At 41.5% G+C, this 72,089-nt stretch overlaps 1 protein-coding gene and 1 non-coding gene across 2 annotated transcripts; one reads left to right on the forward strand and one right to left on the reverse strand.

Annotated features, from left to right (window-relative positions):
- Positions 1-1,535: 1,535 nt before the first annotated feature.
- On the reverse strand, positions 1,536-40,242 carry ETNK1 (ethanolamine kinase 1). Its single transcript, XM_004592620.2, has 8 exons — positions 39,729-40,242; positions 26,694-26,953; positions 24,012-24,152; positions 20,397-20,539; positions 12,152-12,235; positions 9,425-9,585; positions 2,660-2,733; positions 1,536-2,322 (listed from the first exon to the last, which is right to left on the reverse strand). The coding sequence occupies exons 1-8, from the start codon at positions 39,882-39,884 to the stop codon at positions 2,250-2,252; spliced, it is 1,092 nt and encodes a 363-aa protein (XP_004592677.2). The 5' UTR covers positions 39,885-40,242; the 3' UTR covers positions 1,536-2,249.
- Positions 40,243-40,950: 708 nt separating this feature from the next.
- Positions 40,951-41,059, forward strand: LOC118760295 (U6 spliceosomal RNA). The gene has a single exon (XR_004996696.1). It is a non-coding gene; the product is annotated as a U6 spliceosomal RNA (small nuclear RNA).
- Positions 41,060-72,089: the final 31,030 nt, after the last annotated feature.

A 72,089-nucleotide genomic window follows, 5' to 3' on the forward strand; every position in this document is an offset into this window, starting at 1 on the left:
TTACATAGTAAATATAAAGGGAAGTAATTTTGAACCCTACCGCTAGCGTACACCAAGATTCCAAAAACCTATCTGGGAAGCATAAAAGCATCACAACCCAAAATCTAGCCAAAGAGGGGAGCAACAGCTTAATTACCTTAATCTGTACTCAAGATGTAATGTGTATTCCCAGGGCTGCAGTGAGAGCCTGTACTCCCACTTACACCCACTCCTACGACTGAAACACAGTGTCACACCTACCAGCTCTGTACAGCCTATGCCCAATGATTCAATGAAACGCTACCCAAAATACTCTAAAGTGAGAATATGGATTAGGTACAAAAATCTCTCTGTCTCAAAGTTCTACAAGATATATATGCTGCTGTTTCATCTTAAAAGAGAGAAAGCGCAAAAAAAAAAAAAAAAAAAAAAAAGTATTATATACCCCCTATCCTTCTATAACGTTTTAATCATGAACAAAATTCTACCAAAAAAAAATTTTAAGTTCACTATAACAAAAAGCTATTAATTATTTAACTGGTTCCATTCACTTAACCAACTAGGCAAAACTCTATTATCTTAACAATAATGGGGTTTACAAAAGCAAAAGAGAACATTTACAAAACTGGGGAGGTAGACACCGAATGATGGTCTAACACTGGTATAGATACATTTTTTTTGAGGTTCTGTTAATGTAACTAGAATTTACCATTTTCAATGGCCTCTGTGTTTCTACTCGTTTTATGAGCTTTAAACATCTGAAGAGAATCCAAGTTCTGTGAAGCATTCATCTGGAGTGAAGTCATAGGAACACCACATCAGACTCCCCAGATTTCTCAGAGCATAAATTGATAGCTGCATATTTTGAATATGCAGATCCATTAAGCCAACTTTGTACATGGGCACTTGTGTGACGAAAGTGCAAGGCTTGTCAGACTCATCTTTTAAGCAGGGTTCACCAGGACTGCTCGGTTCCACACAGCAGTCTTCAAAACCTGAAGTTCATTTCTTTATCTCAAGGATCTTTCATGTAATAACTGTCTCTCAATCACCAAAAATAATTAAAGACATACTTAAACAAAAACTTAAACAAAATAAAACAAAACAAACAGAAATCCTCTTACCATGAGTATTTCTGCTTAATTCACATTTTGTTATTTGTCAGATTTGAAGTGTACAAGAACAATGTAGTAAATGCTCCTTACTCTTAACCCTTGCAACATATTACTCTGCACTTACACGGATCAATTGATTATTTGCTACCACTCTTAAGACACAAAATCAAACTAACACATAAAACACAAAACATAAGGAATGAATGTAGATAGGTTTTAAAAAATCTATATGATATTTCCTTGCTTCCAGACACGATGAACTTTGTACACAGGTCTCAAAAATTAACCACACACACACTAGTAATTATCAAATTAAAAAAAACCCAAAAAACAAAAAACGAAAAAAGAGCATATCAATAAAACGAAAACCAAATTTTTGGTTAGAAACAATTTGACAAAACAAATTTTAAGAACTGAAACTAGTAACTTAAGTGGTCATACTTAGTATTTGAAAACATTATTTAATACAGATTTTGGTAATACTAAATCATTATACTTATTTCAGGATTATATGGTAAATACTTCTATTTATACTGCAGACAATGCAGAGATGGGAATTAGTTCTAAGTTGTATCTCTCTAAAAGAAATGCTTTTTAAAGCTCAGTTCAAAAAGATGTACCATCAACAGAATGTATTCTACCTTCCTAAACACATGTTTTCACATGAATATCCTAAATTATCTAATGCCAGCCAACAACTGCCATTCTAAGAGCAAATGATTCATTTAACTTACAGAGTACATCAAGATTAAAGGGTTACACTGAACAAGAATCTTTACTAGAATTATGAAAGCAAAATTTAAAAAGTTTTAACTAGAACATATTCATTGCTTACACTCAACAGATGAAAGCAATCACAGAATCTTGTTGAGTTTATAATAAATAATTCACATAACAGATTAAATTATTAAAGGCTTAAACTGACATCTTTATACCTTTTGCATATTTAACAAATTTTTAATTCACCACATTCTGAAAGCTGATCTATTTCTTGACATCATTCAGTCTATTCAAAAATAGATTGGGTGTTTAGAGGCATAATTTTTAAAGCAAGGTAACCAAATTAACAGAATTTTAACAAATATCGGCTTTTGGAATTTCTTAAGAAAAGATTCACAAGCACTGCCCAGCTACTTGAGAATAACTAAATCTTCTTTACTCAGGCACTTTTAAAGCAGTAACTTCAGGCTTCATTTTAAAGTACTGGTTAAAACGAACAATTGCATACCTAGTGAGAAAACAGAATAACAGCAAAATTAGTCAATGCTAACAAAATTACTTAATGCTAAAAAAATGAATCCTTTATTTCCATTCACCCTTCTACACTGAATTTTTGAGTTTAAACTCTTCAAAGGATGGATGTTTGATCTACTGCACCACCTACTCAGTACTTTTCCGATACTGAGAATATTTACCAGCTTATAGCAGATTTCCTCACAGACTGATTATTGAATGTAACAGTCCTTATAATATTTAAAAACAGCAGCAATATTTCCTGCGAGTTCTGAATGTTAATGCAAACAAAGCAGAGACAAGTGTAACATATACAATAAAATTAAACTTACCCAAGGAAATCAAACTCGATAGTGGAGTATTTGGCTTGAATCAAAGCCCACAATCCCCAAAAGAAATGAGAAGCCTTAAAAGAAGGAAAGCAAAATCAAAAATTATCACAATGCATTTCTCTGAAAACATAGTACCAAATTATTAATTATATCTTCTATCAATTCCATGCATGATACTGTCTTGCTGCTCATTTTGTGTAAGATATGCTTATTTATTTAAAAGGCATCATTGCAGAGAAAGAGGTAGCTCCCATTATATGGTTAACTCTTCACCTGGCTACAAGGGGCTGGCACTGGGCCAGGCCAAAGTCAGGAGACCAGAACTCCATCACGCTCTCCCACATCAGTGGGGCCCAAGCACGTGGGCCATCTTCCATGCTTTCCCAGGCATATTAGAAGGAAGCCAGATCAGACCACAGGCTCCTTGCTAATCATGTTACATAACTCCTGAAACAAGCAATACTGAGGAGCAAAGCTCCTGGATTTCCACTGACGTATCCACATCTGAAGAACACGGGGCAAATTACACTCTAAAAAGAGTGCATGCTTGGCCTAGCAGGCAAGATGCCAGCATTCTACGGTACAGTGCTGAGGTTGCAGGCCCAGCTAGGGCTTCCAAGTCCAGCTTCCAGTCAATGAAGACCCTGTGAGCAGTGACAGCTAAAATGCCTGGATCTCATCTCAGCCACCCACGTGGCAGACCTGAGTTCAACTCCCCATGCCTCCCCTAGCCTGGTCCTGTCCTGGCAGTCATTTGGGGACATGGAGTAGTAGATGGAAGGAATGTCTTTCTGCCTTCTCAAATTAAATTTTAAATATACCTAAAATACATGGTGGCTGCTTAGCCTAGAAGACATGGCTTGAGATACCTACATTCCATATCAGATGCCTAAGTTCGACTTTCAGTTCCAATTTCAATTCTAGCTTTTAGCTAATGCACAACTAGGGAAATAGCGGCTATTGGACTGAGCAATCAGGTCCCTTCTACCTATATGGGGAGTCAGCTTCAAGTCCCCTGCTCCCAGCTATGGACCTGTTTACCTCTAACCATTGCAGGTCACTTGGGAAGTAAAATGGTAAACAGAGAGCTCTCTGTCTCTCTCTCAAATAGTTTTAAAAAATTATAGACCAGGGCTCAGCATGGTACCCTAGTGCTAAAGTCCTCGTCTTGCACGTGCCAGGATCCCATATAGGCGCTGCTCCTTTTCCCAACCAGCTCCCTGCTTGTTTGTGGCCTGGGAAAGCAGCTGAGGACGGCTCAAAGTCTTGGCATTCTGCATCTGCTTGGGAGACCCAGAAGAAGCTCCTGACTCCCAGCTTCGGATTAGTTCAGCTCAGGCCATTGTGGCCATGTGGGGAGTTAACCAGCAAATGGAGGTTCTCTAACTCATTCTCTCCTTTTCTCTGTAAATCTGACTTTCCAATAAAAATAAATCTTTTTTTAAAAATTAGACTACTTTTTTGACTTGCTTTGTATATAGCAGATTTAGGCATCAGCATTAACAGACGCTACTTAAATGCTTTTAGTAGATATACTTGCCCTGGTGCAAACCAGGCAAGGATTTAGTCTCTCAGCCACCACACCAGGCCCAGCACAACTCCATTTTGGAATAGCTCCCTGCTAATACACCAGGAAAAGCAGGGACTGATGGCCCAAGTGTTTGGGTCCCTGGACCAACCAGGGAGACCTGGCGTCTGCCTTCGGTTTGGCCAACCCATGGCTGATAGCTACTGACAGACACTTGGGGAGTGAATCAATGGATGGAAGCCCTTTCATTCTCTTTCCCTCCTCCTGCAACTACCAGTCAAGTAACTTACTAATACTTTTTTCAATTTCACCGTTTACGATTTATTTTTTGAAAGTCGGCTGAACAATAACAGATTCGCCACCCTCCACTTTACATGCCAGATGCCCCCAACAGCCACAGGTCGGTCAGAAGCTCAGTCCCAGCTGGTGACGTGGGCACCAGACCCAAGCACTCGAGCTATCACCTGCTGACTACCAGAGCTGCACCTTGAGCAGAAAGCTGGAGGCAAGTACAGGACAGGACTCAAACTCAAATATGCTGCACTAGGGTGTGGCATCCAAGCACTGCACGAAATGCACACCCTTTTGATGTAACGGCTTAAAAAGAAAAAAAGAATGAAATAAAAGGGGAAGAAAATTTGAAAACTTTATCTGGTACACAAATAACTAACATAATCCCCAAGCTCTGTTCTGTGAAGCTCCTGTATGACTCTTAATATTTTACTTAGGAAGAACCCCAAGACTGTAATCTGTCCCAAAATCCCTCAAAGTTTAAATCCAATGTACACTGCATTTGGTTTTGTAATGCAAACACTGACTCTTGCTTCTTGCTATTAATTAGATCAACATTAAGTATGCAAACATCAACATTAGGAAACTGGGTAACATCACAAGTAAAAAACTCTTTTCAAGACCTATGTCAAATTGTGGAAAATGGAACTTATTGAGCACAAAAGTCTGAAATTTGTGCATAGCTTTTTGATACACACACATGAAAAAGCCTGACACTCTTGAGAGCTTAGGGCATGATGAGCTTTACCCTGCCAACTGCTGCTCTGAGTCAAGGAAGCTCAAGCCCTGAGAAGGCCAGGCCATCACTGGCTGTGTGCTGCAGTAAAAGACCCTGGTCCTCTTCCAAATCTCCACTGTGGTGGGCCCAACTAGTTCCTCCCAAGAAACTGCTCATCCAAAGCTAACACTTCAATTTCAACTTTCCCCTGAGACCTGCTTCCACCCTAAAACGGATAGCTAGACTTTAATAATTTTGGAAGTCACTCACTACGTGGTTAATGGCCATATCAAGTATCTTGCCTGTGAGATCTGTTCCCAGAACCTAAAGGGAATATTCTCTACGTAAAGTAATTAACTGTGTGACTCATGAAATTGTACTATGTATATCTTCTTATATCCCAAAAGTGAACAAAAGAGAAAATGTTAATTATCAATGGTAAATACTGTCAAATGCTATCAGCAGACCAAGCAGCGTCAGGGTGACAAGGGTTACATGGATCATAGTGATCACGTCACTACTGGCAACCTCTCACGGAACCGGGGTTTGCAGCAGCGGGCAAAAGCAGATCACACCACTCTTCAGAAACCATGAGAGATGACACAGGAGCAAAATAGTGGGTTTGATTTTATTTTACCCTGCATTCCCAATCACCTATTTGAATATCAAGCATTGCAGATGTGACAGGCACATATAGAATGGTTGGCGGGATATAATTAGAGTTCATGAGAAGAAAGTAAATAAGCTAGCCTTTAGAAGCTTCTTTTTAAAAATACTGAAAAGGAAAGCAAGACAAACCACAGGGTTAGAGATCTCAGTGATGGGCCTCAGGAAGCCACGGAAGAAATGTCCTACTACATCGCTTCAATTCTGAAGATGGCGAGAGAAGCCTTAGCACAACCAAGTGACACAGCAGAACAGAAAGGGCATGGTTTATAACAGCATAATTTTGCTAAATTTGAAAAAAATACTGCCTCCATCAGTTGTCCTTTACTTTTTCCCTATGAGGCCAACTATACAATTTGACATTTTATATACAGATTTGTTGCACATTTCACATATTGCAGCATAGCAGAGAAAGCTACCACCCGAAACGCCAGCATCCCATCTGGGTGTTGGCTCAAGTTCCAGCTGTCCCATTTTCAGCCCAGCCCCTGCTAATGCGCCTAGAAAAGAAGCAGAAGATGACCCAAGTGTTTGGCCATTGAACAAGATGGATTCTTAAACACTGTGGAGGCACTGCACCTATCCGCCCTTCTGCTGAAAACATTCCTCAAGAAAAGGACTGTGCAGATTGCCACAGAATCCCTGAATTCCAAGTCCTGCTCAGCTGTTAAACTAACTGAAAGCCAACAGACTTGCCAGAGTGGCCATGAGGACCCGGCCATTTCCCTACACTGAAGCTATGGGTTGGACAGTGTACACAGGACAGCTTTGTGTGGAGGTTAAGAGACACATGATGAGGACATCCCAGAGCCTTAACAACATTACTGATCTCTTACAAACTTCCAAATCCACAACTAGAATTTCACCCTAAGGAAAGATCATACCAGAAACAGAGATACAAAGAAGCTACCCAAGACACTGCTTCAAAGTCTGAATACTAGTAAAATTAAAATGTCCTATATCAGGGGATGAAACACAATACAGTACGGTACATGTTTAGGGAGACACACCTGTATGGACACCAAATAAAAGACCAAAATGGATTACAACCTACCACTATTGGTGGCATTCAAGATATGCTCACAAACCTGGAAAGATGTATATATGTAGATGTACACAGAAATAAGTCTATTATCAATGAATGGCAGTACTAAGTGAAATTATTCTTACACATATAATTCATTCCTGCAACTAAAATGGGCTCTGTCCCTAATGAAGCAAAAGTACATAAAGTTAATCTAGTATCCTTCCAATTAGAATTTGCTACTGAGTTCTAAATTGGAATGGCTACTTTTCCATTACAAAAAGTTACTTTGTGTGTTGTTCTAGATTCTATCCATTTTAAAGGAATATACTATTTAATGAACTTTTTTGTTTCCACATGCCTGTTATAGAGCAGCCATTAGGATTTACTATGGTTTGAATTTGATTTGTATGCTCAACACAGGCAGGGTTTAGTACCTCCAAATCATAAGTCAAAACTCAGTCCAATCACAGTGTTTAGGAGGCAGATTCCTGTGGGAGCAAGCTAGATGACTATGGCTATGCTTTTTGAAGGGGTTCCTAACAGAAGCCTCAATTTCCACCCAGTCTGCATTTCTGTTTCTCCCACACCCACCCTCACATACCTCTAACCCCTGGCCTTCACCAACCTTGGTTGATTCTCAAATCGAAGCAAAATAAACCTTTACTCTTTATTATTTAGGTGGCTCAGGTACTTCACTGTATTAATGAGTAGCTTACTAATATAGTGCCTAGTACTTAAGTCATGAATATGTATGGAGCCAAGACTGCGGCACAATGGGTTATGCCAACACAAGCAGTACCAGCATCCTACAACAGAGGACCAGGTCAAGTTCCAGTTGTTCCACTTCTGACCCAGCTTCCTGATAATGTGCCTGGGACAAAGGCAGAAGACAGCCCAAGCGTGTGAGCTCTTGCCACTCTAGTGAGTCACTTGAACAGAGTTCCAGGCCACTTGAGGAGTGGACCAGCAAATGAGGGATGCCTCCTGCCCCTCTCTGTTACAAGTGAATAAACAAAATCTTTTGTTAAAGGAATGAATGAGTATGTATAAACCACTTGGTGATCAAGCCAGGAGTCATTATATAGATGAAAACCACAGTATTTTTGAATGCCATCAAAAGTTCGTAAGAAAATCCAAGTTAGAACTATAATAGCCAACAATTAGGATTACTGACTGGACTTCTACGTGGAAATTAATAAACGTGATGTCATATAAATGAGAAATTAAATGTATACATAGAGAAAATACAAATCATACAATTTCTTTTTGTCAATACAGAAACTGCCAAAATGGTAGTATTGAACTGATTCTGAAGTTCATGAAATAATCTCACAAGAAAGAAAATCTTACATTTGATAAGATCATGCTTAAAAATCAATGGCAATGGCAGGTGTCCTGGAACCATCTAGAAAGCACACCATTAATTAATAGCTCCACTTAAAACAGGCACCCTCTACAGCAGAGGGTAAAATCCCATTTTCGTACATTATCACGTAAGATGTATCCAGGGGCTCTAGGGAAATGCTGCTCTTACAACCGTGGAAACAACACACTATAAGTTGCCAATCAGATCGATTTGTAGACAATGCAGCAAGTAACTCCCCAGATCAGCTGTATTACAATAAACACATGAAGCCACAGACTGGGAGGCCAGCAATCCATATGGGCTCTGGTTCAAGCTCTGACTGCTGCACTTTTGACCCAGCTCCCTGCCAATGCCTCTGGGAAGGCACTGGAGAATGACCAAGTCTTTGGGTCCCATACCCACTTGCGGGACAGGTAAGAAGCTTCTGGCTTTTGACCCTGGTCTAGCCCACCCATGGCCATTACAGTCATAAGGTGCATGAACCAGTGAGCAGAAGATCCATCGCTGTCTCCCCCTCTCTCTCTATAACTCTTCTTAAAAAATAGCTAAAGTAGCTTTCACCTAGTATTCAATTAACATCTTAGCTGAAAGCTCATTGTAACACAGCATGTTATTCTTAGAAGGTAATTAAAATGAGCTAATGCTTTTTAAAAATGCACTGAAAGAAGTGGTCTTTAAAATAACAAAGCATTAAAACACCAAAGAAGCAAGAAATAGTTGTTTTAAGAAAAAAGAAAGTCAAGAAGACAAAACAGACAGACATGAAAACATAATCCTGCTGGTTTTTCTAACCTCTTTATATCAAAATGCACCAAAAATTAAGATTAAGGATATTGGGGGAAACCTCATATCTTATAAATCTGTTTTGGATTATGCTTTTCATAATATGATGTAAAGAAAGGGAACTGACCCAACAAAAACCGTGTCAGATGTTAATCTAACCCTAACTAGAATTCATTGATTAAACAAGTAATTACTGAGTACCTATCATATTGCCAGGGGCTGAGGATATCAGCAGAGAATAAACCAAAGTGTTGTCCTTTGGAGCAAGACAATGGGTTAAGGGTAAACTTCATGTTTTCAATAAAAATTCATATAAAACAGGAAACTGTTACAAGACAATGAAAATGGAAGAATTTTTTTTATTAATTATTTACAATTACACTTACCAGCGCAAACTGATTGACCTGAATGAAAAGTATCTCCACCTCCTTCTCAGTAACTTCAGTCCCAAAGCCCTTGTATTCCTTGTAGGCTTCCAGGTAAGAGCGCAGCCACTGGCCCTGGAGTTTCCTGTCTGGATAGAGACTATAGTCTACGTCACTCACACCTTCAAAGAAACAAAGAACAAAAACACAGACTGAAGGCTTTCAAAACATTCTCTTCCGAGCAACTTAATCATCATTACCACCACCAATGCTTCCTTATAATTCTGACTGCAACATTAGATATTACTAGCATTTATTAAAATAAGCCAGGGCCTTGCGTGATAGCCTTGGATGCACTGGGACCCCATATGGCACCAGTTCGTGTCCCAGCTGCCCCACTTCCCATCCAGCTTGTGGCCTGGGAAAACAGTAGAGCACAGCCCAAAGCTCTGGGACTCTGCACTTGCCTGGGGACCTGGAAGACGCTCCTGGCTCCTGGCTCTGGCTCAGCTCCGGCTGCTGTCACCATTTGGGGAGTGAACCAGCAAACAAGATCTTTGTTTCTCCTTCACTCTGTAAACCTGACTTCCCAGTAAAAATAATCCCATCTTAAAGACAAAACAGTGTTGATCACCATAAACAACTCCTGTTGCTACATTTTTTTCTAAATATATAAATTAAACCACTCCCATGTTTTAGTAAACACTGCACAAAATTTAAACAGTTGGGGCACTACCTCAAAGCATGGTTCAAAACTTTTTTTTTTTTACCATGACTTACATCAAGAAACTTAGGTTTTCTTTTTGTCCTTATAGTTGATACTGTCTCAAAACAATAACTCTAACTATGAAATGTTCTGTTCTTTCAATCCCTTCCCTTGGAAAAAATAAATCCATTATTCACACAGGGTTTATTTCATGATAGAAAGTTACAAGCTTAGAAGATAAACTTAGGATTTTATCTAGCATTCAAGCTCTAAAATCAATTCATAAATTGATCTAAACCTAAATACATCTCCAGTATATCTTTTTTAAATTTTATTAATTTACACGAAAGATGGAATTACAGAGAGGAGAGAAAGATCTTCCATTTTTTAGGGGAAAAAAAAACCCTATCAGATGAAAATCATCCAGGGGAATTTCTCAAAGCCCAGTTTTAGAGTATTGCATTTCTAGCTAGTCATAAAACGAATTTTAAACAATTCCACTTACATAAATACTAAAACTTTTCTACTTAACGCAGAGGTTGTATTAACATCCCAGAGTAAAAATGAGTAATTCCTCGATATCCATAGCCAAAGACAAAGCTTTGCAGCAGAGGGTGGCCCAAGGCCTTGGACCCTGAACCCATATGGGAGACCCAGAAGTTCTTCCTGAATCCAGTTTTAGATTGGATCAGCTCTGGTGGTTGTGGCCATGTGGGGACTGGGCCAGCAGATGAAAGTTTAAGACCTCTGTCTTTTAAAGACAAATAAATAAAAGAGAGGCAAAGTTTTTTAAGTTAGTTAACATTCTAGAAACCAAGTATATATTGGAACATAGCAAAGACTTTTTTTAATAACAAAAAATTACCTTCAGGTGTGAGTACTTGGCCTGGCAGTTCAAACACCTGCTCCCATTCTGGGGCCCCATGTCCAGGACTCAGCTCCTGTCCCCCATTCTTGGGCTCCATGTCCAGGACTCAGCTCCTGTCCCCCATTCTTGGGCCCCATGTCCAGGACTCAGCTCCTGTCCCCTATTCTTGGGCCCCATGCCCAGGATTCAGCTCCTGTCCCCCATTCTTGGGCCCCATGCCCAGGACTCAGTTCCTGGAATGCAGTGGAGACAGCTCAGCTAGTTGGGTTCCTGCCACGGCACTAACAACCTGGACTCAGTTCCTGGCTTTGGTCTGGACTTGTCCTGACCCTTAAGGTATCTGAAGAATGAATGAGTAAATTGACGCTTGCTCACTCACTCTGTATGTCTTTCTCTTTCTTCCTACTTAATATGTAAAAAAGCCAAAAACCTAAAACTAATAAAGAAAACTACACAAAATTAAAAATTGGGTTCCAGGGGCCTGGCACAGTAGCCTAGTTGCTAAAATCCTTGCCTTGCACGTGCCAGGATCCCATATGGGTGCCGGTTCCCATCCAGCTCCCTGCTTGTGGCTTAGGAAGGCAGTCAAGGACAGCCCAAAGCCTTGGGACCCTGCACCCACGTGGGAAACCCAGAGGAGGCTCCTGGCTCCTGGCTTCAGATCAGCTCAGCTCCAGCCATTGTGGGCACTTGGGGAGTCAATCAGTGGATGGAAGATCTTTCCATCTGTCTCTCCTCTCTGTAAATGACTTTCCAAAATATATATAATAATCTTTTTAAAACTTGGGTTCCAATAGTTTTCTGAATTTTTAGTAATTTTATTTGGCACTGGTAAGTCTTCCCTCATCTATAAACTGGGACTATTACCATATGTTTGTTGTGAAGGAAACAATCCGATGGGATTTACAGAACACTGAGCAAAGAACTGTCAGTTCTCAACAGAAGCCACAGTCGTTAAGCTCCTCCTATTCATTATTTTCTGATGGTAATTAAGCAAGAAATTATGTTTATCTTCCCTTTCCTCCAGTAAAAAAAAAAAAAAAAATGGAAAAATGTTGCTCCTATAGCAGGTTCACCCTTTAACAAAAGAAAACCATAATTCCCAAAATACCATTTCAAGATAAATGGCTGACTAGTTAAGTAAGTTACTCTATTAGTTAGCTGCAGATTTTACCTGCAAATTCATTGAAATGATTTCCAATATCATATGCCAGGTAGTTGTATCCAGAATATTCATAATCAATGAACTGTACATCACCTATGTGAGACACAAAAAAAGGCATTAAGAAATCACATACACGACCAGAAAATCCCTATGCTAACCATAATTAAATAGCTTCCAATATTCTGTCTCATTGTACGTGCTTGGTTACATGCACTTCTGAGACAATACAGGACAAGGCTGTGAATTTTAATGGCAATGAGCTTTACAAAATTCAAACTGTATCTCCTGGTCAACAGCTTCTTGGTGAACACGTATGTCCACTTTATCCAAGAAAAAGAAAAAAGCTCCAACAGAAGTCAAAAATGTTTTTGGCCACACGGGGGCATCAGTTACTCAAAAATTCAGGTTTCTTTAGCAATAACTATCAGGCAAACATTAGAAATGTATACAATTTTAACAAAATGCTAGTCACTGACAAATTTAATCTAGCTGTGTCACTGAGTTAGGATGTTGCTATCATGTTCTGTATTTCCTGGATACCACAAAGCTACGGTTTCTATCTTTGGGGAAAAAAAAGAGCAGGGCTTCTTTTTTAACATTTATAAACTTGAAAAATACAAAAGCTTATTACAAAGTATATATTTTTTTGTAATTCTCCAAAATAATTCTGTTCTTCCCATTCGAACAACATACTTCTAACTATGGACTCCTGAGGAAGGCATGTGATGGATTTGGCTGGACACGATACAGGTCCAAAACAGTCAAGATTAAAAAACAGGAAAAAAAGGACATTAAAATAAAATTTTTTAAAGGCGATTCACTATCTTTATGAGAAACCACAGACTCAAGACACTTCCGGAATGGGCCCAGACACAAGGCTGGCCACAACAGTGACTAAGCTGCTCACACTGAAAACACACACACAAGAAATGCCTACTGATTTTTGCAAGGAAATAAACTCCTGGCTATGTATTCTGATATTTTGCAAAGAAAACAGCTTTTGGACTACAAAGTCTCAATACAGAGTTTCATGCTTACTTTGGGGAATTATGCTGACCATAAACCAATCGAGACTAGCAGAATCATATCACACAAAAAAAGGTCATGCAAATTCAGGATTTTGTAAAAATAATGACAGATGACTATAATATGTAATTCTAGATTTGTATAATTAGTGAAGTCTAGAATATAACAGTAATCAAAGAATCATAACTCAAATATTAGAACATCATGTTAGAATCTATAAATGTTGGTGAAAATAAATCACCACAATGCAAATGTCTTAAGTGTTGTATTCCTGAAGTTATAGAAAATTATTCCACAAAATCTTACACTTAGCCAAACCATTTTATTAAACTATAGAATGGAACATATATTTAAATTTCTAAAGTCATCAGGAATGAGAGAGTAAAGACCTTCACATAATAAAATACTGGTAGCCACAAGAAAAAAAAAATACAATCATAAGGAAAAAAAAATCTCAATTTCAGAGATAATATCTAGGGAATTAGAAAAGTCATATAGATAAAGAAGTCATTATAAGCATGCCTAAAGAGAGGGAAAAAAAAACAAAAACAAAAAAGAAAAACAAAAACATGGGAACAAAAAGGGACCAAGAGTGGAAATAAATCAAAGCAAATGTTTCATCCCATACCATACAAGGAAGTGATTTTTATTTTTCTGTATTTTTTAAATTATTTATAATAAATGTTACTTTTGAAGAAAAATGTAATATTTTTAAAAAGATGACTTCTGTATATAAAACAATATGTGGAAAAAAAAAACACCACACTGATTCAAAAGATACCTACCCATCAGCCTTCAGAAAATCAGGCTACAGGAAAAACCAAGGCGCACAACCGAACCAGAACAGTCTGATTAGATCGTTTCTAGACTGCAGCTGTTGACTGTTTTAATCCTCTAAACAAACTCTTGTAGAGCTCATACAAACTGAATCTGCCAGTAAAAATACACAGCCTAGACCTGAAATTTACTTTTGTTATATAAATAAAAGCTTTGATTTCAATTTTCAAAATTATATTTAGAATTTGGCAAATACAGTTTAAATGGCACATAAAATATGCCTGTTGTTGAGTACATACATTTTAATTAATATTTACAAAAGTTAAAATCTGTTTCAGTATGAAATTTTTAGCAGTGACTTTTTGTAGTAACATTAATTCATTAAAACTAGCCTTTATTTTTAAATGCTATGTTGAGTTTATAAATAATGAAATTTAAATAATAAGAAAATGAAGCTAACAAGATACAGATGAGGCTGTTACCAGGCTCCGTGCATGTGAACAAGTGATGCGATAAACCTCCAGTCAGTGCGTTTAAGAAGCACGGGGTGCGCCGCCACATGGCAGCAACAATGGCATACCTAATCTGTAGCAGATGAAGAGAATTTGGCAAACTCACATTTTACAACACACAAAGCTTAAAAGGAAAAAAATTGTTTAAAAAAATCTGCATTAACTATTCTTTTTCAAACTATTGCAAACAAAGTGGAACTCAACCTTAAATTTAATATTCTGCAACCGAGTAAAATCAAAGAGGCTTACAGCCTTTTTTAGGGTGCCAGAAAAATCAAATTACTGGAAAATGTCTTCCTAGCAACAAATACCATACCTTTTTTCACCTAGTAATTTAACTAATTTCCAAATTTTCTCATTACTTGCAGAGTAATGCCCATTTGATTATCATTGATTAACTAGTTCTTACTGCATGGCCTTCTTGGTCACTCTTTTAAGACAAGACTTTTTAATTGGGGCTTCAAAGGGGAGGAAGACAAAAAGTTATATGCATGTGCTTCTTCCATGGAGGGGAATTTCAATTTCCCAGATTTCAAAGGATCTTTGAATTCTACAAAATAAAGAATACTACTTTACAGACTAGGACTGCCATTTCATTTACCTTTGTACAGTTAGCATGATGACAAACATAAAATGAATAAAATATGTGGCTAATGGATAAAACCATAAATTCTCAAAATCTGCATTATGTTAGTAAAAATCTTCACAGTAATAAAATCCACTGAGTCAGACTGTTCAAACTTTAGTGTGCTGAAAATGATCTAATTTTAAAAACTATAAAGTAATTTGTCATTCAATGTTACAGAACTATTACACGATATGTTTGAAATCCCCTATTTTATTAAGAGAAATTAAAATAAAAAGTAAGAACCTGAAATCCTTCCAACTCACTCTACTTGTTCTGATGTGTTAGGCCCATGGAGACTAGAGAAAGGTGACCCTCCACACACAGTGCTGGCTGAAGGACGCTTTGTCTGAGACACTGAATGTCCTGCTGCTCCACAGTGGGACGCTACATGTCCTCAGCACTGCCCTCACCCTGGGGGACTACAGGACCTCCTGCAGGACGGCAACAAGCTTCATTGCACTGTCTTGCCCTGCTAGCCACAGGGCAACCCTGGCACACACGGGAATAAATGCAAGTTGTGCAGAGAAAGCTGAGAACAAATAATAACACATTTGGTAGGTAAGGGGCAAACTAGAAAGTATGATAACACTGAAGAAAAAATTACACTTCTCTTACATTCTTATTCAAATGTATGACTGAATACATAGTACAGGTCTGAAGGTATGAATTCTGGGGGACAAAATTACAACTAACATAGTGGGGGCACTCTTCCTTAGCAACTCCAGTTTTTACAACCTAGGTTTTTATTACATAACTTCAGGAATTCTTTACCATCTGCTAATTAATAGTCTAGAGTACAAAATTAAGACAGAGTTAAGACAATTCCTCACTGAAAAAAACCTCTAGGGCAGGCACTGGGACACAGAGGAAGTCACAGTTTGCAATGCCATCAAACCCCCCTGAGAGTGCTGGCTGAAATCCCAGCTCCACCTGCTTCCACTGTAGCCCCCGAGACCCATGCCAATGAACCTGCGATGTAGGTGCAAGGCTCAATACTTGAGTCCCTGCTACCCACTTGGGATTCCTGAAGGAGTTCATGATTCCTGATTTTCATTAGGTCCAGCCCTGGCTTTTACAGACATTTGTGGAGTGAACCAGGAGATGGGAAATGGCTCTTTGGTTTCTCCCTTTGTCACTATATGCTCAACAAATAAATTTAACAAAACAAAACTTCAATCTGAAAAATGTAGCTTATCAACAACGAACCTGATGCTGTACTTATGTAAGTTGGAAACTACTGAGCAAGGGGGCATCACCAGAGCCTAAGGACTAGGGCCAGTGACTCACCCACTCCCAAAGTACACTATATAAAACTAAAGAAAAAATTGGTTTAATGCCTTTTTTAAGGGAAAAAAAAATCCTTTTTCCTATTGACATGTATTTAAAGAGTTAAAAGTCAGCATCTTATATTTTGCTAACAGAAAATAAATAGTGACTGTCATTAATGAAATTTAAAATTTTGTGCTGAATCATAATATGAGTTCGAACAATTAAGGGCCCCAGGGAAAGACAATGAAATAGTTACCATGGGTCATCAGACCAACAAATATCCTGACAGCATCAAGACATACGGCAACAATCTCTGAAGTTTTAGCAATTACTTCCAACATGTTAAAAATTAAAAGATTAGTGGAAATCAAAATAGCAGCTCTGAAGTCAGTAAGCAACATTACAATCCGTTCACTTAGTATAGTATCTATTCAACTGATATTTAAGAGATGACTGGTGAGACTATGATTCTGGAGCAAGAACCACTGCTTTCAGTTTTTTATTATGTATACAATTCTATCATCATTATCATTAAGTATTTTCTCTTACCTGTTTAGGATGTCCTTTCAGTGAAGGCAAGGAAGGGGCTTGTTGTTTACCAACCACCTAATTTCTGGCACTAACTGTTCAAAATTCTTAACAGGATCAACTTGAGAAAGGAGGCTCACTCTTCCCCCACACTCCCGAGTCCTGTCATCGGACACGCTGAGGGCAGGTAGAGGTAGCACTTCTTCCTGCGATGCCTCCCAGCTCCTGGAACATCGGCTGCAAAAATGCCCGCAACCTTCAGGGTGCTCACAACCTCTGTTTGCACTGCGCACGAATACGTAGCATATCGGTATATGCACACTCACTGACTTGTACATGTACACAGCTTTAATTGTAAATTCATCAGTCAGCTTACCCTTATAACAAAAACTACAGGCTCCACTTAACAATAAAGCAAACTACTGCAAACTATAATTCTTCTAGTCACAGGACAGAATCAACCTTCCAGCCAATAATAACCATTTCTCACTTTGGCAGAATCAGATACATTTTGTAAAATGCATGGTAGGAACATCATCTGTTTTTGAAAATAACGCATTGAACACAGCCACACTCATGTATCTATGTATTGAACATGGCAGTGCTACAACACAGAGACAAGAATATGGTCAACAAAACCACCAAGACACACTAACTGGCCCCCAAGAGAAAAATATTTCCAGGCCATATCAAGCATAATAGTTACAAGTGAGAGCTGCTAAGTGCCTGGTCCAGAGCCATGTATATTTATATACAGGAACTAGTCTTGGCAGCAGTCATGTAAAGGAATTATATTCTATTAGTCACAAAAATAAACTCAAGTACTATACTATTAACAATGCAAAAGGTGCCAGAGAAATTTCTTAACATGTGAATGTTACATTTTATCTATAGTAATTATTTTTCAGCTGGTGCTAGAAAGTGGTACAGAACTTTGTTTTTTATTCAAAGTACTCTAGATGATCCTGATACAAACAGTGAAAGACCAAATACAGACAGAGATAAAATGACCTGTCTAGTCCCACTGACTTCTGTGATTGAACAAAGGCTGGAACTAAAGCCCACGTTCAGACATTTCTGAGACTTTATTTAAAGATTTACAAGAGCTGCTTTTAAGAGAGATTTTGTAGTTAATATACACAAAATCTAAATTACTATGGTTTAAAAATACATGCAGCAACTTCAAGATGATCTGAGTAGGTTCATGAAGTTTTTAAAAATTAGTTCTTTTGAGAAATAAACAATTCAGACAATAAGCTTGATGATGTCATGGCCAATTCTTGCACTTTCATTTTAACTTTTTGTCGATTTGTATCTCATGAGTATGTTTAAAGTAGTGAAGCACCGAGTTTAAGTCATATGAAGTGACAAAAAACATATTTGCGAACATAACATGTAGCTTAATTACATATTCTAGGCCTAAATTACCTCAAAATATTCAACTTCCATTTTATAATGTAACAAGGTAAGTTGAGGAGGTAAATGGCCTTGGAGTCACTGAACCAATCTTTTTGAGATAGCTCATACAAGTACAGTATCAATGCTATGATACAGTCCCAAATGCATAATTTCTGGCATACGAAGCTATTTTTGAAATGTTATCTTCTACTTCCAACTAAAGACTCTAATAGCTCACAAATTACAATTTCTCAAAACCATTACCCCCTAATTTTACCAAATACTACGATGAATTTCTTACTATACTTTCACTACTTTTAGGTTTTATCTAAACATCTGCTTTTCCTTAGGCTTACATATCAACAAATCACAGATCAACTGGTTTCTTCCAATGAACACCAAACGATCCAAACTAGACTTCCTAATGGGGACTGGTAAGGTAATACTGGGGAGGAACATTTCCATAACAAACAAACATAAGCACAAGGACAAGAAACAAATGGTACACAGTTGACTTCTATAAAAAAAACATATTCTAAAAAATGTTAAAGACGAAGTAATCTGATTTTTTTGGTCCCGTATTTTTCAATTTTATAATTTATTCTATGAAATGAATACGCAAAAAAAAAATCCTTGTAAAAATAAAATATATGAAAGGTTAAAAATATATTTCAAATAAGGATTCTCTTTTATTAACTTGCAGTTAAAAATAAAGCTGAGTGTCCACTTCAAATGTAAGATGAAGTCCCTCACTTTAAAACTCCATTATACAAAATGTACCGGGTCTTGCACTGAATGTAAAGGTTAACACATTGCTTTAATGCATAACTAATGTCCTTGTTTTACAGATGGCATTGAGATTTGGTTACCAGGATATAATCCATTATATGCTATGAAAACTGTAATTAAGAAACAGACAATAATACATTAAAGGACACTGTCAAGTACTTAATGCTTTAGTGTATACTTTAAGTTTTAAGAAAACATTGAGTCCACACAAAAATTTCAGTGACTCACAAATAAAGATGGCACTTCAGTATGCTTTTAAAAAGTAGGGTCAAATAAATTATTTTGAAAACAAGTGTTAATTTGCCACCCCTGACAGTGTTTCTTTGATATCCTTCAAGTTACCTGTCAATAACAATCCCTATAACAGAACAGTCTCAACTTACAATCAAATCAGAGGAGTGACAAACATTAACTTAATCTAATGATGGCCATGTTAATGAGACTCTGCTGGCTTTAGTATACTCACAAAGTATACTTCCGATTCAGAAATCAAGCCTTCCAATTGTACAGACTACTCTCAAGACCTGGTTTCCTACAACAGCTTCACAGCTTGAAACAGTAGTAAATGACTGCTAATCCTTCAACCAAAACTGTATTTTTTAATTCCAATTTAGTGTTGAAGGGCATGTATCACTCAGCAACCAAACCTCAAACCACTTTACCCAATGATGCATTACAATCAAGTGCTTCTTAAATATGAAAGTAAAATTAATACAGCAAGATGCAAACACAAAAAATTCCATCAAGTATCACTGTCTACATTAAAAAATGCTAAAATTATTTACTGAAAGTTGTTGGTTACTACTTTAACACATATAAATTTGAGCAATCATAAGCAACATGTGTCCAAATAGAAAAGCAGCAGAATGAAGGTAATGGGAAACCTGGAGACATCTCTGTTTCTATTACTGTTGTGCTCGCCAACACTGTGAGACAATTTCTGTATTTATAAAACAGTGCAATGTCATTTTGCTGATATTCCATAACCGCCTTTACAAGCAGGTATACTTTCCAATCATAAATAATCAAAAGATTTTACAGGTAAATGTATAAAGAAAACCATTTCATCATTTTACATTTAAAAATCCAACAGGAACCATAAACTGTTTCTAACAAACCAATTTTTAAAAGAATATTTTGCACCAATACATATTCCTAAATTTATTAGTGACCATAACTTTATCACCTAAAAAAAAAATCCTCAAAGACTTCATGTATGATATTAACTCTTGAATTCTTGAATTAAACTTATTTGTACTGATACAAAGGTCACACAGTAAGAATCCAAAGAAACCAACTTTACTTACTACTAAGGTCAAATACCTACCTTGTTTCTCATTGTAGATTATATTCTTACACAAGAGATCGTTATGGCAAAGCACCACAGGAGAGCCCAAGTTGGAGAGAATCTCCTTCATCCAAGTCATCTCTTCCTGAAGAACTTGAGGGCTTGGGATATCACTTAGGAACCTTTGCATTAGAAAGAAGAGTTACATTTTGTTTCTCTCAATGACATTTTTTCCACGTTTTATTAAGAATATCTATTTTGAATAAATCTCATCCATTTAATTGCACTACCAAATTAAAAAACAAATCAGTGTGTTCCAAAGTCAGAACAAAAGAAACTGTTACAATAAATCTAAATTAAAAAAAAAAAAAAAGGCAAGACATATGCGGGTAAGGGGCAGGCACTCAGCCTGGCAGCGAGGATAATGCTCTGCTGCGGATTCCAGCTCCCAGGGAATCAGGACTTGTTACCCACATGGGAGACTGGATTAAGTCCCAGGCTCCTGAGTTGAGCCTGGCCCAGTCCTGGCTGTTGTGACTGCTGGAGGAATGAATACACAGGTAGGAAATCTCTCCCTCCCTCCCTTTGACTGTATCTTTTAAATAATTATTTTGTAAATGATAGGCAGAAAAGACAAGAATGTATCACTATCAATTGTGTGGAAAACTAATACGTACAGATAAAATATTAAAGTTAAAGGCTTTACATTTATCTTCAGTTTATAGGTGAAGACAGATATTTAATTTTAAAAGGCTTAAGTACACTAAAGTTCAAAGGACTTATCACACTAACTTGTCTATTTGAAGGTTCAAAGTTTGAATGTAACAGAAATCAATAAATTCTCAGAATTGTTTATAGTTAATAAAGCAAGAAAAGTAGACATGTCACATCAAAATACATTAAGAAAGGGACTATTTACAGAAACTGCCTCAGAACAGAGAGAATCCAAAGGATGGAAGTGAGGCTAGTTAAATAACAGCATTTTATCCTACATTCCTCTATATTACTATATTTTGTCTTTTAAACACACAGTATAACACTATCTATTTGAAAAGCTGAGTAACAGAGAGGAACAGAGAGAGATCTTTCATTGGCTGCCTCACTGTGGATGCTCCCAAAAGCTGTGGCTCAGTCAAGCAAAGTAGGGAACCAAGAACTTCATCCATGTCTCCCACACAGGTGGCAAGGCCAAGTACTTGAGCCATCACCCACTGGCTCCCACATGAATGAGCAGGATGCTGCATATAAGCACAGAGTAACCACCACAGAGCCAGCACTGCCACATGGAGGAGTGGTGCTACACCTGGCAACTTAGTATCACCACTATCCTACAAGACTCACCACATGTATGCTCCCACTAGTCTGATAACAAAATGAAACAAAGCAGGCTGCTATTACTAACTCCACAATTGCATCATTAGGATTAGAAAACTGTTATTAAAACTTTAAACCTGCATTCTCTTGATTCTTCCTCCAGTCTCTGAAATTACTCTGTAACTGTAAAATTTCTAGTTTCCATTATGATACAGACTATTTTGTACAATTTCCAATCTGCCTACTCAGGTGGTTCCTACCTGCTATGTTACCCACAACTGAACTCTTCTCGACACCCAACTTCACTAAATGATCCTTTAATGAAATTTATAAAGTAGTAAGACTGCTCAAGAATCTATCTACAAAAAAGTTCAGTGCTAGAAGGAAATAACAAGACTCAAAGGAAAATGACCATTACAATCGTGTAAAAATTAAAACAAAATATAAAAATATTTTAATACTGTTTTTCATGTTCTAGCTGCATGTTTTCTGCACCCCTCCAGCTGTTCCAAAGTATCACTACCCCAGAGGATATCCAAGTATACCTCTAAGGGTCTAGGAAATAAAAGGCAAAACCTAACTTCTTTAAATGACAATATTTTTAAAAATATGGGATCAGCATTTGACACAGTGCGTAAGGCATCTCTTAGAGTGCCTGGATTTGAGTTCTGGCTCAAAACTTCAGATCCTACCTTCCCACTAATGTGCCACCCACAGGGGAGACCTTAAGTGAGTTCCAGGCTTCTGGCACTCAGCTATTACGGGCATCCAGGGAGTGAACCAGCAGAAAAAAGACTCTGTCCCTTCCCCTGCCCCTGCTTTCAAGTAAACAACAGCTAATACATATTCAGCACTTATTTGCTGAGGCAGTGTTTTAAGCACTTAATATAGGCTAAATCAATTCTCTTTAAAAATGCTTTAAAGTTAACATACTACTCATTTTCCCATTTTACAGATTCCAAGGAGACAAAGTAAAGTAACTTGCCCAAGGGCAACTGAGATCTGATCACAAGTCAGTGTGGCTCCAGAGACTGTTCAGTTAAGCTCCAGTATTACCATCAACATCAGCATTCCTAAATGATTAGCCACCAAAAATTTCCATAGTCATTAAAAGAGTTCTCTTTTTTTAATACTGTACCTTCTTGAATATTGAGCTCAGTGGGTATTCATCAAAAGTTTGCCTACCCTTATTTGAAGGATGGAATATCCCCAACACTTTCAAAGTCTGTCAAAGACAAATATCTAGTAATACCTCTGTAAGAGGGGGACTGGCTCCAGCACCCACTTTCCACTCTAATCAGCATCAAAAGTCTCATATGCTTAACTCCCCTACAAATGGTATTTTTACATCACACACATAACTTCTCTGTGATACTTCAGCTCGTCCTTAGACTGCTTACAGTAGCTGATACTGTAAATGCTCTATCAGAAGTTCTTATACTGTGCTGTTTAGGAAACAACAAGGGGAAAAAAGTATTCACTTTCAACACAAAGATAATTTTTCTTAGTATTTTTGATCCACAGTAGTTGAGTATACAGAATACAGAACAAGGAACACTGTAGACAGCGAATCAAGTTAAATTTTAAATTAACTGAGTTCAACAGGTGTTTTTTCCTTGATGAATTACAAAAAAAAGAAATATCTATATGCCTTGCTTCCCTCTACTGTTCACAAAGAAGACATTTTCTGATTACAAAGATGTACCCTTCATATGTATTTTATAAAGAATAAAATAAAATTTCCAACTTTTATGCTACTATTATACTACATAAAAATGTTCATATAGACTCTTAATACCTGATCAATATATTTATATATAAAATAGATAATGAAATATCTTATGAACTTGAGGAGTCAGTTTTACAACAGCTAAGATTCCCATAAAGTTTCAACCTACTGATAAAAACAATCAAGAGTGAACTAAGAACCCAAACTTTTCACACTCCAATACTGCTATATTGCCCCAATGTAGAACTCTAAAGCCTTTTCAAAACTTTGAAAGAGTTTTCAAAAAGGTCTCTACAACCAACTCAGCAGTGTGAACGACTGTACCCATTCCATGTTCTCCACTTGACAACCCTTTCCGCTCTGCCGTCCTCAGCCCCTCCCCTTGCTGTCCCTGGCCGACTGGGGGATTAATGGCATGGAAGGGGACAAAGGCAGTGGTTTCTGCAGAGCCCTCTGAGAGCCAATCAATCAATACTGATTTTACTTCAAAACAAAAGGACAAATACAATCAGATTTTACACACAAAGACCTTGTAGTTACCTTGGAAATTCCATTATAGGTTTATAGAGCAAAGTAATCTATAACAGCTTCAAACAGAAAAGTAAACTTACCTTTTATTAATGTCTTCATCAGCAAATCCTGTGGGAATGAGTGAGAAATATTTTCCCATCTTTAGCCACAGATTAGATTTGGGAATCCAGCCATTATGTGCATGAATAGCATGGATTTTAGCAAGCTGGCGTGCTATTAGCCTGTGGATAACAAAAAGCATAAAAAGAAAGAAGTTAAGCATCATGAAGTTCATGTACACAGATAAATATTTTTCTTTACTTTACCAAATAGTTGCCTCCTAAATCACTGCCTAAGTATTTGTGTTATCTCCTTGAAAAATTTGGTTTGGGCAAGAATCCTGGTAAGTTAGTTCACAGCAAGAATGCCCAATCCTCAGCATCTGATCATCTTGAAGCCTAATCAGGCTTGCCATCTGCCCCCATCTCCTGGGGATGGACGATTGAGCTGGCCTGTCTTCAGCAAATATCCCCCTTGCCGTCTTCATCGCCCCTTCCACAAACCTCCCACCCTGCTCCTTGACGATCAACTCCACTAGCCTGTACTGGCAGTTGAGCCCCCACCACAGTAGTCCAAGCTACAGTCCCCACACCAATCACAACTGTAAGGAACAAAGTCAACAGTATCCTGTTTTAACAAGTATCACTGAATACTTTTCTAGCAATCATGGTGTGATGACTGAGTCATCATCACTTGAGCCCTGGTTATCTCAATCAGGTCCCTAAATTCACACTTGTGAAACCTTCTCTTTACTTCCTTCTACTCTAAGCCAGTTTGAATATTCCAATCATCATCCTTCATTGTTAGTGTCAGTCTTATCATTGACTAATGCACCACCAAAATACTGAAATTTTCTGTACATGTAATTGAGCATGGATCTCAAACAAATCAGCAAAGACTTACATAAATGAAACAACTGGCTGACTTTGTGGAAAAGGAAAATTGTGCGACCAACTATGCAGATTCTCTACCAATTCTCTACCAAATAAGCTTTATTTTAATTCCATTTTTCATGAACTTTCTGAACTATCTTCCATACAGTACTTAAGCACCTAATTAATTTCATGAAAACTTCAAGTGCCCCTCCAATATTATTTTAATATTATATTATATATATTAATACTTTAATATTAAGTGGGTCAGACACAGGTGTTCTGGTTAGGAGACTCACAGCCCTCATCAGGATGCCTGGGCCCCACCCGCAGCACCAGCTCCTGACTCCAGCTCCCTGGGAGATGGCAATGCTGCCCCCAGCTCCTGCCACTGACACGCCACCTGCACTGAGCTCCCAACTAGTAGCTCTGGGACTTTCTTTCCCCCAACCTCTCTCTATCCCTCCCAGGTAAATACATTCAAACTCTAAAACAAAAATTCATACCAGTAAAATGTGACCATCTACCTCAAGATCCAACAACCTTAATCAACTACAGAACAAAAAAAATTTTTCAGAAAAAAAATAAATTTCAGCAAGTTCCAGAAAGCAAATATTTGAATTTACAGGATGCTGAGCAGTATACACAATCCACACAGGTCAAGTATCTATCTTGCTATAATCTCCCACAATTTCACAGATCCTGTCTCTCCAGTGTTCACTGTTGGAGCACTGTTCACCTCGTGTCTCATTCATATGCCCTGTTAGGCCTACAGTGGCTGCATCTGTATTGAACACTGGGTACAGACACTTTTTTTTTCCTTATTAGTATTCTTTAAAAATACAGGATAGCAACTATTTACATAGCATTTATTTTATATTAAGTATTAAACAGTATCTCCTATGCTAAGGTAAGTGGGTCTAGTGGCTAAACTTCCACTTAATTGAAGCACTTCAGTTCAATACTTGGCTCCCCTGCTGACTTCACCCTCCTGCTTATACAGACCCTAAACAAATGCAGCAACAGCTCAGCTGAATGGATTCCTGCCAATGACACTGGGACTGTTTCTGACTCCAGATTTTGGCCCCAGTCAGAGGCTACTGCAGGTTTTTGGGAGAATAAACTAGATTTCTGCATGCTTTACAACTAAGCCATGGCCTAAAGGTAAAGTTGTCAGTATCCTGCACACAGCATGAGAATTACCCAAAGCCATTAACTTATCTTATCGACGCCTTTACTATCAAAGTTAAAATTGGTTTGTGGTCAACCTCCAGACTCAGAGCCTGAAGACCCTGGGCAACAGGTGAACAGAGCTCTTTTTTCTAGCAGTCGCAACAGTGGGAGATGGGGTGTGGATACTCACTTAAAGCTAATGGCTTACTCTACTAATTGTCAGAAAACTCATGTGGGCATTTCTCTAGTAATCTTCTATAGTGTACATATATTTTCTATCTGAATCCAAGCTCCCCTTTCCTCCAGTTAAATTTACTTATCTAATTGTTTTGGGGCCCAGTACTGGGTGCGGCAGTTAGGCAGCTGCCTGCAAGGCCATCATACCACACAAGTGCTGGTTGGAGTCCTACATGCTCCCTGTTTCATGCACCTAAAAGCAGTGGAAGATGGTCCACACCCTTAGACCCTGTCACTTACATCAAGGCCCAGATGGAGCTGCAGACTTCCGGGCAGGCCCCTGCTCGGCTGGGGACTCAACCAGGAGATGCAGGATCTCTCTCTGCCTCTCCTACTACCTAACTCTCTTTCAAATACAGACATCTTTAACAACAACAAACAACGTCACCACACTAAATACTCTCATATTTCTAAAGTAGAAATTGAGAAGTGGAAATGTACCTGAAAATTGCTGGATTGCAGACATGCTTTGGATCCAACGCCTCTCCCTGTATAAACTCATAGCACAGGCCGTTGTTGAAGGTACAGTAGAGCTGTGGTGCACAACCATGAGCCTGTAACACTCGGAAACTCTTCACTTCCTCATCTCGATCAACCAACAACTCGGTCTTATTGCCATAGATTCTCACCAGGACTACATCCTCCATGGTATTCCCCACATAACAGCCAATAAGTTTATTGGTGATTCCATCTGTGAAGAGCTGTAAAGAAAGAGGGCGGAAAACAGGGAGAAAAATTATGTATTTTTAAGGAGTTACATCTAATTAAAAGAAAATATCCACTTCTTACCATAAAATCACCTTTGGATACCTTTGTCTAGCGTATTTGTAACTATTTTAAACAAAAAGAAAGGCTCATGTTTAAATGCTGCCCTTAATTCCTACAATAATTAGGAAGTCCTTGATCCAGAAACCTTTCTTGACCCAGAAACACCGCCTCTGGTATTTCTATGCAATGCTTTAATGCCTGCTCTACCTTGGTCTGCATCACGCTGCAATCACTGCACCATCTCTCCTGCGTCCATCGGATGGGCCCCTCCTGCTGCAAGGGAATGCTGCCTTTTCCCAGCACAGCAAGTGACCAGAATCTATAACTACAATTTCCAACTTACAAAAAATTCTATTTTAATATTAATTTTGAAGATTACTAAACACACATTAACTATGTTATGCACTCAAGTTTTAACTGCTTAAAATGGAAAGCAATGGCTAAAAAGAGAAGTGCAACCCTAATTAGAGGAAGATAAAAAGAGAAGTAGGGGTTTCTATAACATTTTCTAAATAGATTGTTGGGAGTTTTCAAGAACTCGAAGCACTTCCAATCATTTTTGAAATCTGAGCATAGAAAGTATAACAAAGCAAATAAATATTTTAGCAATTCTAGTTCCTGAAACCACTTGAAAATCCTTGCATTTTCCTCTACACTAACTCATGTGTCCAGTTACAGACTGGAACTCTGCAAGCCACTGCTGGGATACCCACAACCCTTACTAGCACGCCAGTTCAACAGCTGGCCCCAGCACGTTACAGGCAGCTTCCTGCGCATGCAGCTAAGATGGCGCATGATGTCCTGAGTCCCTGGGGCCCTGCTATTCACATGGGAGACCCAAAATGGACCCAGACTGCTGAAATGGACCCAGTCGGCTCTGGTCTGACTGACAGGGACCATTTGGAGTATTGAAAGGGGTGAGTCAGGCAGTGGAAGAGCTCTACCCTCTCCCTTGCTCTGTGGCCCTACTTTTCAGAAAATTTTTCTTTTTACCTACAAAGCCTTCAATTCAGTTAGACTAAAATGCCATTCAACAGTTATTCTCAAATTACCACTAAATTATATTCAGATTTTTTCCAAAAACTTATTTTATTTTTATTGCAAAGTCAGAAATACAGAGAGGAGGAGAAACATAGAGGAAGATCTTCCCTCCGCTGATTCACGCCTCAAACAGCTGCAACAGCTGGAGCTGAGCCAATTCAAAGCCAGGAGCCCGAAGCCTCTCCCAGGTCTCCCACGTGGGTGCAGGGTCCCAAGGCTTTGGGCCATCCTCGACTGCTTTCCCAGGCCACACGCAGGGAAATGGATGGGAAGTGGAGCTGCCAGGGTTAGAACCGGCGTCCATATGGGATCCCAGTGTGTGCAAGGCAAGCGACTTTAGCCCCTAGGCTACCACACTGGGCCTCAAATCAACAAATCTTAATTAAAATATCACTCATGTAGGTTAAAACACAAGCATGCATGCTGTGCATTTTATGAAATGTACTTCACAGATTTGAAATCACCAAATCAATGAGGAAATTTCTTTACCGAAGAACTTCAACTGACAAATGTGAAACAACAGATTTAGAAAATAAATTTCTGACAACTTGGAATGTAATAACTATTCACAACAAGTTTGAGCAAGTCAGATCACTAGACGAAAGCCAGTTGGGGCAGTTTACAACAGGAGTTATCACGCACCTCCTGAACTCCAACTACTAAGGCTGTCAGACCTCCTGATAGGATACACTATGCTACATTTTATCACCTGTGACTTGGAATCTCATCAAGCTTTCAGATCTTTGTCATTTTAGAATATGAGAATTAAAGAAACATCACAGAGATGGGCACTGGGCAATAGCTGGGCCTAGCACGATGGCTCAGTGGCTAAACCCTCGCTTTGTAAGTGTAAACATCCCATATGGATGCCAGATCGTGTCCCAGCTACTCCAGCTTCCATCCAGCTCCCTGCTTGTGGCCTGGGAAAGCAGTAGAGGACGGCCCAAAGCCTTGGGACCTGTGCCTGCACGGGAGACCCAAAGCTCCTGGCTTCGGATTGACTCAGCTCCAGTCATTGCAGCCATTTGGGGAGTGAACCAGCAGATACATGACATTTCTCTCTGTAAATCTGCCTCTCCAATAGAAGTAAATTTTTTTTTTTAAAAAAAGGTACTACAAGTCCTACTGAGCGCTCAGGTGGAGTCCTAGTCCCACATGAGATTCAGCTTCCTGGCAAGACACACTGTGGGAGGCAGATGACGGCCAGGAGAAAGGCAGGGAAACGGTACAAGGGCAACATGCCTGGAGACAGAAAAGCAGACTGTATGGTCATTCATCCCACTCACACCCAATAGCCAACTTCTAATTTCTTCTTCCCTGCTCACATAAATTTCTTGACAAAATTACTGTAGTCAATGTGTCCATTTCTGATATTATCTGCTATTTTTGTAATTCTTAATTTTATCAAGTTAACCAGTACTAAAAGCTTCATAATCATCAACAGTAGATACTGTCCCCAATTACACATTAGCGTGGAGTTGGACTGGAAATAGAGCAACTGGGACACGAACTGCCATCCCACATGGGTGTTGCAGGCAACAGCTTTGCCTGCTAAGCAACGATGCAGGCCCCCTGTTCCTTCTTTAACTAGTGACTGCATCATATCTTCATTTATTTTTTTACATACTTATTTGTGGTTTTCAAACAGGGCTGTGAAATGCTGAGAGAACAGAAATGGACACCCAAGTAGGCAAAGTTCTGCTGTTGCCCCGGGACACAGCAAGGCCTGTGTGTCACACTGCCATCAGCCCACCTCTAGCTATTTAACATACTGCACTGTGGCAGGTGATTTTGTTGGAACACAGTGTTCTCACCCCAGAGAAAAGGGTGAAAAATCACTGGCCTAAATAATTTATTGGGCCACATTCCCTCTAGTCAAGGACAAACTAACAGGGACAGAATTTGCTCTCCTACTCGAAAAAACTGCTCTGCAAAAACAAAACCAAAAGTCAGACAAAACATATGAAGAAACAACTTTAAAGATACTAGAAAACAAAACCGGTCATCTTGGAAAAATGGAAAACAAATGGAGTCCTAACAATGTCTCAGCTCAATCTCATAAAAGAACCCCAGATCCAACACATACTGGAACACTGATGGGGCTGCGGGTGCTTCAAGTTGCTTCAAGAGCAACTGCGTGTCGGGGGATATTCTGACAGGTGCGGTACGCAGGACAGAATCCTAAAGCACAGACAGGAAGAAAAACAAAAAGAGAGAACTCCACAGATTTGCAAAGGTTCCTACAAAATATTCAGAAGAGTACTGAGCAGGACACACGTGTGAGGACACTACCCAAGGCTCAGGGAAGAGCAATTCAAGCCAGTGTGGGAAACAGGGTCTCACACTGACAGAGGGGAGGAAAAGGTCCCTGTGTCCTGACAGACACATGGGGAAAATTCCAAATTCATGGGCTAATGGGTTGACTATATGCTGAAATTCACATTGACATGCCAGTATTAAGATAATCAGGCATGCAGGGCCGGCACTGTGACACCAGTATCCCATGCAGGTGCTGGTTCCAGATCCCAGGCTGTTCCGCTTCTCATCCTGCTCCCCTCATGCCCCTGAGAAAGCAGCAAATGATGGCCCGAGCACTTTGGCCCATGCACCCACGTGCAAGACACAGAAAAAGCTCCTGACTCTGGCTTGGCCCAGCCCCAGCCACTGCGGCCATTTGGGGTGTGAACCAGTAGACTTCCATAATATTCTCTCTCCATCTGTCTATGTAACTTGACTTTCAAATAAGTAAATCTTTTTTTTTTGAAGATTTAGTTATTTATATTACAAAGTCAGATATACAGAGAGGAGGAGAAACAGAGAAGAAGATCTTGCATCCACTGATTCACTTCCCAAGCAGCTGCAATGGCTGGAGCTGAATTGATTCAAAGCCAGGAGCCAGGAGCTCTTCCAGGTCTCCCACGCGGGTGCAGGGTCCCATGGCTTTGGGCAGTTGATTGCTTTCCTAGGTCACAAGCATGGAGCTGCTGGGATTAGCACCGGCGCCCATATGGGATCCCGGTGCATTCAAGGTGAAGACTTTTGCCACTACACCATGCTGCCGGGCCCAGATTTCAGGAAATTTCTATTCCCTAAGTAGGTGGACTTTACAAGCAGTGTGGAGCCCTTTGAACATTTTTAGTTATGTTCATATTTGTATTATAGAAAAGTTACTCTGCAAACAGTGCAGAGTGATTTTTCCCCCATAGGAGAGGGAGTTAAACTGGCAGAGAGGCTATTACAGTGTTGTAAATAGGAAGTGAACAGGGTCCTAGTTTGAGGGCTCCACCATCCACATGGGAGACCAGAATTAGTACCTGGCTTCTGCCTGGCCCTACCCTGGCCATTGCAGACACCTGAGGAATGTAGCAACAGACAAAATTCTCTCTCTGCAAGTCTGACTTTCAAGTAAATAATCTTCTTTAACAAATTAAAGCCAAGAACACAGGGTGGGTGTTGTGGTTCAGCAAATTACGCTGTCACCTGGCATGCCCACATCACATGAGAGTGCTAGTTCTTGGTGAGGCTGCTTCCAATCCAGCTTCCGTTGAACACATCCTGAGAGGCAGGCTCAAGTGCCTGTGACCACGTGTTATACTCACTTTGAGTTCTGGCTGCTGACCTGGACCTTGCCCAGCTCAACTGCTGAAGGCTCTGGGAGTAACCTAGCAGATGGGAGATCTCTGAGGAAGAATAAAGAGCAAAATCATCACTGAAACTGAAAAATTCAACAGCAGACTTTGAGCTCAGTGGCTGGGATGCCCGGTCTCCCCACACAGCACCACCTGTTGGGGTGCACTGCTCTGTCCCCCGGTCAGTTCTGCGCTGAAGCTGTGCACTAACACAGTGATCCCCTTCCTGCCACCTGAATTCCTGGAACCACGTGTGGCCCAGGCCCACTGTGGACATTTGGGGAGTGAACCAGTGAATGAGAGAGCTCTCTCCTTCTCGCTCTAATACATAAATCAAACTTGGAGAGTAAACATTTGGTTTAAAAAAAAAAAAAGATACAGAATAACTTAACTGGGGCTAGCACAGTGGCACAGCCAAGTTGAGCTGTGTAGCCTGTGGTGCCAGCACCCCAGATGAGCACTATTTTGAGTTCCAGCTGCTCCACTTTGGATTCTGCTTCCTGCTAACGCACCTGGAAAAGCTGGAAAAAAAATGGCCCAAGAAGGACCTGAATGGAATTCCAGACTGCTGGCTTCAGGCTGACACAGCCCTGCTGTTGTGGCCATATTGCATTAATAGATGGAACACTGGTAATTTACTGATTTTTAGAACAGAAGAAAATGTAAACAAAATTACCTTAAAAGAGAATGACTTGAAATTGGAATTAGACATTTTACTTTTCATTGTACAGTCTTGTACTTCAAATATTTTACATGATTTGCATTTTTACATGATTTACATTTTTAAAACAGAATTAGGTTTAGACTCTTTCTTTATATTCTTTGGAATTTAAAACCCACTACCATTTTAACAGTAATTTAACCATGTGATGTTAACATGATCAAATTTTATGCCTATAGCTATCAGAAAGTATAGTCAATACCATAAAAACACGAAACATGTTTCTGCAGGCTAATGAAAAAAAGGACTATAAAGATTGCCCATTTGATTGCACCTACATAAAATGCTTGGGCAAAGTAGAAGGTAATTAACAAAAGAACAGTTGTGAACAGAATAGGAATAATAGGAAACGAAGCCCTTCTGCACTATCCAAAGTTTTATATACATCTCTTTTCTAATAAAACTAAATTATTTCACATTTATGTGGTCTCTCTTAAAAGGAGAGATGTATATTATACACCTAGCATATTATTTCTTGTAACACTTATGAAAAAAGAACTAATTCGAAACATTGTTATGTTCATTAAACAATGAGGTAAGGGGCCAGTGTGGTGGCACAGTTAGCTGATCCTAAGCCTGTGGAACTGGCATCCCATGTGGGAGCCATCTGGTGCCCCAGCACTCTACTTCTCATCCAGTTCCCTGCTTATGGCCTGGGAACACAGTAGAGGACAGCTCAAATGCTTGGGTCCCTGGGCCCACACAGGAGATCTGGAGGAAGCTCCTGGCTCCTGGCTTCAGCTCAGCTCAGCACCAGCCACCGTGCTCATGATGGGAGTGTAACAGAGTGGAAGACCCTGTTCAGTCTGTCCTTCTCTGTCCTTTCGGCAAAAAATAATCTTAAAAGAAAAAAAAAAACAAGACTGCTACTGTGGTTACCACTAGAGGGAGGAAGAAGACCAGGTAGGGATATGGAGATATTCAGTGTTGCTAGAAAGTTCTTTCCTTCCCCTATTAGGAATTACACAGGTATTTATTTCACAATTTCTGTTTCAAGTATATTTCTGTGTGTTTGCTATAAACTACAATTTTCAAAAGTATGTTAAAATTTATTTGCAGTCAATCTGGCATATCAGAGAATAAAAAAGTTCTTAAAACCGAAATCAAGAGATAAATACTCTGATCCCTTAAGTATAGCAGATGTTCTACTGTATCCCTATCTTTGTCATTCACCAAAAAATAAATAAATGAAAATCACCAAAACAAACACACAAACCTTAATTTTCCCTTTATCTGTAATCAAAGGGTTTTAAATGGGGCCAGTCCTGGAAGGGCAGTGGGTCAAGTCATGGCCTTTTATGCCAGCATCCCATATGGGCACCAGGCACCAGTTCGCTTCTCAGTGTACTTCCAATCCAGTTCCTGCTAATGTGCCTAGGGCAGAAGTGGAACACTCCCCCAAGTGCCTGGCCCAGGCACCCATGTGGGAGGCCCATGGAGAAGCTCCTGGGCTCCGGCCTCAGCCTGATCCAGCCCTGGCCACTGTGGATGTTTGGAGAGCGAAGCAGTGGATGGAAGAACTCTTTGTGTCTCCCTCCCTCTCGCTTTCAAAAAAAAAAAAAAAAAAAAAAAAAAAAGACTTTCACATTCACTTTCTGAAATATCTACCTTCCATCATCTCCATCTCTCTCTTGGGGCCCCAGGACCAGTGGTCTGGGTTTATACAACAGTCTCTGCTAGGCAAAGTTTTCTGAGACATTTTGAGCGCAAATCCATAAAGAAATGCATTTACCATCTGAGATAGGCAGGAGCTTATACTTTTGCAATAAGCTTCACAAAATACCTATTGTTACTATTTGAAAGACTCTCTAGCGTAGCACATCACCTTGTATTCTAACCTATCTTTTAAAACTGGTGTTTCCAACCCACTACCTTGATTTGATATCCTATGAGTGTGTGGTAACTACTATTTTCAAAATAAACGACCTAAGGGATCCCTAACCCACCAATTCAAAGCATCTCTCTCCACCAATATACTATTAACTTCCCTCAAAAAATAAAACAAAGGCATGCCATAACTCACCTACTAAAAAATACTCAGTGGCTCCCATTATGTCTTTGACAATAAAATACCAACTTCCTATGTAGCCAGTTCCCTTACCTTGTGTCCAAACCACACAGAGCACAGCTTCATGGCCTTTCTGAGATAATATGTGAAGCTATCAAACATGACACACTTCTCTTGGCTATACTCAATAAACTCAAGTGGAACCTCACACTCTTATTGTCCTTAGCACATTATTTAAGAAAAAAACACTTTCTAAATTTTTAATGGGACCAGCACTGTGATTCAGCAGTTCAAGCTGCTAGCAATGCTGGCATCCCACAAGGCACAAGTTTGGTTCCCACTGCTCCATTTCCAATCTTGCTTCTTGCTAATGACCTGGGAAAAGCAGCAGAAGATGGCCCATGTGTTTGAGCCCCTGCCACCTATGTGAGAGACCTGGAAGAAGCTCCTGATTCCTGGCTTTGGCATGGCCCAGTCCTTGCAGCCAACTGTGGAGTGAATCAGTGAACAGAAGCTCTTTCTCCGTCTCTCTCTCTAATTTTGACTTCCAAGTAATTAAAGCTTTCAAAAAAAACCAGTTTTTTAATTTGCTTATGTTTATTCATTAGAAAACCAGAGAGACAAAGCGATTTTCTATATAGTGACTTACTCTCCAAACGCCTCCAACAAACGTGGCCAGGCAAGACTAACAAGCAACCCAAAGCTGCCCTCTAATCCTTGCCCAGAGGCGGCAGGAACCAGAGCACTAGCACCGTCGCTGCTGCCTCCCAGGTGCCCATGGCAGGAAGGTGGGACTAGACCAAAAACAAACCTGGGCAGTTGGTTGTGCATGGAGGCAAAACAAGGGACATCATTTGTTTGGTTTCTTAAGATTTATTTTATTTATTTGAAAGGTAAAGTTACAAAGAGAAATCGTCCATTCAGTGATCACTCCTTAAACAGCCACAATGGCGGGGGCTGGCTAGCCAAAGCCCAGAAGAGTCAGGGGCCAGGAGCTTCATGCAGGTCCCCCCACGGACGCAGGGGCCATCCTCCACTTCCCCAGGTGCACTAGCAGGAAGCTGAATCAGAAGAGCAGCAACCAGACTCACAGGAAGCAGCGTAACCAGTTACACACAACACCCACACTCCAAACCACATCTTAGCTGCTGCACCAAACAGTCCCTTGGGAGAAAAGGAGATAGAAAGCTGAACCTCTTCACTGAGCAAAAACCATATTCAAAATAAACTGTGATCTTTTATATGTTCCAAAATTTCTATCAATTCCCTATACTTCTGGCAATTTACCACATTAATTTAATTTATCTGAGATTTTCAGAAGCTTTTCCTTAAAGTAAGGAACAAACTCATCTCTCCAAAATCAGAAAAGAGGGGTAGGTGCTGTGGCCCAGTAGGTTAAGCTTCAATTTATTTCTTACAACCACAGCTCATAACAGAGTGATAGTTTGAGTTCCAGCCAGTCAGCTTCCCATCCAGCTTTCTGCTAATGTAACCGGGATGGCAGAAGACAGCTCAGGCGTCGGCCCTGCTGGAGAGCCAGACAGACCTGCAGGCTCCCAGCTCCAGCCTGGACCAGCCCCGGCTGCCTCATACATAAGGGCATAAATCAGCAGATGCAAATCTCTTTGTTTCTACTCCTCTCTGCCACTTTGCCTTTCAAGAAGCTGAAAAATATCAAAAACAAATTTTTTTAAACAAGGAGGAATATCAATTATTAAATTAGAATACTGGAGGTGAATCAACAAAGCAACTGAACAGACCATACTCTTCATCAAATAACAGAACTATATTAAATGTTAAACATCAATAATAAAAGGGTTTATTGATTTTTTTAAAAAAAAGATTTATTTATTTTATTTATTTTTATTGAAAGGCAGATATACAGAGAGGAGGAGAAACAGAGAGGAAGATCTCCCCTCCGCTGAATCACTCCCCAAGTGACCGCAATGGCTAGAGCTGAGCCAATCCGAAGCCAGAAGCCAGGAGCTTTCCGGGTCTCCCACGTGGGTGCAGGGTTCCAAGGCTTTGGGCCATCCTCGACTGCTTTCCCAGGCCGCAAGCAGGGAGCTGGATGGGAAGCAGGGCCACCAGGATTAGAACCGGCAACCATATGGGATCCTGGACATGCAAGGTGAGGACTTTAACCACTATACCGGACCCAGGTTATTGATTTCTAAAAGAATATTTAGGTATTTATCTCCAATAAAAAAAACACGAGGAAGGAGATATGAAAACTGTCATGCAGCTACACAACCAACACAAAGATCAGTTTGTAAGATAGCGTATTCATATGTTAAGCTCAATATTGAAGACTTCAAAAAAATACTATACAAACACATGCAAAAAGTTATAGTACAACAGAAAGAACAATATTTTTCTAAGTGTTCTTATATAATTTTTGGATATGAAGATTAAAATATTCATTCCAAAAACATTCTGTGGGCAGCCTTCTATCTCTGGATTCAACCTACAAAATTTCCCAAAAGTACATTTGCACTAAAAACATTACTATTATTTTTTGTCATGCCCTGTAACAATAAAATCTAAAAAACAATTTACATGTATTTACATTGTACTGTGTATTGTAAGTAGCCTAGCAATGGTTTAAAGAACAAGGAAGGATGTGTTTAACTTATAAGCAAATACTACGTCATTTTACATGAGGCATTTCTCAGCATCTGTGGATCCGATACTACAGGAGTCCAGAACCAGGTGAAGAGAGGAGCTTGACCCACAATTCTTTTCTTATTTGTTTTCCCCATCAGAATGGGAATTTCAAAGAGAAGGCGTTTGTTCTTTGATTCAGGCATCCACATGTAATGGATGCTCAGCAGCAATAATCACCAGAACAGCATTTTTTCCCCTCACAACTCTTTGAAGTAGGACTATCACTGGATTCATTTTACAGCTGAAAACACAGAGGCCTGAGAAGGCCAAGTAACTTGACCAGGAGAACAGGGAGAGTGAAATACGGGACTTGGACTCAAAGCCAAACTTCACATTCTTAACCAAAATAATAAGAGTGTTATTGTAAAACTCAATTCACTTAAGGCCCTACAGAGAAAACAATCTTACTGAGACCCTAGGAAACCATAGATATGCTAGATCTATACTATCCGGGACTAAGTAGAGTCTTATTATCTGAAGTAGTAAGACTTTGACATCACCTATGACAGGTCTCAAGTTATGGAAAAATGTGCAGAGTGATAAATTAATGACAAAACAAGATTATTCAACTTTGTACAAAAACTCTAAGAGAATATACTGAACTATCTAAGCCACTAATTCATTAGCTTTTTTCAGAATGCAAAACTATTCTGAGGTCCTTGTAAATTATTCTGTTGAACCAAAACATAGTCCCCTACACACAACTACCCAAAGAAATGCAGACAGCTCCAAAAGCTAGATCTTGAAAGAAGTTAGGGAGAGAGCTATTGAGTTGAGAGCAGAATAAACCATCAGTTCAGCTGGATTGTTCCAAAAGCTTTACTTGCAAGGGGAGGAGATGCATTTCCAGCTAATCACACTTGGGGCCAAGTCAGTGGGAGTGTTTACCTGACTCATATCACACGCTGAGTCTTTAACGTTGCCACGCAGATGCCAAGATTCAGTTACAAGTAGGTACTTTCCAACCACCAGCTTGATGGTGCTGTATTTTGTCCATTTTTACCTTTATCCTGGCTTTACTTCACTGAGTCTCAACTAAAAAAGATAGTACCTACCTAATATGGTTGTTCGGGTAACGACATAATTTTAAAAATCCAGGAAGATTACATATCCGCACAGTCAACCGCACAGAACCCTATAGGAGCCATTCCAGCCACTCCAGACACATCAAAGCAAATTTCAAAGTTCAAGTTTAAAGTCATGGCCTAGACAGTAACATGATTGGCCAGCAGTTGAGCATACCAGGAAGTAGCACTGCCTTTAATTAATACGATATATCTAATTTACAACCGACTGAAAGAAACTAAATCGCTTTAGGACCTTCAACACAAATAAGTTAATAAATAATAAACTAAAAAAGTAATAAGTTTCCATTTGCAAGGCATTACGTCAATTAGAGGGGGTTAAGTTTCCTTCCTTACACGGCAATCCATTTTGGATTCACTCCTTTCTACATTCCAGGCTAACAAGCACTTCCTTTACATTTCTAATTTTTTTCCGCTCTCAACACGTACGCTTCCTTCTTATCAGCTTGGAAATCTCCTGGGCGGCAGGAAACCGAAAGTCACACTCCTGAAAGCTCTAGGCCTCGGGCACTCTTATGTTTTATTCATCTCTGTAGAGGTAGCCTGCTAGTTCAGCCAAGAATTAAATACAGAAACGTGGTGGAGTACCTCACCCAACACAGCGAGGTTGATCACTTGGCTAATGCAAACGAAGGTCCCTTCACGACTGCTCATTGCCACAAACAGAACCCCCAAATATCCCAGACTCTAAAATTTCTAACTCGGATTGTTCTTCTCAAAAGAAAAGGAAGCTCATTTTTGTAAGTCGTTCCTAAAACTATGCATTGTACGTAACATTTCAACACTCCAAAGACACTCAATTATTGCATTCTTAAGGCTTTTTTTCCCCTTTTTTTATCCCTCCCCCCCCCTTTTTTTTTTTGGTCTATCTGAAATACACAGCGGTTCAGGAAAAGGAAATATTCCCAAACCTCAGCTACGTGTGACACCAGATATTCATTGGCCGGAGAAAGCTTGAACAGTTCAAGCGTTCCCTGAGGAATCGCACCCAGCAAGGCATGGCCGTGATCAGCAACGCACGGTCATGGTCAGTCCTCTAGATTCAAGTACACTTCTCCAGTCGCAACATGGGGGTGGAGGGGAACCCACATCCAAGGGCGAGGCATCAATGGGACTGACGCCGCCGGAGGAGAGGGAGGAGAAAGGGAAAGCTCAGAGAGGATTAATTACTGCATTATTTATGGAAGGCCCGTGCCAAGGGCAGCCGCAAGGGATGGATTTTGCAGTTTTGAACCGACTAGCCATGGGAGGAGGGGCGACTATCAACAGGAATCTTGCCCGTGAGGCAAGGGGTGCGTCACCCACGCAGCCGCTTCCAGAAACAGAGAGAGAGAAAAAAAAAAACGTGCCCCTCCCCGCCCCCACCCGGAGACGATCTCCCACAGCCACTGCGAGGCCAAAGGGGAGTGACCTTCCTGGGGCCGTTGCACGAAATTCGGGGTCACTTCCCAAGAGGCTGAGGGGGGAGTGGGGGGATCCCGGGCACTGGGCAGCGGAGGGACGCCGAGGCCGCGGCCGAGAGGCCCGAGGGGCGTCGGGCTGCGCTGTGGGCGTTACCTGCAGGGTCACCTCCTGGGGGTCCCAGTGCGGCCGCAGGTGCTGCAGGAGGCTCAGGGCCCCTTCCCGACAGCGCTGCTCCTCCTGGTCCGCCACCGTGACGTTCAGCTTGGGCACCTCCGGGGAGCCGGGGGGGACGTGGATGTAATTGGCCATGGCCCAGGCGACGGCGGAGACGACCACGACCACGACGGCGACGGCGACCACGAGAACGGCGGGCGCCGACAGGCTGCTGGGTCCTTCCGTCCCGGGGCGCCCTCGCGGGAGGGCTGGGGGGCACTCGGCGGGGCGCGGCGGACGAGCGAGGGGTGAAGAGTGAACGGATGCAGGCGGCAGCGTCGCCGACCCGGCTCTGGACAGCAAGCAGCTTCAACTGAACCGGAGCCGCTCACGGGGGGGAAAATTCCTCTCGCCGGGGCTCGACCGCGGGCGGCCGCACAGGACGCCGGGACTGGGCTGACGCTGGCGTCACGCCGGGGCGGGGCCTCGGCCTGCGTCAGGGCGCCGCGGCTGGGTTTCCAGTTCTTTCGGCACAATGGGGCCGGTCGATGGGGTGTGGGGTCTCTGCCGCTGGTTGTGAGGGGGCGGGGGAGTGCTGGGGAACCACCCCGTCAGCTCCGTAAGAACTACGCCCACCCGAGTCCTCCCGACCCCTGCGGAGCCCTGAATGTTCCCCTGATGTTGGTGGGCTTTTTGTGCTGGGGGGAGCTGAGTTTGGGGAGCGAATCCTGAGGAAACCCGAGGGTCCAACCCCTGTCCTTGGGCCTTGAGCGTAGGCCACCGAGGCCCTGGAGAACCCCCGAGTTCCGCCTGCAGCTGGATTCCCACTCATGGGAGTAAGGCGGCATCTAAAAAGAACCGTTTTTACAGGGCCACCAGTTTGACCATATGGAAGAACTAGGGCCAGGAAGAACTTCCTGGAGTCCACGATGAAAGGGAAGGGACAGGAAGCAGTGCTGAGGGTCAGTGCCAACCTGTGTGCCTGTGTGTGAGAGAGGCAGAGAGATCTTGGACTTTAAAGTCTTAATATCTTAGGGTATTTCTCCTTTTAAGGGAGTGCTAGGAACTGGGTGACCCTCCCCACATTCTATTTTGGAGGGAAATGGGTTAGTGTTTGGCCTCTGACTCCTTGTCCCTGCGGCATCCCGGTCATTGTCAGTGCACTTGTTACTATTAAAAAAAAAAAAAAAAAAAACCAACCACACACACAAAAAAAGTAACTGGTGCTCGCTCCTGCTTCATTTTAGACTAAAATTGGAATAATACAGAGAAGATTAGCATGGTCCCTGTGCAAAGATGACGGGCAAAAATTCACTGGACTCGGCCTGTTAACATTCAGGATTATTCATTTCATTACCATAAATTTACATTCTGGTTGTTCAGAGAGAAACTTCATAAAAATAAATACTTGATAAAATAGTAATAAATTTCCTCAGCTAAAGAAAAGCAAAAAAAAATTTTTTTTTTACATTAGGGTCAAAAAGTTGACTGTTTTCCAAATTAGAAAATTGTGTACTACAACAAGGCTAGATGATGTCTTCCAATCTGATAACATCTCATGTTTTTATATAAATTGTATGCATGTTTTGGTTAAACACTTCACATGTTAACAATGTTAGAACTGGGGCCAGCCTTGTGGTGCACACTTCTGTGACTCTGGCATCCCATACCAGGGCACTGGTTTGAATCCCTGCTGTTCCACTTCTGATCCAGCTCCCGGCTGATGCTCCTGGGAAAGCAGCAAAAGACTGCCTGAGTGCGTGGGAACACATGCAGGGAATTTTTTCTCCTGACTCCCTCCCTGCCTCAGCCCCACCTATGAGGCCATTCCGGGTGTCAATCAGCAGGCAGAAGCGTTTTATTCATGTTGCCTTTTAAACAAAACAAATCTTACAAGAATTTTAAAACTATACAAGTGTGTGATTGTAGAATGATTCAATAGAAACTATGAAAAGTTATTTGGAGAAATAGACTAGTTTGAGATTTTCAAAAGTGACCCATGAACGATTAGGAAAAAAAAAAGTAGGTATTTAATAATGAAAAAAAATGCACAGGATGAGCCTTGTGGTGTAACAGATTAAACCACTGTGATGCCCACACCCCATCTAGTGTGAGTCCCAGCTGTTCCCCTCCGATCCAGTACCATGCTAATAAACCTGAAAAGTCAGTGGAGGATGGTCCAAGTATTTACGAACCTCCAAAATCCGCATGGGACATCTGACTCCTGATTTTGACCTGGCCAAATTCTGGTACTGAGTTCAAATCTCCCGCCTTCGGTGTACACCTGACCTGGTTGTGGTCACTTATGGAATAAAGTAATTTCCTGTTCAGGCAAATCAGAGTCCTTTCTCCAACTCTGCATCTCAATTTTGAAGCGTAAGAAACACCAGTTTTTATCAACTTGATCTATAGATTTAGTGCAAATCCCATCAAAATTCATACAAGTTATTTTGCATGTATCAATAGATGGTAAACTTTTCATACTGAATCAAGAGAATAGCCAACACAATATTGAAGAATAAAGTAGGTAAATGGACAGTACCCAACCAAGACGTAACTGTGGAGCTACAGTGTTCAAGGTGTCGTGGCATTGTCAAATGAACAGATGGGTGAACAGAGTAGAGTCCAGAAGTAGATTCATACAAGTATAGTGAACCGATAGTTTACAAAGGAACAAGAATTCAATGAAGAAAGGATATAATTTGCAATAAATGGTGCTCTAACAATGATACATGCAGGGTAAACAACAAGAATGCAGACATTGACTTTAAACTCTTCATTAAAAACCAAGGTGTGATAAACCAAAGACCTAAATTTTAAAAAAGAACAGAACTGTAAAACAAATGAGAACATAATGAAAAAAAAAAAAAACCACCTTGGTGACTTTTAGATGGGCAAATATGGATGTAACACTTGAAAAAAAAATTCATGGAAGAAAAAATGATAAGTTACACTTCAGTAAATTCCAAATTTTTGCGGTGCAAAGTATCATTAATAGAACACAAGCCACCAGACTACGGGGAGATATTTTTGCAAAACATACCCCATAGAAGATATATTCCCAAATTTTAAAAAAAAAAAGGCTATTAGAATTCAATAATAGAAAGAGAAACCCAATTTGAAAATGGGGGGCGGGAATCAGCAAAAATTCTTTAAGGAGATGTACAAATGGCAACCATGTATGTGAAAACAAGCTAAATATCACATGTCATTACAGGAAACAACTTTAAGTGAGTTATTGCTACAAGTCTATGAGAAAGCTATCTAAAAAGCTAGTGAAGATGTGCAGAAACACACATTCCTCACTGATAGAATGCAAAATGGTGTACATCAGTGTGGCAAATGCTTATGACGTTATACATTGTCTTACCATGCAACCCAGCACTAGGGTTCCTTGGCGTTTACCCAAGCTGACAACATATGTCAACACCGAAACCTGTGCTCAACTGTAACATCTTATTTCATAATTATGAAAAGTTATATCCCGATTGACTTCTGTGGCTCCTGTGGTTGGGCTTACCTCTATTCCTCTTTTAGCCATCAATTTATGTCTCAAAGGGTTTCTGCCTGTTGGTTTCTCACCATGTATCTTCCTGCCATTCAAATCTTTCTCAGAAGTTGTTGGATATAGAGTGTGCTTTCCATTGCTTGTCTTTTTTCTTTTTTCAAGAAGATTCATTTATTTGTATTAGCAAGACAGATTTACAGAGAGAAAGAAAGAATGAGAGAAACCGCTTCTATCCGCTGGATCACTCCCCAAATGGTCGGAATGACTGGAGCTGAGTCAGTCCGAAGCCAGGAGCCAGCAGCTTCCTCCTGGTCTCCCACATGGGTGCAGGGTCCCAAGGCTATGGGCCATCCTCCACTGCTTTCTCAAGCCATAAGCAGACAGCTGGATGGGAAGTGGAGCTGCCAAGACATGAAGCGGCACCCAACATGGAATTCCTGCACTTGCAAGGAGAAAATTAGGTAGTTGAGCCATCAGGTTAGAGCCTGCACTGGGTATCTTAAAACAACAACTGTTCTTCTTGCTTTTGGCTCCTTGCCTTGTAGGTTATCTTGGAAATCAGTGTTTACTTTTCAGAGTCTCTCTTGTTCTAGTACAAGAACAGCCTCAGGATAGCAGAGTCACAATGTATCTTCTCTACTAACAAATTTCAGCCTTGACTATTACCTAGAACAAAAAAAGATCTTCTATAAATAAACACTTAGACTTAACTCATGAGCTCTGCAAACTATGTTAACCTCATATAAGAATAGCCCTCAGCTAGCAGTTGTGTTTGTTGATCACCACAGAGTAGTCTGATTAACATTAAACTCTTCTGCCTCACCACATTCTTGGCCTCCGGCCAGGCGATTAGTTATCTACGGGTTTGGAACAAATCATGACTACAGATTAGAATATCGGTAAAATTGCCCAGCAAACATGTCTAGAGGTTATAAGATGGCTATGTAGATAAAACACAATTGTGAAGCATCCAACACGGTACAGTCCTCTTCCTTTACTCTGCTTGAGGATAAGATCGAATAGCTAGGAGTTCCTGCCTCTCATGTTCACTTCTGCAAGTCTCATTCATTCTTCCCAGCTTAACTATCCAGAAATCTTTATCATGGAGATTATCTGGATTTTTTCCTAGTCCAAATGTCCTTGTCCCTTCTTATGCATCTGTTAAGACACCCAAAGAATTCTGCCTTGTGACACCCACACTGTGGATTTAGGCCATAATGATTATGCCACACAGTAAAGATCAGAAGAGCAGTTCATGACTTGTTGTATAACAAGCATTTTGATTGAGGGAATGAAGGGATCACTGAATATAAATCCAAAGGCTCTGGTCATGAATGTTTTGATTACCACACAGTTAGATTTCATTACCAGGGGGAAATCATAAAGAATTTGCAAAAGAAATTTCTGTAAGACAGGATTACATATGCATGTCTAACAGTTAGATCACCCACCAAAATGGAAAACATAGTTAAAATGAAACCACATTTGTACACCTAGCAGAGAGTCAGAGTTAGCTAATGTGATTGTGGAGTGAACTGGAAATTCAGGAATTCAAGCAGACATTCAAGGACAGACTTGCTCTGCTCATCCCTGAAAAAAAAAAAAGAAGAAAAGAAAAGAATCCCTTAAGTGTTTAGATTTCAGAGAGGCTACCTGTTTTGCACTTTGTAACTTTAAGATAGCCAAAGGGAGCAGTCATCTATAAACCTGCTGCAATAACCTCATTAAACATCTAAGAAAAGCAGCAGCATCTAAATGTATGCTCGGATACAAGACCTCATAAATGCTTAACAACCCGCAGCTTGTCACCGGCACTTGTTCTGTCTTGCCTCTTTCACATTCCTAGAACCAGATAACTTTTTCACACGTTGCATTTCATACCTTCTGATTTTCCTTTCTGTAGTTTCCAAGTGTTAAAACAGTGTATTACATATTACAAATTAACAACAAAAAATGAATTTGTTTATGAAGAAACATATCAAACTATTCCTTTCATAACCTAAAATCTGGGAGGGTTAAAAACTTTTTGAAGATCATTATGTGTGCAATGAATGGAGTTGCACCTTACCAAAGTCAGATCCTATTTTCAACCCATTAGTGGTGCAGCTGGCTCAGAAATAAACAGTGTAAAGTGTGAACCTAAAAGAGATATTAATATGTAATAAAGGTAATAATTTAAATCAGTTGAGATATTACTTTTTACATAATGTGTAAAGTTGCTTTAATGGTCCTTATTGTTATTCCAGTAGTAGTAATGAAAAGCTCACAAAAGCTCATCAATAGTTGATGAGAGTAATAGCTACATGTGCGAGTGGTAAATAAACCACTGTACGGGGTTTAAAGATAACAGACATCTAACTTCCTTGACTTTTCTTCAGACTTAGCTAATGATTGGCATATAGTGGGCCTCTTATAATTATTTGTTGGGGTAGGGGTTTGGACTGGTACTTAAGCCTTCAGTTAGGGGGCCCTCCTCTCATAATCAGAGTGTCTGACTCCATGGGCCAGCTTGGCTCTTGATGATGTGGTAGTGAGGCTGTAACGGATGATTCCCAGCACGTACATAAGACACTAGCATTCAGCTCCTGGCTTCCACAGCCCACTCCAACCCCTGCTATTTGGGGGCATTTAAGGCGTGAACCAGCTGATGAAAACACACACATTCTCTCTGTATCTATCTTCTCAGATTGAAATACATAGTTGCAAAGTAAAATGCACAACAGGTTACAAGTATTCTGTATTGCAGTTTAAAACAATTTTTCTGCACCCCAAAAATGTATCAACTTGGATAGTTTACTACCAGTCCGGTTTTTCTTCAAATGTATGTAACCATTTTAACACCAATTCCTAAGTAAAACTTTCAGTATCTCTATTTCTGCACCTATTTGGTCCTTTACAATGAGGTGTTGAAAAGTATTTTTTATATTTTAAAGAAAGGATTACTGAGTGATTATGTGTGCACAAAAAGGCTAATGCCAGCTACTGAAGTGTTAACAGCATGTGAAAAATGTAGACATAAGCTCCACTTTCTTGAGCTTTAAATTCTACTAAGCCTTGTTCCAAAAGTTTTAATACTTCCTTGATTTTTGAAACTAGAGAGACAATGAAAAGGAATAATAGGATTTAAGCTTTGCAGTTTGGCAAACCTGCTGTAGAATTTGAGCAATAGGTTTCATCTCTCTTTACTGCAGTTTCCTCACCGGCAAAAGAGACACATACAGAGATTTAAACCCAGGAGCGTGAAGCCTGGCATAAGGCCTGGTGCTAGCCATGGCTCAGATAGGCTTGGAGGCCTTATTGTTACATTTTTAAAAATCCATATTAAAGGAAATAGCTGGTAATAAATAAATATTACTAAATGAGATATAATATTATTATGTAGTAGAAGAAGGTAAAAGACAAAGATTTAAGAAAACAGAGAAAAAAAGAAGGTAAAAGACATTCTTAATCCAATCTAGGGGAATTATCTGAAATATTTAAACATTGAGTTAATAAAAGCAGTCTAGTTCCTTTAGTTTGGGGAGGTGTTTAGCACAGCACGCCAAACTGCTGCTTGGCATAGGCACACGTTCCCTATGCCAGTGCCTCATTCAAGCCCTGGCTCCTCGGCTTTCAAGCCAGTTTCCTGCTACTACCTATCACTGGAGGCACTGTGGTGATGGCTTGAATACCTGGCCACCCATGTGAGAGACCAAGTGGAGCTCCAGGTTTTGACGTCAGCCTTGATCCAGACCTCTTTTGTAGGCATTTGGGCACCAGCTGATGAAAAGTCTTCTTCTATCTGTGTGTCTGTATCTCTTTGTGTCTCTACCTTATAAATAAAATAAAAATGAACTGAAAAAAAATGTTTTTAAGCCAGGACCATATTGTAGTTCTGGGGTCTGCCGTACCTGAGGATGCTTCTCTCTTCTTGCCTTTGTATAAGATTATCAGAGGCCGCAGGATAAGATCCTGGGTGAAGGGCGAAGGGAGTCTCTAAACCGAGTTTCTCTGGTCCTTTGTAACCTATGAAGTCTGCTCACCTTACTCTCCTTTTCTCCCTATTGTATATTTTAAAGCTGCTCTGAGTAACATGACCTGGATAGAGCATAATGGCAAGGCACGGAGAGGGACACAGTGACTCGGCAACTCAGCGAGCCTGTCTGCAAGTCACCTAAAACCAGAGCACAGAGGTGGCTGGTGCGCATTTGAAAATTTATGGATATAAACACCCTAGAGATGGCTGGAGAGAAAAGTGAAATATGTTTTTTTAAAAAATTAAGATGGGCAGAATGCAAGCCCTCCTAATCCTAGACCAGAAAGACAAACCAGGATGCCTAGGTAACTACTGCCTGGGTGATTGCCAAGCAATCCAGTAATAACCCTTCACAGGAGCTTAAAGTATAGTGTGGCAAAACCCTCATGGCTTTCAAAGAGCAAAGCCCACTGCACTAATTAATTAACTTTTCTGATAATGTTTGGCCATTAGCGATAATGAGGAAACACTGGATTTGTTCTCTCTGGACTTTGGTAAGATGTGATTCTTCTTGTGAACATACTAAAATCAAACAGTCTAGCATTCCGCTTTATAAATTAGAGAAAACTGACTGGCAAACCTATCCAAAATAGATAACACTGCCAGTGTTGCCAAAATGTCCCAAATGGGACTCCATCTGAATCAGTCCAAGGGATGTTGAATGTCCTTATTAGACACGACAAGGGAAACCCGTTTTGCCAAAACTTGTAGAATTTCCTCTCTTCTTCTCTAACCTCTGAGTCAGTGTGGAGAAACAGTAATTACCAAATTAGATATGCTGTCTTGGCCCAAAACCAGATGTCTGAAACAAATACAAAAGGGGTAGACCCTCGTGTGGAAAAATTAACAGGTAAGGTAGAGGAGAAAAGAGGAAGATGAGGAATGATACAAAATCTGAGTAGCTGAAGTGTCCCAATTCACTGGAAGGGGATGAAAAAGTACGTACTTAGATAGACGCAACTTCAATATTAATTACATCTTGAGCTAATAACAACACTGTTAAAAACAGAATAGATAACACATCAAATAAGACTAAGATTACTGCTAGCAAGAAACATTTTTTCAATTATTTTCAATTTCAAGTGTTGTCCTAAGTAAAAATTGACTCAAAAAGAAATTTAAAATACACAAATGATGTTTTGAAATATGAAAACAATATGCGGGCCTGGCGGCGTGGCCTAGTGGCTAAAGTTCTCGCCTTGAACTTGCCGGGATCCCATATGGGCGCCGGTTCTAATCCCCTTTTTTTTAAAGATTTAGTTATTTTATTACAAAGTCAGATATACAGAGAGGAGGAGAGACAGAGAGGAAGATCTTCTGTCCGCTGATTCACTCCCCAAGTGAGCCGCAATGGCCGGTGCTGTGCCGATCCGATGCCGGGAACCTGGAACCTCTTCCAGGTCTCCCACGCGGGTGCAGGGTCCCAAATCTTTCGGCCGTCCTCAACTGCTTTCCCAGGCCACAGGCAGGGAGCTGGATGGGAAGCTGGGCTGCCGGGATTAGAACCGGCGCCCATATGGGATCCCGGGGCATTCAAGGCGAGGACTTTAGCCTCTAGGCCACACCACCGGGCCCATAAATAAAATAAATCTTAAAAAAAAAAAAAGAAAACAATATGCAAAAGTTGGGTTACTGCTGAATTGGAACTTATAATTGCAATGAAAATAAAACTCCTAACTGTAGGAGTTTCATCATCAAAGTAGAAAAGAAAATGTAAACAATGTGCTTATCATTCCAAGGAAAAGCTGGGACAGCGCAGACCAGCAAAATCAATCTCTTTTAACTCAACCAAGGCTGCCTTAGCTGTTACAGAATATGCAAATACAAGCAAGATTGTTAAGTGCCACTAGGAACTAATCAAGGGAAGCATTAAAAAAAAAAAAGGTTGTATTGGCATTCACAATAGAAATGAGCTTATTCCAGAGTAAAAATGTTCAAGAGCTTTAGCTATCCCAAGTGGTATTGTTGTGTAAGAGCAGGGAGCTTCCCTGAAAACATCTTAGAGAGCTAGAGAAGCTGGAGGGGGTGGGGCCTGTCACTGTAGAAACCTTGGGGCTAAGGGAACCCTTTTTTCTGTGGCGCTGTGAACACTCACCTGAAGGAGGGAGGTGGTCAAAGCTGTTCAAGTAAGACTGTTCCTCTTACTCTTCCAGTGCAGTTGTTACTCAGTTCAGATACCTGCAAGGACCATCAGTCTCAAGCTTTGAAGTCATCACAGTTGCTCCACTTCCTGTCCAGCTCTTTGCTGGTGGCCTGGGAGGGCAGAGGAAGATATCCCAGGGCATTAGTCCCCTGCGTACCAGTGCGAGGCCCAGCCCTGGCCATTATGACCACTTGGGGTGTGAACTGGTGGATGGGGGATCTGTCTCTCTTTCAGTAACGCTGCCTTTCAAATACAAAAGATTAACTTTTTAAAAAAAACTGTATTTAGTTATTTATTTTTACCTATTTGAAATGCAGAGACAAAGTAGTTTCCATCCACTAATTCACTCCTCAAACACCCATAATAGCCAGGGTAGGCCAGCCAAAACCAGGGGTCGGGAACTTAATCCAGGCCCACCATATTCATGGCAGGGACCCAGCTTCAGCTTCCCAGGACACGCATTAAGAGGAAGATTAATACAGAAGGAGTCCCAGTTATGGCGCATGCTCACAGGGTTTTTTGTTCAAGTGGTTTCAATAGTTGAATAGTTCTGAAGTGCTATTGATTTCATTGCACCAAGGATGAGGAAATCCTTCCAACATCCGTTCACCTTAGAGACTCCATTCACCCAGATACTTCTGTCAACACTTGGATGGGGTAGTTGACTAATTGTTCTGTCCTTTCTCTGCTATGATACCAGATGTCCTCTGCAGGACCCAGTGGACTGCCATATGCTCCATGTGCATCTGGTATGCAGTCCACTGCTCCATCCGAGCCACTGAGGCGGCCAAGTTCTGACACATGCATTTCATGGTCAGCAAGTACAATGGCCTTGTCGATGGAAGTCCCTCAGTAGTCATTCCTCACCTGCAACATATGCCCTCAGTGATCCTCTATCCCATACATCCCCTTGCCCTTTTCCCTGGTCAATCCATAGTCCCTGCACCCAGGAGTGCATGGGGCACACAGTGTCAAATGGCACTGGTATAGGCTGGTCTGACCAGGAATGGGAGCTGTAGTGCCAAATCCCTCCACATCTCTGAAAAATAAAAGAAGATAAAATAAAATAAATAGACAAAATAAAATAACAAAACTAAACAAAATACTACTATGCTAGCACACTGGTATAGCTAACAAAATTTGGCATTAACCAGGCCCAGGATGCCAACCAGCTATTAGCTGCGATTCTCACAGCTATGTAGCACTTGCCTAGGTACAAGGAACCATAAGCCATTGCCTACAGCTGGTGGGGGGGAAGGTGGTTTTTTTCAAAAAAGATGTATTTATTTTTATTTGAAATGCAGATTCTTAGAGAAGGAGAAAGAGAGACAGAGATCCTTCACCTGCTGGCTCACTCCCAAAATGACTGCAATGGCTGGAGCTGGGCCAATCAGAAACCAAAAGCCAGGGGCTTCTTTCTGGGTATCCCAAATGGGTGCAGGGGCCCAAGAACTTGAGCCATTCTCTGCTGCTTTGGATGGGAAGTGGAACAGCTGGGATTCGAACTGGTGCCCATATGCGATGTCAGAACCACAGGCAAAGGATTAGTCTATTATGCCACTGTATCAGGCCCCATGCTTGTCTTTCAATTACATCATGATATATGCATTTCTTCATGTCACTAAAATTCATGGTAAGAACGTTTTTGATGGATATGCGCTGTTCAAACATATGACATGCCTTTACTTAAATTGTAAGATATATAATAAGTAATCTACATTCTTAATGACATTTAATATATAGTGTGAGTGATGCTAACTACATGTATACACTGTTGTTTCCATCAGCCAACTAAGCTTACTCAACTAGATTTTGAATTACGTTTGAGGTTTAACAGGGGCCATAAGCTAAGCTGATTTAATGAACACTCATACTCATTCTTTTCACTGTACAAAGGGGTAATATTACTAATGACTTTATTAATTATGAAGATTAGATAGGGGTCAGTCCACCTGAAGGCACTAGCATCTCATATGGATCACTGGTTCTAATCCCAGTTGTTCCACTTCCCATCTAACTCCATGCAAAATAAATAAAATAACTCGCTCCTTCCGGTCTGGGAGGGCAGTGGAGGGTGAATCAAGTCCTTGGGTCTCTGCATTCACAGGGGAGACCTGGAAGTAACTCTTGGCTCCTGGCTTTGGATCAGCTAAGCTCTGGCAGTTGCAACCATTTGGGGAATGAACCAGAGAATGGAAGATCGTTCTGTCTGTCTCTCCTCACTGTGATTATGCCTTTCAAATAAAAATGAAGAAATATTTAAAAAAATCTCTACACTAAATAAAATTTGGAAAATACTTAATACATTAGCACAAAGTACCTACTCCACATGCATGTGTTTGCTATTGTTTATAGTATTACTCGCTTTAAGTCAACCTGAACCATCAGTCACAACAGGACCATGAAACATTTAGCATCATCTTAGATCACTTAGAAAATATTCTGTCCTGACTACCTAAGGCCATGTTTTTAAGATGAAAACATGTGGTATATCTAAATGAAACCTTTTTGTGTGTGTTTGTGCTATGGTTTGACCTGTGTAACACAGTGTCCATTGCAGAATAAGTTATCAATAAATATTTCTTTTTTTTTATAAAGATTGTTATTTTTATTACAAAGTCAGATATACAGAGAGGAGGAGAGATAGAGAGGAAGATCTTCTGTCCGATGATTCACTCCCCAAGTGAGCGGCAACGGCTGGAGCTGAGCCAATCCGAAGCCAGGAACCAGGAATCTCCTCCAGGTCTCCCACACAGGTGAAGGGGCCCAAGGCTTTGGGCCGTCCTCAACTGCTTTCCCAGGCCACAAGCAGGGAGCTGAATGGGAAGCGGAGCTGCCGGGGAGAGAACCGGCGCCCATATGGGATCCCGGCACGTTCAAAGCCAGGACTTTAGCCACTGGGCCACCGTGCCAGGCCTGATAAATATTTCTTGACAGAAGAGGGTTGTGACGTTACAAAGAGGTCAATTCATGCTACAAATTGTGAAATGTTTATTCTGAATCCACAGGCTATCCTATCACTGAAAGCTTTGGTTTCTAATAACAGGCAATAAAAATCATGATGGGTTCATTGACTTCCTATAAACAAATAATAGTCCACAGTCTATATGTCATTATTCTTTTGATGAAAAAGTTCCTGCCATACTACCCTGCCAAGAGATCTGACTAAGAGTGAAGAGATAGTGATTGGCTCCCCTTTCAGTTCCTTGGGGCTACACTGGCTGAGATCAGCAGGGCAGGAGCACTTGTGTGCATGGAGGTAAGTCAAACTAAGCTGAATTTCGAATAACTGAATATAAACAAATTTATGTTTTTTTCCACAGATGTCATTAAGAGATGAGTCAGGAGGATTTGACAGAATAGAGTGAAGTCATTTGTTTTTTTAAAACGAGTTCTATCGTTATACCCTGTTGAGAAAAAAATGCTTATTTAACTAGTGTTTAATGTGTTTTTATGATGTAAAGGTTTTGAAGAAGAGCCCTTAAAGGTTTTAAGAACCCTTGACTCAGAAAACACTTAATGATTCTTAGAAGATACTTAAGAAGAAAATAATTCACAATATTTATGAATTGCTTAATATTAATGACAGTATGACAAATAGTGTGCTAAAACATGTTCGTTTCACTTAAGTGTATCATGCTGCAAATATCACTTGTGAACTGTGCTTAGCAAATTGCGATAAAGATAACAGACCACCCAAAGTATATCCTTCCATCCGTTTATTGCCTAAGAAAAACTCCTACTTACAGGTAAAGACCAAGATATGTGTCACCTCTATAAAGTTATAAATATTATAAGTCCGCATAAATTCATTCTCAGACTGTATTGCAATTAGCTGTTTGTTTTCCTAAATAGCTGTGTGTCCTTTTTTTTTTTAACAGATTTTTTATTTTTAATGGAAAGTCAAATATGCAGAGAGGAGGAGGGACAAAGATCTTCCGTCCAATAATGTACTCCCTAAGTGGCCGCAACAGCCAGAGCTGAACTGATCCGAAGCCAGAGCCAGGAGCTTCTTCCAGGTCTCCCACACAGTTGTGGTGTCCCATGGCTTTGGGCTGTCACCAGCTGCTTTCCCAGGCCACAAGCAGGGAGCTGGATGGGAAGTAGGTCTGCCAGGACACAAACTGGCAATCTTAGGGGACCCTGGTATGTGCAAGGCAAGGACTTTAGCCACTAGGCTACCATGCTGGGCTCATAGCTGTGTGTTCTTTAAAAAGAAGAACTACATCTTACTTGTTTTTTGTTTCCGCTACCTAGAAAAACGTTTGACACATAGTAGGCATTTCATAAGTGATTGGGTTCATGATTAAGTCACTCGTATTTCTCATCATTGAGTAGATGAACTTTAGTTGTGAATAACCTGCACAGGTGAGGAGAGTTCTTGATGCTAGTGGACCTTTTCTTGCAAGGTTACGGATCTGTTGAACAAAGCTGATAACTAACTGCCCTTTATTGCTTACTAAACTGCTGACATTAGCATGGGTACTAAAAATGATTAAATAAGTACAAATTGTGTTAACTTTCTAAAGATCACGTAGTTTTGCTTCAGGTTGTGATGAATTTATTACCATAAAGTCCAAGAATACTTGTAAAATATCTTCATTGCCCAGTAACGTGATAGTGAGCTGGAAGGTGGAATATGACCTCAAGCTTGCAATTCTACACCAGTGTTTAACTTGTTTGAGTAACTCATTAACTATTTGTATTACTAATGCATAGTGTCTGATGACTGTGAATTAAATAGACTGATAAAAGTTTGGGGAAATGGAAACTCTTTTATGATTTAATTCTGATAGGCCTGCTATCACTTTTGCATTGCCTTCCAGTCATAGAGATACTACCCTCAAATTTCTTGGTTGGTGGTAACTTTTTCCACTTCAGATGTGTTTCACATAAAATTAAAACGTGCATTTGCACTTTGTTTGGGGTTTCCTTTCACACCATGGAACTTACAAGTTGGCGTTAAGGCAGCCAGGTACATGGTAATTAGCCTGTGTGTGTAAGAGGGGCAGAAGCAAATGAGAAGAAAGATAAATGAATGTGTGCAACGGAACCAGTCAACCAGTCCTGAGATCAGGACCCAGCTTTGCCTCTCTCTCCTAGCCCAGAGTGACTTTCCTGGTCCTTATCAAAAGGAAGACACTGAATTGAGAAGGCACCACAGCCGGGCCGGTAAGATCACAGTCAGTGGGCAGGAGCTGATTGCTGTAGACAAGAACCTTGATGGCCAATATTGTCCAGAGGGTTTGTTTAGGGGAATTCCACATCTGAAACTTCCCCTAGGCACATTTTCCCAGAAGAGGGAGTAAGGGAGAAGAACTGGGGGACTCCTACTCCCGCCCCTAAAACCTCTACTCTGAGTGCACCCCAGTTCTCAGTCCTTTACTGAGATACCTGCCTGGTGTAACAGCTGTAGGAATTTTTGTCTCTCTACTTTTTGCAATAAGCTATGCTAAAATTGTCTTCTCATCTGGTCGTTTATCAGCCACACTCTTAGTCCTTGGTAGAATCAGATCCTTGGGATTCAAACCAGCAGGAACACTGGCACACATTCAGATATATGCATGGAAATACTCTTCAATCACAAAAACATGCAGAACCAGTGCGGAACTTTTAAAACATTTAGTTAAAACATAGATTTATTCTAGTTTTGTTTACATTCTTCTGTGTGATGGTATAGTTTTTCCTTTTTTAAAAAACATTTATTTGTTTTATTGGAAAGGCAGATGTATAGAGAGGAGAAGATATAAGAGAAAGATCTACCAGCCACTGGTTCACTCTCCAAGCAACCACAATGGCTGGAGCTGAACTGATCCAAAGCCAGAGATAGGAGCTTCTTCTGGGTCTCCCAGGTGGGTACATGGTTAGTCCCAAGGCTTTGGGCCGTCCTTGACTGCTATCCCAGGCCACAAGCAGGAAGCTGGATGGGAAGTGGAGCAAGTGGGATTAGAACTGGCGTCCATGGGTCTGGTGCGATAGCATAGTGGTTAAAGTCCTAGCCTTGCACGCGCTGGAGTAAGTGCAGGCTGGTTGGCCCTTTGCCACAGTATCAGCTGGTAAATGCTGGGACTGGGGGCAAACTAGTCAAGCTAGACTGCAGAACTGCCTGGAGAGTACATGATCCAGGACTGGGAGTGGGCCCAGTAGGGAAATGGTGGGCACCTCTCTGATGGTTGCAACTCCCACTTGAGAGCATGAGAACCAGGGCTGGGGACAGGCCCGGATAGACAGGTGGTGGTGCTCACAAGCATGTGTGTGGGCTGGAGAGTAAGATCAGTTGGATTGAACTAGGCTTCAATGGCCATTGATGTGTGTGAGAGCTGAATGGGATGTGGAACAGACTAGACCAGTCTGCTGTACATACTGGCATGTGCAGGAAGCAGTGCTGGGGCAGGCCTGGTGTGAGTCGTTGGAGTTTGCTGTGTCTAGGCTACAGCTCCCACTGGTGAGGGCCAAGTGTGTGGTGGGCAGGGCTTGCCTTGGCCACGTACCCATTGGCTAACATAAGAGATGGGGCTGGAGTCAGAGCTGACCTTGCAATTGCAACCACCAGTGTGTGAGTAGGCTGATGCGGGTGATAGACTGAGCCAGATCCTGTATTGGCAAGCACACGCAAGAGTCAGGTCTGAGATCACCTCAGGTGAGGTTTCTTTGGGGATCCTCCCAACTGAACTGCTGCACTCAGAACTCCAACTACGGGGAGAATCACAGGATCTGTGGTCTGACTGTGGAGTGCATGAGTCACAACTGGGCCTCCTCAGTGGCTCGGATGGAGCAGTGAACGATACACCCAGGTGCACGTGGAGGATATGACAATGCATTGGGTCCTGCAGAGGGCATCTAGTACCATAGCAGAGGAGGCAGAACAGAAGAAACTGGACAACTGTCCCAGCCAAGTGTTGACAGCAAGTATCTGGGTGATTGTAGACTCTAAGGTGGACTCTGACAGCCAACGAATGTTGGAAGGATTTCCTCATCCTTGGTGCAATGAAATCAATAGCACTTCAGAACTATTGAACTATTGAAAGCACCGGAGCAGATCCTTGGAGCATGCCCCATACCTGGGACCCTGGGATGACGTAGGGTGGCTGTTCCCCATTCCTGGATACTGAGGCAGCTGGAAGGCTGGGTGCAGCATTTCTTATTATTTCCCCCTTCCCCCAGATACAGTAAGAAGAATAAAAGAGGGCCCAGCGCGATAGCATAGTGGTTAAAGTCCTCGCCTTGCACAAACTGGGATCCCATATGGGTGCCGGTTCTAATCCTGGCAGCCCTGCTTCACATCCAGCTCCCTGCTTGTGGCCTGGGAAAGCAGTCGAGGATGGCCCAAAGCCTTGGGACCCTGCACCCGTTTGGGAGACCTGGAAGAGGCTCCTGGTTCCTGGCCTCGGATTGGCTCAGCTCCAGCCATTGCGGCTCACTTGGGGAGTGAATCAGCGGACGGAAGATCTTCCTCTATGTCCCTCCTGCTCTCTGTAAATCTGCCTTTCCAATAAAAATAAACAAATCTTTAAAAAAAAAAGAACAACAAGAAGAAGAAAAGAGCGTAGAAACAATGGTCTCACTTACTTTCCCCAAACCCTGAGCCCTTCCCACCGTGATCAACTATGTAAACATTATTAAAAACAAAATTCATAAATAAATTAATTTTTAAAAAAGAAAATGAAGCAATCATTGTGAGCAGCTAAATTGAGCTTCAATTAATGAAACTTTTCTTTTTTGATATATAATCACATTTCCCACACACAGACACTAGACAAGAATAAAAAGTAAATTTATATTAGATATGCATTAATTATTATAGCTTCAAATAAATCCTTAGGTTCCATTAAAAGGAACAGGTTCATCAGGGAAAGCAATAATTCTCCTAAATTCAGCTCAAATAAAGCTTTTAAATTATTTTCATTAACTTATAATGTCATTTTTTAAAAGTCTCTTTTGGTAGGGGTATGGACATAATCAGAAAAATCTAGGTTTTATTACATTGTACCTACAGGAAACTAAAGTGATATATTACTTACTAAAGTACAATTACTATTTATTGCATATTACTCCATACCTATCAGTACTCCTGTGCTTTTGGAATATCATCAATATTCACAACCACTGGGTCTGGCGTGGTAGCCTAGTGGCTAAAGTTCTCACTTTGCATGCACCAGGATCTTACATGGGTACCAGTTTGTAACTTTGCAGCTCCACTTTCCATCCAGGTCCCTGCTTGTGGCCTGGGAAAGCAGTAGAGGATGACCCAAAGCCTTGGGGCCCTGTACTTGCTTGGGAGACATGGAGGAAGCTCCTGACTCCTGGCTTGGGATTGGCTCAGCTCTGGCCATATAGGCCACTTGGGGAATAAACCAGCAGATAGAACATCTTTCTCTCTGTCTCTCCTGTCCTTATCACTGTAAATCTGACCTTCCAATAAAAATAAGTAAATCTTTAAAAAAAAAAAATTCACAACCACTGTGAAAGAAAACCATGGTACAATGTTATTCTCTTCTAGAAGAGAATGTTTAGTTTACTAAAACTGAGCAATATTAGGTAATTTTTGGGTCAAGCCATTCCTGTGGGTTATTTCCAGCACAATGAATGATTATTTTACAGATGGTCTATAACACACCACGTAGAATCGTGCTACTCTGCGCGAACAGAAGAAGCGCTGTGCTTAGGCCAGGTTGACCAGATTAACGGAGCACTACCAGTGCCTTTGCCTGTGGGAAGCTGAAAGTCACTGTGGCTCCTCAGTCCAGGGAAGGACACTTGGACAGCTGTTGTCCCGTACAAGAAAGGCACTTTGTGCAGGACAGTACAGAGCTTACTTTTCTGCTGTTGCAAGTCACAAATAAGCTACAGGAACTGGGACAGGGAGACTGGGAGTCAATGTATTCTCTTTGCATTGCTAAGGTGCTCAAGTTTATCACGAGCAGGGTAGAGTTTGCTTTTGGTCTCTGCAGATGTTGTTCCCCAACTGTTGGCACTCTGAAGGCTACAAATACTGTAGCCATGGTCTCTGGTGAAAAAGAAACTTTATTACAAGGCAGCCAAGAACAGAGTCAGTGGGAATGTTCAAATCTAATTCCTTGACCAGCGATCTGAGGGACTGTTTTTGGATAGGATAGGAGGGTGATATAACACAGAGATGTTGAAGAGGTAAATTCTGATTGGGACTTGGAATCAGGCCAGCCAGTGCTATTTTATGCTTGGTAGCTCTCCTAGGAAAGCAGAAATTATATACATAAATATTAGAAATGTTCATACATACATGCTAACACCCATTGTTTGAGCATAAAATAGTAGAACCTGCAGGAAAAGAAGAGGGAAATATAACAAGAACATTTTTAAGTTTGGGACATGGTGAGTGGGGTGTGTGTTGGAGAGGGGATAGAGAACACAAAAAGGAGATGGTCCCCAGGGCAGTCTTTTGGCCTGGTTGACACTTCTTTTGGGATGCCCACATCCCACAGCAGATGGCCTGACTTGAGTCCTGGCTCCGCGTCCTATTCCAGTTTCGTGCTAATGTGTGCCCTAGGAGGCAGCAGATAATGTGGCTCAGTACTTGGTGCTCTGCCACCCGTGTGAGAGACCAAGGTTGAGCTGTGGGCTTCTAGCTTTGGCTTGGCCCAGCTCTGACTGTTGTGGACATTTGAGGAATGAGCCAACAAATGCAAGATTTTTCTCCGTTTCCTTGTCTCCCTGATTTTGAAATAAAAGAAAATAAAAATTAAACCAAAATATAACAAATAATATAAATCCAATTATTGAGAAATACGACATTAAGTATAGTATATTGGCTGGGTACATCCTTATTCTGAAAGAGATATACTAATGGGAGACAATGGAAACTCTCTCAAGAAACTGTAGTTCAAATAGCCAAAATGTTTTTAAAAGGAATTCTAGTAATTTTCCTGACTTTCCTCTAACATTATTAGCAATTTTCCATTCCTGTACTCCAGTAACATTTCCCGCAGCCCGCTTTCACTCCTGTTCCTTTCTCTGGAGACGCACCTGATGTTGGAGCCGCGGCCATACAAACCTTGCTCCTGTCCTGTCTTCTTCCTTGCCCCCTCCTGCTAGAGTTTGGTTTGTAGCTATTCCAGGTCCACTGAACTTTTTTCCCTCCTCCTAACCCCTTCTGGATCTCAAACTCTGTAACTACAGTCTGGGAAAGAACACTCTGTTTCCTCGGAGACAGAGACAGGAGAAGGTTGCAAGAGGGAAAAAAACAAAAACCCAGCATTCTCGGTCCTGGTGGGAAGGTCATCTCCACCTTCCTAACTTTTGATCCGATTTGCTGTGGTTATAAGAAGACTAACAGCAGGACCGAAGACACCAAGTATCAAAATGTAATGCAAAATCTCAAAGACGAAAACTTGGAATTCAAGTCTTATTGTCAAACTAGTTTGGTTTTAAAAATATTAAGTAATGCATAGCCCCATCAGAAATAAATGAAGATATGCATCATTTATACCTCGTGAACACTGAGTATTCCATTTCTTATTTCCATGTTCATCTGAAATAAAAACAAATATTTCAAAATGCTGATCAGTATGAAGATACAGTAAAGTTCTCCTAGACCTGAGGGCCAGAACAGTGCTACAAAGATGGAAACCTCTCTGGCCCCGTGTTGTGCAGCCCTGCAGGCCCTCTGCTGAGGAGGGAGGGTGATTACGCATATCCTGGCTACACCAGGGCAGGAGTGCTGACAAGTAGCCAGTTGTTTACGGGCTGAAGTGAAGGCTTCAGGAAGACTTAAAATTGCATCTCTGTTTTTGATTTTAAAAAATTTCCATTTCTAAACATAATTAATGTTACCAGAGCCCTGCTGCTGTTTTTGATTAAATGAGAAAAAGATTAATTGCTACACTTTGCACCTCACTAGATACTTCCAGTAATATCCTGTTTTCTGGTAACCACTCAATCAATAATTCAATTAAAAATCAGTAAAGTTATAAATATGTAGAAGTCTCAAGAGATCTTTTTTTATTTTTTGACAAAAGAGGTCTTGTTTTAAAATACTTCAGTAATAAGAAGAAATAAAATCAAAGTAGATGAACCATTATGACTAAATACTGGCAACTTTTTAAAAAATCTGGATAATGTGTGTAGAAGAATTCACTATACTAGTCTGCCACTTTTGTGAATGTTAGCTATTTGTCATAATAGAATTTTTTATTAATAAGATTATTAAGTTTTCATAATAAGAAAATTATGAATTGACTTTCAAGCAACTATCAGGCCTGGGCCAGGACTATACTTGGGAGATGGAAAGACAAACTAGGCCTCTTACGTGGCTGGCAGGAACCCAGTTCTTCAGTCCATCCTGACTGCCTTCCAGGGTCTGCAAGAACAGGAAACTGGAATTAGGAGCTAGAGGCAGGAAGGAGTCAAACGCAGGCACCAATGTGGGATGCAGGAGTCTTACCATCATCCTAACTTCTGGGCCAAATGGCCTCCATCTCAGAGGCCTGTGACACCGACATCTCATCTGGACACAGGCTTGAGTCCCAGTTGCTTCACTTGTGATCCAGCTCCCTGCCAATGGCCTGGGAGAAGCAGCAAAAGGTGGCCCAAGTGCATGGGCTCCTGTCCCCACAAGGCAGAACTGAATGCAGCCCTGGCCATTACAGCCATCCGGGGACAGAACCAGCAAATGGATACATTTTCTCTCCCTGTGTGTCTCTTGAGCCCTCTTTGTAACTCTGCTTTTTAAACAATAAATCTATTTTTTTAAATAATAAATTCCATATTGTGCTGCTGATTTTTTTTAACATTGCATCTTAATTTATCCAGACCAAACACAGTGGGGAAAACATGTGAATTCTTAATATCCGAACATTTTTTTAAAGATTCATTTATTTTTATTGGAACGTCAGATATATAGAAAGGAGGAGAGACAGAGAGGAAGATCTTCCATCCATTGGTTCACTCCCCAAGTGACTGCAATGGCCAGAGCTGAGCCAATCCCAAGCCAGGAGCAAGGAGCTTCCTCCAGGTCTCCCACGCGGGTGCAGGGTCCCAAGGCTTTGGCCCATCCTTAACTGCTTTTCCAGGCCACAAGCTGGGAGCTGGATGGGAAGCTGGGTTGCTGGGATTAGAACCGGCACCCATATGGGATCCCAGTTTGCGCATGCAAGGCAAGGAATTTGGCCACTAGGCCACCGCGCTGGGCCTGATACCTGAACATCTTGTAACCATCCAAGGATTGAAAAAATATGCAGTTGATAAATATCAGGTTTGGAATGCTTGGAAAGTAAAGCCAAGCTGCGCTTCTCATCACAAGTGAACAATCTAACCAATCTTCAAATGTTTATTTCCAAGATTCTTTGCAGGATGTTTCTCACCTCCCAGTTCTTTCTTGCTCTTCTATGTCAGTTTTGGATTTAGCCTCAAACATCCTTTTCCTTCACTATATTGCTCTTATTGGTTCACTTGAATGGAAAGTAAGATATGCAGAATTCAAGACAAAAAGACACTTTTATCAAAACCAATCGTAGAACTGGGAGAAGTATCAGGAGTAGGAGTAAGAACAAAGGAACTGAATGTATTGAGAGCCATGCACCATGGCAGTGTTGAGGCTATTTTTCAAGCAAGCTTGTTATTTATTTCTTAGAGAGTCGCCAGAGTGACCTTCATGTAAATGAAAGGCAGGCAGAGGTCCTTGCCCTGGAATGAAGGTGCAGCCATTATCTTTCATGAACTCAGTGATTCTCCCTCACTGTGTCTCTGGGAATGTGAAGTTGGTTATGGGGGCGAAAGTGACCAATTTGCAAAAGGTCCTCGGGGCCTTCCAGGAAAGGAAAAAAAAATCCTAAATATGTTTTCTGGAGATATCCTTTTCTCTCTTCTCTGACATAAAATTAAAGAGTACTGCTGGGAAGGACATTACTGCTGGGAAGGACATTGCCACTGGAAGGAGAAGGTAGGTTTTGCTCATACAAGCAACAATGGAAGGGATTCGTAGTTGGTCCGTCATGACTGAGGTAGAGAAAGGGATTGAACTGGAAACTCTAACTCAGGATACTCAAATAACACAGAAGCATAGCAGCTAAGATGCGGCTTGGGGCACATGTGTACACAACAGTGTAGTGAGGTAGGCAGCCAGTTCAGGGTCACGAGCTTGGAAGCCACTCTCAACCACCTAGGTGTTCCCTCCTGCCCACCAGTGACTCTCACCTATCATTACCTGGAATCTCAGAGGGGACAGTATTGCATTGTTGTGTAACCACTCTCCTCACAAGCGCCTTTAAAGGCTCATAATAAGAAGGGGCTCGCTGTCTTGGTCATGTGCCTCCATTGTTCTGGCACTCTGACTCTTGGCCAGGATAGACTCCGAGGACAGGTATCCCCTGAGCATGGACCCTGTGTGTCTGTATTCCTCACCCTCTGCTCACTGCTTAGGTGAGACAGTGAAGCTAGCAATGCTAAGATGCTTTGTATTTCTAATTTATGTACTACCAGGAGTTCCAGGAGAGGTGAGGCCTAGCAGTAGTGGAATGTGGGCAGAGAAGCCAGGGAAAAGTGAATTGTCTGTAGGTTTGTAAGCGTTTCCAGGTTATTCGTTGCATGTCTTTTAGGATAACTTACATTCTTGGGATACCTGGGACATAGGTCTTCAACTTAACGAAGGGACTTCAGGATAGTGACCATTTGTTCCTCTTGGGGTTACGATGGATTGGATTGCCATATGGACTTGTGATTTACTATTTCTAGTGGGTTCTGTTATCACCACGCTTGGTTAATAAAGACTCCTTAACAAACCTTAGACTTGTTGGTGTGATCTCGCCTGTACCCCACAACAATCAGAGCATCTGGCTTGAGCCTCATTTTTTGCCTCCAAATCCAGCTTCCTGTTCTTTTTATTTATTTGTGTTTTTAAGGTTTATTAATTTATGTGAAAGTCAGTGCTTGCTCCGGCAACACATATATTGGAATTATTTACATGCAAGTCAGGTTTTAGAGAGAGGTCTTCTACCTGCTGGTTCACTCTCTAAGGGACCCCTTAAGGGCTGAGACAGGCTAAAGCCAGGAGCCAAGAGCTTCATCCAGGTCTCCGCCCCTCTTGGGGGCAGAGGCCCAAGCACTTGGTCATTTCCTGCTGCTTTTCCCAGGTCATTAGTAGACACCAGCAAGAACATGAACCGGCACCTGTATGAGTGCCTTTGCTTTATAAAGCTAGGTATAAAGCTAGCCTCTCCATCTAACTGGCCTCTCCAGCTTTGTGTTAATGTACCGGAAAGGCAGCAGGTGGCTCAAGTACTTGGGTCCCTGCCACTCACATGGGAGACCCTGATTGGATATCTGACTTTGTCCTGGCGCAGCCGTGGCTGTGGTGGGCACTGTGGGGAGTGAATCAGCAATTCAAAAGTCAATCTCTTTTGCTGTTTCTCCTTTTCAATAAATTAGATACATGAACAAGATTTTAAAAAGTAAAGAGGTGGAAAAACAAATATCTCAGGATAATAATTTGGTACTTATTTTTTTTTTCCCTCAGAAGAGAAAACTTTTACTTCTGTTGGATTCATTCACTTCACTCACCTTCCATTGCATTGGCATTTAGCTCTAGACTGTACTTTCTTAGAAAAATCATCTATGTATGAAACAACACGCCAGCATTTAAAGTTAAAGGAAAACAATTTAGAGTACTTGATGTGGACAAAGCCAGGGAGAGCTGCACCCCACCCGTCTGCTGCAGGGCCCAGACTTTGTCCTCACAGACGGTGGCTTGGCTAGCCTTTACCTCCTCATCGGAATGAGTCTCACCTCTGACTTCCCCCGCCTCAACTCCTATTTCCCTCTCGAAGTATCATCAACCTTCTTACTCCAGAGAGGTTGCTAGGTCTTTGGTTTCCTAGAATCTAGACCACTCATTTACCAAACATTTCTGTTGTTACATGACTCAAGTGTCTAAACTGAAATGGAGCTTATTGGAGAGCAGTGACTGCACTCTCCATCTCTCTGGACTCTTTGAAGGGGTTAATGTGGTGTTTGACATGCAGGCTGAACATTAGACTGAAACCCCAGCACAGTCAGAACACGAGTTCTTTCATTACGGCTCTTTGGCACCTTCCAGCATAGTAACAGTCATGGGCAAGTGAACATAAACATTATGGCTGTTACTGGCCTACCTGGTAACCAGGAGGGTTCCCAAGGAGACGAACTCTGAGGACACATTCTTGATATGGTAATATTAAGTTAAAGAGGTAGTCTTAAAACAGTGCATTTCCAAGTAAACCAGTCATGTGTCTGTATTAAAATGACTGCATAATCAATTGTGGCTTTATGGCCACAGAAAGAGCCATTATTACTCCCTCTCTAATTAAAACTTTAGTTTTAGTCACATGAAGTAAACACTTCAAATTTTTAAAAAAGGAAATAATAAGGATGCAGAGAGCAATATAAAGAATAATAGAACAGGGCCCAGGGCAGTAACCTAGTGGTTAAAGTCCTCACCTTGCATGTGCCAAGATTGCATATGGGCTCTGGTTCCTGTCCCAGCTGCTCCACCTCCCATCCAGCTCCCTGCTTGTGGCCTGGGAAAGCAGTAGAGGACAGCCCAAGGCCTTGGGACTCTGTACCTGCATGGGAGACCTGGAAGAAGCTCCTGACTTTGGATCGGTTTGGCTCTAGCCATTGCAGCACTTGGGGAGTATACCAGCAATTTGAAGATCTTTCTCTCTATATCTCCTCCTCTGTGTATATCTGCCTTTCCAATAAGATGAATAAATCTGGAAAAAAAAAAAAAAGAAAAGAAATCAGTTGACACAACCGGTGCCCATAAGAGATCAGTGATTGCAAGGTGAGGATTTAGCCACCAGGCTATTGCGCAGGGCCCATCTGTTATCTTTTGTGTAAGAGTTTTGCTTACTTTATTTTTTGTTGCTAAACATTTTTCATTATTTAATTCAAAGTCTTCTAATTTTGTTTTGATTTTTCATGTGTTTGATAAGCAGCAGATAATTGTGCTTTATTAATTTCTACTTTGAAATAATTTCAGGCTTCAAAAAGTCACAAACGTAGCAGGAAGAATTTTATGTATCTTTTTGGAAACTCAATCCAGACCTCCCATGTAGATGGCAGGGACCCAACCACTTGAGGCACCACTTCCCTTCCAATGTGTACATCAGCAAGGAAATGGAACCAGCACAAGGACCAGGGCTCCAATCACGGCACTCTGCTAAGAGAGGCAGGTGTCCCAAGCAGACTGACTGTTTCTCCACCTTTTTCATTTCTTAATATGCCAGGATAGAAATTTCCCTTTTCCAAGGTTTGGTTTTTATGCCTGGTCCTGACATATTGCTCCTAAAATCCACAATATCCAGGATGATCAATGTTATGAGTGTATTTCCTTTAATGAGGCAACTCTTGGAAGGTCCTTAGATGGCCTTAGGATGGGACTTAAGAGAGGTATCAAATTTTGCTTAAAAACTCAAATCTTCCAGTGCCACCCCCAATATTTAGAGATGCAAGAAGGATGAAGACTGAGCTATTCACAAGGGCCATGACCATAACCATGAAAGATAACTTTCAGGAAAATCCTAAAATATAGCAATTAGAGAGGTAATGAGTTGGCAAACACACTGACACTCCGCAGCGCAGAGGCTCCTGCACTAGAACCCTTCCAAAGTTAATCCTATGTTGCATTTCATCTTTAATAAAAGGAAAAAGAGAGTGCTAGTTTGAAAAGATAATAAATATTTCAGAATTAACGAGTCATAAACCCTAAAAAAACGACTCTACAGCAAAGTCTAGAATAAAATATTCAAGATGAATAAAAAATAATCTGGGGATGACATTGTGGAACAGAAAGCTAAACTTCAGCTTGTGAAACCAGCATCCCGTAGAATGCAGGTTCAAGTTCCATCTGCTTCTCTTCTGATACAGTTCCTTACCTGTATGTACCTGGGAAAACAGGAGATGATGGTCCAAATATTTGGGTCCCTGCCATCCACCTGGGAGACCCTGATGGAGTTTCAGGCCCATGGACCGGCAGATGGAAGGTCCCTTTCTCTATGAGTCTCCCTCTATCAATCTGCTTCTCAAAGAAATGAAATACATTCGTAACAAAAAAGAAAATATCCTATAACAAGAATTGCTATAGTGAACACAAAATATAGATTAAAGACCAAAGAATTCAAGGCAACTGAGAAAGAGATTTTGTGTCTACTGATATAAAGCAACGCTCAAGGTGATCTTTAGTTCAAAGTGTCTACAGTGGCTTACTCTTCTTCATTCTAGTGAATCACAAAGCCATCAAAATCACAAATGTCTCATTGTAGATTTAGTAATAAAACCTAGGCCTGTATACTGCTTAAAAAAAGCTATTGTGGAAAACATACCCCGATGTGTAGTGGCTTAACGATGCAGTTTTCCAGTGTTCTCATATGGAACAGCCCAGTTGTCTCTGTGCCTGGTACCGACATACAGCTGCTCCTTCAAGCCCTTCGTGTCCAGGATGGCAGGTGTTAGGGGTGTGCTTCCTTCCATTGAGGCGACTCTCAGTAGACCCTCAGATGGCCTCAGGAGTACAAGCCGAGGAGACTGGCTGGTTCTGCTCTACACCCTCATTAATTCACCTTGCTCCCTTCCATTCTATATTTCCACATAGAGCAAGGGTTTGTAATCATTTGGTGCTCTGTTGAAGTGGCTGGCCTCTCAGAAGCAAAGACTAAAATGAAGCATATTTGGATTTAAAAGATTCCAATTAAAGTATACGAGCAGCTATCAAAATATTTTTTCTACATTTGTGGTAGACACAAGGGTAGGTACTTAGTGCAGAAGTTAAATCATTGTTTGTGATGCCTCTCCATTCCAAATTCCTGCTAATGTGCATCCTGGCAGGCAGTAGTAACAAATCAAATGCCTGGGTTCCTCTACTCATACGGGGGATATGGGACTGAGTTCCTGGCTCCTGGCCAAAGTTCCTCCGTGGCTGTTGAGGACATCTTGGGAGTGAACCAGCAGATGAGAACTATCTCTATGCCTTTCAAATAAAATTCATAAATGAACTCTGACAGAATGATAAATATATTTTTAATTTTATTAACACAGTGTACCAGTGACTTAATAGATATCATTACTTTGAAGTAGGATTGAGCATAATGATATATATGAAAGAATTACAATATGACTTTGATACAGGGAGTTGGAGCAAGCAGTCGAACCACCTGGAGATAGTAGCTCCAATTATCTCTAGGTGTACAGGATATGAAATTGACTCCTCCTGTTCTGAAGACAAACAGATCCCCTGCCTGGTCCAGGATCGTACCAGGTTAGAGGGCCAAGGCTGACTAGATTGACCTGCAGCTCATTCAGTGCTCATGTCCATATCTCAGCATGCTAAATGACATGGTGACCCGCTAGTCACCATGACAAGAAACATGGACCACATAAGGAGCAAAATGGTTGGTAATGAGATTCTGAGAAATGTCAACCTACTCTCCAGAAAAATCAGGCCTCCCCACTATTACAGTGCACTTCTCCCTTAGAAAGAAGTCCTGGCTTCCTCCACCTTGGCATTTCAGCAGCCTTGGGGGCTTAAGGAGGTGGGTTGCTGGGGAATTGGGCTGGGGGCTAGTGGAGCGGAGCACACCTGGGAACTCCCTGTGTGTTTGGGTCCCAGGCAGGTAGTGGTAGGGTGCTAGGGCCACAGGTTGGCATGCTTCCTTGGTGTGCTGGTAGACTGGGCTTGTGAATTCATTAACATGCTTGCGTCCTGGCTGAGCAGAGGGGTAGGGTCCCAGGTTGTCACATGTGCCAGAGGACTCGCTCTGGGATCATGGCTGGGCGGGCAGGGCTCCAGGCCAGCATGCCACCCTGCCAGAAGACTGGGCTGGGAAACCCATGTGCTTGTGGGCACAGGGGCTGTGGATTGATCAGGAAAGGGGTTATGGGATGTATGGTAGATGGACCACTGAGGGAGTGTGTTGCAGGTAAGGAATGACTTCTGGAGGACTTCTGCCAACAAGGTCACTGTACTTGCAGGTAAGTGAGGGGGCTGACACCAAGAGGTTTGGAGGAGGGAAGCTGGAGGACCTTTCTGGGACAGTATGATTCGCCCACCCATTTGGAAGACCTGAACTGGGCTAGCATCAAGCACCACTGACCACCACACAGTGGTTCACACTAAAGTTAAGGCTGGGGACCTACCTAGCAGGATTAGCTCACAGTACCTGCCATGAGTGTCAGAACATGGGACAGGTAACATCAGGCTGGGCCTTAACACTAACCAGCATGCGAGACAACCAGGTCTGGGGCAGATTCCTTGGGGGATATGTGGGCTCACTCCTGTGAAACTGCAATATCTACTGATTTGCTCAAGAGCTGGGGTGGGTGACGGGGTGAGCTAGGCATGACCATGGAACCCCCTTGCACTCACAGATACTGGAGTTGGGAACAGGCTTGGCTGGTCCAGGCTGTAACACCCATAGATGCACCCAGAAACAGGCTATGGGACAGAGAGGGCCACAACATCCACCAGTACACACAGAGGCTAAGACAGAGGGGGCAGACTATGTTAGGAAAGGATCTAGCACCCACTGGAACACATGAGATCTGGGTCTGAGAGTGGGCCTGGTGGAGGAACGTGGGGAACTCCCCTGCTGGGCTATGGCTTCCACTGGTAAGCACATGAGTCAATGTTGGGTGTTGCTCAAATCAGGCAAGACAGTTCCACTTATAAGCAAGTATGTGGGCTGGTTAGGGGAGGCAAGAAGGGGACTGACAAGACAGGGCCAGACCAAACCTTAACACATTAGCATATACAGGAGTCAGTATGGAGTGCAGGCCATGCTGGGCTAGGCTTCACACCTACCAATTTGCATGAAAGCAAGGGATGGGGACAGACTGGGCAGAGTTGGGCTGACAATGCATGGGTTGTGTCTGGGGGTAGACAGGTATGGCTAAGCTATAGCACTCCACAGTAAGAACTGGAATGGGAGTGGGTCAGTCAGGCAAGGCCACTGTTCTGGCCAGGGTAGGAGGTGGACAGTCAGGCTGGGCCAAGCACACACCTGTATTTGCGAGATCTGTCACTGGGAGGAGACCTGATAGAGAAGCTTGGGAAACACCCCTGTCAGGACACAGTTTCTGCAAATGAGTGCAAGAATCAAGACTAGGAGCAGACCAGACCAACCCAGATTATAGTACCTGCTAGCATATGTGTGGGTCAGGCCTGGAGCAAGCCAGGTTGGGCCACTATATAATACCCACTGGCAACTGTGATAACCAAGATGGAGTGCACAACAGGTCGGGCTGAGCCACAATACCAGGCAGTACACATTAGGGCTGGGACTGGGAGCTGGCTGGGTCAATCCAGGCTGGGTCAAGCACCTACCTGTGTGTACAAGATTTTCCATTGAGAGGAAGCATGATAGAGGAATTTGGGAAATTCCTCTGTCAGGATGTAATCCCTGCAGGTGAGTAAAAGAACTAAGGCTGGGAGCAACCCAGACCAGACCAGGTTTCGGTACCCACTGGCACACTGTGGGTCAAGTCAGGAGTGGGCCAGGCTGGGCCAAGCTGGGCCACTGGCAGATGTGAAAACCAAGATGGGGTGCTCCCTGCTGGGCCACTGCTCCCAAAGGTGAGGCAGGGCAGGGCTACAACACCTGTTGATTTGTGTGTGAGATGAATTAGGGGGAGAACCAGACTGGGCTAACTGATTGAACCCACTGGTATATGCATAAGCCAGAATAACCGCAAGCTGGCAGGCCCTTGCCACAGTATCAGCTGGTAAATGCTGGGACTGGGGGCAAACTAGTCAAGCTAGACTGCAGAACTGCCTGGAGAGTACATGATCCAGGACTGGGAGTGGGCCCAGTAGGGAAATGGTGGGCACCTCTCTGATGGTTGCAACTCCCACTTGAGAGCATGAGAACCAGGGCTGGGGACAGGCCCGGATAGACAGGTGGTGGTGCTCACAAGCATGTGTGTGGGCTGGAGAGTAAGATCAGTTGGATTGAACTAGGCTTCAATGGCCATTGATGTGTGTGAGAGCTGAATGGGATGTGGAACAGACTAGACCAGTCTGCTGTACATACTGGCATGTGCAGGAAGCAGTGCTGGGGCAGGCCTGGTGTGAGTCGTTGGAGTTTGCTGTGTCTAGGCTACAGCTCCCACTGGTGAGGGCCAAGTGTGTGGTGGGCAGGGCTTGCCTTGGCCACGTACCCATTGGCTAACATAAGAGATGGGGCTGGAGTCAGAGCTGACCTTGCAATTGCAACCACCAGTGTGTGAGTAGGCTGATGCGGGTGATAGACTGAGCCAGATCCTGTATTGGCAAGCACACGCAAGAGTCAGGTCTGAGATCACCTCAGGTGAGGTTTCTTTGGGGATCCTCCCAACTGAACTGCTGCACTCAGAACTCCAACTACGGGGAGAATCACAGGATCTGTGGTCTGACTGTGGAGTGCATGAGTCACAACTGGGCCTCCTCAGTGGCTCGGATGGAGCAGTGAACGATACACCCAGGTGCACGTGGAGGATATGACAATGCATTGGGTCCTGCAGAGGGCATCTAGTACCATAGCAGAGGAGGCAGAACAGAAGAAACTGGACAACTGTCCCAGCCAAGTGTTGACAGCAAGTATCTGGGTGATTGTAGACTCTAAGGTGAACTCTGACAGCCAACGAATGTTGGAAGGATTTCCTCATCCTTGGTGCAATGAAAAAAGCATTTCAGTACTATCCAAATGATTTGAATGTTACTTTCAGAGCATGCCCCACACTGGGGACCCTGGGATGACATTGTGTAGCCTTTCCCCATCCCTGGATACTGAGGCAATTGGGATGCTGGGTGTGGCACCTTCCCTTGTATTCCCTCTTCTCCCAGATACAGGGAGAAGAAAAAGAAAACAACAAACAATAAGCTCATCCACATTACCCTAATCCTGGACCCTTCTCACCCTACTCAGTGGTCCACATGGGCATGGGTCCTGCTCAATCTTGTAAACATCATCAAAAATGTATTTTTTTAAAAAAGATAGGAATGGTGAGAGGATACATGGTCATGTTATTCCCAATTAAGAAAATAATTGTGTGTCATCAATAAGAATTATGTTAGCTGTGGGAATTTTAGATGTTTCACACTGGATGAAAGTATCTGTAATTTTAACAAGAAAGAAAGAAAGAAAGAAAGAAAGAAAGAAAGAAAGAAAGAAAGAAAGAAAGAAAGAAAGAAAGAAAGGAGCAAGAGAGGAATGAAGGAAGGAAAGAAGAAAGAAAAAAAGAAGAAAAGAAAAAATTCCTTATTTGTAGTTCAATGAAGCCAACAATTTCTCAAAACAATTGAGATCAATGAAATAACACCCTCACAACATTCTTTTCCCCATGGGGTCTCAAGGTGACATCAACCAACTGTCTCTGTCCCCAGGACGCTGGTATAGTTTTAACAGTTAGGAGCAGTGCACTGTCCCACACCCTCTTGATGGTCCCAGGAGGAAAAACTGAAACAGTTCTCTCACCCCCAACTTCTCCCCTCCCCGGACCCTCTCTATCCTAATAGAAGGCCTACATGGATCTGTAACCTCCTCACCTTTGTAACAACAAATACTAAAATAAAAGCAAAACTTTGTGGGTAAGTGAGAAAAAAATTTAAAAAAATGTGCCTCTCCCTTCATTAATCAACTCATACATTGATCAACAGAGTTCAGCGTTTAGGCCACTCCGCTGGGTAGGGCCCACTCTACCTTTGGAATGTGT

Source organism: Ochotona princeps, chromosome 27, assembly GCF_030435755.1.
Source record: "Ochotona princeps isolate mOchPri1 chromosome 27, mOchPri1.hap1, whole genome shotgun sequence".
Lineage (NCBI taxonomy): Eukaryota > Metazoa > Chordata > Mammalia > Lagomorpha > Ochotonidae > Ochotona > Ochotona princeps.

Excerpts from the sequence above, each read along its gene's own strand:
- ETNK1 (XM_004592620.2), bottom strand. The coding sequence starts at position 39,884 with ATGGCCAATTACATCCACGTCCCCCCCGGCTCCCCGGAGGTGCCCAAG. Across the intron at positions 26,954-39,728 it reads CCCAGGAGGTGACCCTGCAG|CTCTTCACAGATGGAATCAC; the intron begins GTAACGCCCACA and ends CTTTCTTTACAG. Across the intron at positions 20,540-24,011 it reads GATGAAGACATTAATAAAAG|GTTCCTAAGTGATATCCCAA; the intron begins GTAAGTTTACTT and ends TCTAATGCAAAG.